Source organism: Rhinoderma darwinii, chromosome 7 (genome assembly GCF_050947455.1).
Source record: "Rhinoderma darwinii isolate aRhiDar2 chromosome 7, aRhiDar2.hap1, whole genome shotgun sequence".
Taxonomy (NCBI): domain Eukaryota; kingdom Metazoa; phylum Chordata; class Amphibia; order Anura; family Rhinodermatidae; genus Rhinoderma; species Rhinoderma darwinii.
The window spans coordinates 130440550-130512638 of NC_134693.1; the positions used below are offsets into that span (position 1 = coordinate 130440550).

Sequence of the window (72089 nt, forward strand, 5' to 3'; positions counted from 1 at the left end):
GTGTCATAATTTGAGAGGGGGTGGAAACTATAACAAATCAATCATAGGAGTGATGACTGCAGTAGTAGAGGAGTGTGCTGATTTTGTGGGAGGCAGTGACGTTTCCACTCATGCGATTATGTTAGTGTGGGAAGCCCTGCAATTTACAAGAGCAGGGTCATGTTGTGCAAAGGGGAATGTGAGTTAGCAAGAGGCCAAACGTCTGACACCACTAGATAGTGCCATCCACTAGGTCACTACGGTAGTCACTTTCATTCCCTGCATGACCCGCTTACTACTGGAGGAGTAACTTAAAGCTCCTGGAACAGGCCCCCCAACTATCAAGCATAAGTTATAATACTGGTCACTTTATTGGAGCAGAGGGTTTATTTTGGGCTACTGCAGGCTCCATAGCCCCGATGTCACCACAACCTTTGCATTACGCTTCTGATACCAACCACTCTCTCTTCCAGCCCACCTTTAATGTAGACCAATCTAACAACCCCCCTCTTCCTTGGGTGAATCATAGGTCATCAGAATGCCACGCAACATACCAGCCCTGTTGATCCTTTGAGAACAGGTGGGCGCTTGGCACTCACCCCGACCATATATGATACTCGATCAAGGATTGATTCCACACCAGACCATTCCACCATACCAATGGTAAACATGACTCTATCATAGGTGAACATTCTATGTTTTTCTTGCACCATTTTCTAAATAATGCCAATAGGGGCTTCATAATTAAACGACATGTTCTTATAAAATGTCAAAATAGTTTCCTAACAGCAACCCTCAACATCCTCGAAGGCTATGGAATATCCATACAATCCCCTCAGTTCCATTTAGGTAGGGGCTTTATAATTACATAAGGTAGATTTGGAAATCTTCCCAGACAAAGTCAGACTCAGACACTTGTAACTTTGTCTGCAAATAGTTGCTAATGCTTAACTTGTATTTAAAAGTTATTAATAGACCATAAAAGTACCAGTTATATCAGGTTATATCAAGTATTAAATAACACTCATGCTTATTTGAAGCAACACGTCTTCTACCAGGCAGAATATGAGGCCAACGGAACACACCTGGTAATTATATAGTTTGTGCATATGTTAGTTGCCAAAAGTTAAGTCTTATAAATAAGCTTGCATCGACGTACTCACTGAGTGACTGTAAAACGCTTGGCACACAGAGCAGGAGCACATTTCTGCACTTTTCTAGGTATTTTGAGATTTTTGCACCAGTTCCAAAGCTTCTGGCTCGCTGTGACCTTCTTACTGTAAAGCTTTTTTTAAATGGAGAGAGCCAGCAAGCCGACAGTCAATTCTAGATGAGTTATGGAGTTCACTGTATTTGCACAATGGCCGACGGAGAGTTAAAATCTCCAGTGAATATCTGCAGGTACACAATATTAATTTATTAGGTGGGAAGTTTTGTATGGACTGAAATCATCTACCATTAGTTTTCCACAATTAACCCCCCTTTCCTCCCCAACAAAAAAAAAGAGCAACTATAAGAATTTTATTTCGTGCTAAGTGTACCATGTGTGCTTTAAAACAAAATGCAAAAAATTTAACTAAAAATTTCAAAAGTGATGAAGAGACGAATTCTTTTTAACTCCGGACGCAGGACAAAATGATAAATATGATGGTGTAAAAGGAGTAATATTACCTGGTGCCCTCCAACTGTGCCCCTCTGCCGTGTATCCGCCGTTTGTGGGTTCCCTCTGTGTTGTCTCAACATGGCCACAGTCTAAGACACTCCCTCTGTTCACGGATTGGACAAAACTGCTCACATTAGCAGCTCTGGCCAATCTGAGAACAGTGGGAGTGCCTCAAATTCATAGTCTAAGAAACGCTACAGCCATTTTGGAACAGCAGAGAGGGGACCCTAAAACGGCGGCTAGACAGCAGAGGGGCACAACTGCAGGGCACTAGGTAATATTACTCCATATACCCCATCATATTTGAAATGTTTACGTTGGAAGAGTGATAACTTTTTTATTGTTCCGCTGATGCAGCTGTATGAGGGCTTTTAGTTTTGAGGGACGACTTGTAGTTTTTATTGGTACTATTTTGGAGTAGACTTTTTGATCACTTTTTATCCATTTTTTTTATGGCAGGATGCACAGAAAACAGCATTTCTTGCATTGTTTTTTATTTTATTTTTTTACGGCGTTCGTCGAGCGAGTTAAATAATAAAATAGTTTTATATTTGGGGTCGCTACGGACGCCGCGATACCAAATATGTGTAACTTTTTTTTCATAATAAAGCATTTTGTAAGGGGAAAATGTGGGGTTTTCATTTTTGTCCTTTGGATTTTTATTTATTTATTATAAACTTTTATTAAACTTTTTTTAACTTTTTTATTAGTCCCACTAGGGGACTTCACTATGCGATCACCTGATCGCTTTTATAATACACTGCAATACTTCTATATTGCAGTGTGTTACTTGCCTGTCCGTCAAGTGTGCAATAGACATCAGCAAAGTATCACATCAATAGAAATAGACATAGATACATCCCTGTGGTCAAAAAGCGTCCATCCAACAATCAACGCGTATTTTTAAATGTCTTGTGTTACACATGTAGAGATTTGTATCTAAATAAAGCTTACATATATTTGATATTTTGGTGTACAAGTATTTATATTCATACACACAGTCTTGTCCTTCCTTGGTACATGTTTTGCTATTCCTAGGATTGGCCCTCAACTTTTGAGCGGTGGAGATCTAACCCCTGGGACCCCTGCTGATCAGCATGAAGAAGGGAACGGGACTGAGCTGCAGTACCAGACATAACCACAACCATATAAATGGCGCTGCGTAAGCTATGATGAGCACTCCAGGGAGTGCTGATCGGCCTGGTACCAGTGGTCGGACGCCCATGAATCAAATATTGCAGTTCTAAGGCCACTGTAGAATACCATGTACAATACATGTCAAAATTAAAGGGGTTCTCTGCTTTGGACAATCCCTATTTGTTAGAAGGGTTCTGTGACAATAAGCTGAACCCTGGGTTTCTGTCTACTGGGACCCCTAGAGATCAGTTATAATTTGTGGGGAAACCTGGTAGTAAGTGTTCAATTTCCCTGCAGCTCCACCACAGGGGAAATTAAGCATTACACAGTGTCCATTCATATCAACGTGTTGTCTGTGTAATACAGGACAGGACAGGTCCTCCAGAGCGAGAGACCCTTTTTGTAACCACTCTCCACTCTGACCCAGAGATAAGGATCCTGAACAGAGGACCCCCCCTCTATAACTGAGAATTCCCTAGGATGTATGTAAATGTTTTTTTTTAAGTTGGACAACCCTTTGAACCCCTTCATCATCCTAGACCACCAGGACTATTACAGGAATTTTATCTCTTAGCCACCTGTTTAGATATAGAAAGTTGGCAAAGTGAGGATAGTTAGGGGGCATTTTGCCACATCCGTCATGGGTATCAATTCATTTGGAATCCCCCCTCCTGTGTTTTCCCCTGATAACATATAAAAGTATATTATTATTATTATTATTATTATAATTTATATTATTTGATGTATTTGTATACAGCACTACACATGAGTACATCTAAGTAAGCAAGATGGAGCCATAATTAGCAATTTCCTTCTTTCCTGTTTATTATTTGTAAAACACTCTGAATATATTTATTAGGAATCTAAAGCTTCTCTGGGCTTTTGATGAAGCCGTCTGATTATCTAAGCAAGAATAATTACAAGTGCCATCCATTTAAACAGCCTGCGATTCCAAAGCCACAAGAGATGTTTTAAGGAACATCTGCTGAAAACTCCAATAACATGATTTCTAATGCATTACATTTATTTGCTTTGCCAGAGCTGGATATAGACGGGAGCGTTCACCGAGTGTGTGTATAAATGTTTTATCATGAAGTATTGCTGATTGCATTATTAACCCCTTAACAAACACGCTACTTTGGACCTTAATGACCAGAACAATTGTTCAGAATTTTATTTTTACATGTTTTGATCAAACAGCTAAAATTTTAAAATTTTTTATGTTATTAAGGGATTTTTTTCATCTTATCTTATTTGTGACAAAAAGGGCTTTTATTTTTTATACATATATATATATAATTTTATTTTTTTACCATATAACAGTTGCTTTTTTGGCAATACTGGCCTTTTATTGTGTAAAAAAAAAAAACAAGACAATTGTTTTTCACTTTATATATTTTTTTTATTAGATACAATAATTTTTACTGTACGTTATTTTGATATGTGACATGTCCTAATTGGGGTTCCAGTATGCGGGGCAGGGTTTTGTATATAATCGGTGGGCGTTTATTTTTTATTATTATTGTATTTGTTTCTTAAACATTTTTCTTTTACAATTGTTTTTTTTTGTATTTTTGCTTTTACCGTTGTATCAATGAAAAAGGTAGCAGTATAGATAGAGAGCGGAAGGGTTACTAGAAGGATCGTTTTCTTAATCTACCAATCTTGAGACAAAACCAAATGAAACTATTATTAAAAAAAATACAAAAAAATAAATAAAAATACTCCCACTCTCAGCCCAAAGGCACTCCAGGCTGTTAACCTCTGATATAACTCTCCACTAGGTAATTTTTTTTTCTCTAATAGTGTTGAAACCCAGGGAGCTAGGAAGGGGGGACTTTGTGTTCCCCAGCCAATGTTTTCTGTTCCCTATATCATAATGGTTGTATATATTTATGTATATACATCTTATATATACATATATAAGATGATAAAGTCTAAAGAGAACCACTTTTTAGACACAACTTTTTGTCCTGTTCCTTTTTCCCAAGAATCATTATAAGTAATTGAACAAATATCAGCGATATAGATGCTTATAGTGAATGTCTACACTCGAATACCATTTTGCTAATTATTTATCTATTTAGGTTCAAAATTTTGAGATGATCAATTTCTTAAAATATCTTTACAGCGGTCAGAGCTCCATTTTTCTGATACAGAGCTCCAAATGCCCTGCATAGACATAGATTTAAAAGACAACATAATGACTTCCTGCAGTCACCACTAGAGGGAGCTGATGAGCTTACTGCATACAGTTCATACGTTGAACTCAATAATAATACAATATGCAGTAAGCTCCTATGCTCCCCCTAGTGGTGGGTTTTTAGTTGCTCCAATTTTGGATAAATTTTCCATACAGTCCACATTGAGTTTCCATCTTTATGTTGCATAATAGAACCCAGAACATATAGAAAACATTTGAGACCAGAACGGAGGAGGATAAAAAAAAGAAACTTCTTTAATAACCAAATAATTTTCAAAACAGATTTATGGCAGAAAAGTCAATTCGCTCTCAGTGAAAACAAACTTCCGAAATCTCCATGGCAAGTTCCAAACATTCACTTGATTCTTGGCACACGTCAAATAATCCGCAGTCAAAGTCACAGTTGCAGTTGCAGTCATTATTAGACTGTTCCTCATCTGAGGTGTGGCGATACCTGTTAGACGGGCAGCACATGGTGGTCACCATAGTCTCGCACACATTAGGTAACATAAGCAGGAAATCACAGAAGTGGCAGAATAAGCAGGCCAGGATAAGAGATGCACATTCCCCTGTAAGGTATAGCATACAACTACATGTATTAAAGATGATCTCACTCAGATTGTAGAAAACTTATTTAAAGGGCAATTCCACTTAATTATTTTTATTTTTTTAAATGGTACCCACTTAACACCCCCTCACAACCCGTTTAAAGTGTGCAACATGCTAAATGCTATGGTCTGACATGATGATCTACAATTGGTGGGAGTGTTGTGTGGGTGGAGCTATAATCACCCTAAAAAGTTGAATAGCCAATAGCTTGCTTTACTGATTTTTTTTTGTATTGATATTGAGTTGCTTCATGTCTTTAACTTCATTCAAATACAAAACTTCTTGCATTTATTTATAAATTTTTTTACTTTTATGATTTCTGAATTAGAAAGCATAAAAATAGAGGCAAAAGCAGGTTTTTTAAAGGGGGATTCCAAGTGTGTCGGGGCCCACAAATGCTGCCGATTATACGGACGTTGCCAACTTTCTGCATCAACTACATCATACACTTTTACATGAGGTGGTTTTGGGGTTAGTGATGGTATTTCTAACATACTCCTGGTGGTCTAGAGTGGTTTTGCGGGTAATACCTAATATTTCTAGAGGTCGAAGGTGAAGAAGGGGTTAATATTGTTATACTATATAGATTGTCGTTACAGGTTAATATCTAATATTTGTGGAGGTCTATGGTGCTCAACACTTATTGTAATTATAATATTATATTGTGTAGGATGATGCAGTGGCTACTGGTGGTCTCGGACAGTAAAGCGTCTCTATAGTTTAATTTTATTTAATAAAAATAACTAAGAATTCCTATAAAAATTGGGACTTTTATATATAAAAACTCCCTTGGTTCCCTTCACACATCCATAAATAATATTATATCTTCCTGTTAGTGCCACCAGGGGGAGCTCCCTGCATAGGGATTCTTATAGCTTACATTGAACTCCGTGATAAACTTATCTAGCAGTGAGCTCCTGGTGGGGTCCCACTTTCGGCCACCACTGTTATTAAGAAAAAAGTGCGCTTCAGATGGGGCTCTAACTGTTGGGCCACCACCATAACCAAGAGGAACCCCAGAACTCTGTTCCCATGACTGTACACGAATGTGAGTGCTCACTCTTTGCAATAGTTTCATTAATTACCATCAAGAGTGATTCCACACATGTCCAACTCTCCAGCCAAGAAAAGAGAATTGGAGCCTCTCTCTTTAAGTAACTGTGGGTTCCTAGTGGGCAGGTCCAACCTATCATATCTTTACGACCTGTCTAATTCACAGCACATGAGTTATAAAAAGAAGGGTTATTGGTGTACAAGCCCTTTTAGCCAAGGCATTACTTGAAGTTTCTAATACTGGTGTCTTCTTATGTTGCATAAGTGCCAACGGGCTCCTTGGGCATTAGGGCCAGGGTGTGACTGCCACCTCGGCACCCCATAAACCAACACACCTTACTCTAAGGTTGCTATTTCCACTTTCCGCTTACGTTTCCAGTTCTATTTTCAATCCGGACTGTTTTCCTAATCAAATTGCCATGTTGACTATGAATTTACCCAAAAAATCGAATGCCAGATTAATGGAATTCTTACTGTAGTTAAATTTGGATGCGATGAACATTTTGCGCAAACAGAACTACAACAATTATAAGAATTAATGGCTCTATGGGTTTACAGTGACACATGCACTATGCAGAAAATATAATCATTTTACCCAGTAGCCCACAGTGCAATGAACACGTGAAATATTACGTTTAGAATTTCGGTGCATCTTAAAATCGAGAGAAGAACGTTGAGACTTTCTTGAAGACGCTAGATCTGGAAATTATATTATTAATATACATTTTTACATTAAATTCAGAAGTACTTGGAGACTCCCTTGGGAATCCGAGATAAAATAGATCTTAAGATTTTCCTTTTTTATTTTGAACAGGGACCCACCAACAAAGCTCAATGTTTTAATAATAACGTTGCGGCACGCAGAGTTGTGATGGGTTGCAAAGATGCTTTTAAAACCTCATCAAGCCATACAGCATGAACTTTACTAATGGATGCCGCACGTTTTATGAAATCTGCATATGTGGGCCTTTTTAGCTTGTTTTTAGAGTGGCAGCAAAGATAAATAATTGATCATGACAATTAGGCATCAAAGCATTTCTATATCTGGGGAGAAAATAAGTTTACCACAAAGAGTGATAAAAGGCTGTAAAAGTTCATGATCTTCTCCTTCCATTAAGAATCCAGTTTATGAGTATGTTTTTGTAAAAATAGCAAATGTAGAGGCCGCTGCACTTAAGAAAATCAGGGGTGCAGGTATAGTGGGTGCAGAAATAGCAGTTGCACCCTGGCCCTGGTGTCTGGGGGGGGGGGGGGGCAAAGATCCCACCTAAGTAGACACCAGTAATATAAATGGCACATGGTAGGTGGTTGGGCCCTGTTACAGATTTTGCATTGGGCCCAAGCGTCTTTATATCCACATATTCTCTATTGGCACAGTCTGTTCTAAAAGTTAACCTGAGGTGGTACTGGCTATTAATTTTAAAGGGGTCTTTTTTGTACTGGGGTCCTAAAAGGAACTACCGCTGCTACACATTTCTGAGACAGCATCAGCAGTTGTCAAATCCCCCCCTCTGTGGGGTCTGTCAGTGCTCTGCAGCCATTGGCTGAAGCTACAGAGCTCTGATGTCATTGCTGTCCACCTATTCCCTTGTACGCCCGCCACACTGAATGGGGCTCTACCTCGGATTGGAGAACGCAAAGAATAGCATCTCTATGATAGGTCGGGTGTTTTCTGTAACAAATAGTACTGGAGCCAGCTACAGGTTTTGGACAGATCCTAAACTCCTTTGCCATGGTCGGGTGGGTAGCTTGCTGCAACAGAAACCTTCCCTCCTAACATTTTAGTCAAAAATAGAGATGACCAGAAGGTGAAATACTTTATAAAAATGTCTAATATCACCATTTTTTTTTAGTCCAGATGGCTCTATACTCTGTAAACGATGTGATCAAGCCAAGATGAGTTATTTATCATAATGGTAGAATTGGTGGTGGACCATCTATAGGAGGACTTCAGGGAAATGGAAACTGCTACATATGGTTAAAATAAGACATATGTCAATGAAGTCCATCAAGTTTAACCAGGGAAAGGGGAGTCATGTTAGGAAAATAATCTTCTTTTACCCTTGTCGATGTAGAGGAAGGCAAAAAATGATCTGCGATCACATTGCATTGAAATCTGCATATGTGGGACTATTTAGCTTGAATTTTGAGTGGCGGCAAGAAATAATAATTGATCATGACAATTAGGCATCGAGCGTTTTCATATCTGGGAGAAGATAAGTTCTCAAGGAGTGATAAAAGATGTTAAACTTCATGACCTTCTCCTTTAATAGATGAAGAATTCAGGTTAGAGGAATGTTTTTGGACATAAGATAATCAGGGGCGTAGGTCTGGACGGTGCCATTGTAGGATACGTACCTTCATTATCCGTTTGATGAGCTGTCATCTGTTTTGCTTCTTTGTAGGACAGAATTTTTCTACACTCCTCGTTTGAAGAATATCTAACAAGTCGCATGTTGGTCTCTTGGCTGCTTTCTTGGAAGGACTCATCGCCCGTATCGGGACTTGGTGGTGGTTTGTGTTTTTGAGACAACTTTTCTTTCGACTTAGAGCGGTCTTCTCTGCTTCCGCTAGCAATGTTCTTTTCTGTAAAAGAAAACTTAGGGTGGTCATGTCATCATTTATAGATATGTAAGAACATAATGTGATTCTTTACCTACACAGACAACCCAATGTGGACCATCAATGGCTATCTTGAAATGGCTATCCTACCTACCAGCAGTTTCCTACTATTAAAGGGGTTCCGCGGATAATTTTTATTAATGGCCTATCCTTAGGATGGGCCATCAATATCAGATCTGTGGGTTGCCACTCCCGAAAACCCCCACCAATCAGCTCACTGAAGCATTCAGTCTTTTCCTAGTTTACGGTCATAGCGCCGTACACTGTGCCTGTGATTGCAGTTTCGGTCCCATTCAAATGTTTGGGACTGAGCTGCAATCCTGGGCACACGCGCTATGTTTGTGTACGGCGCTGTGTAAATACAGAGGAGGCCGTGGAGACGGATGCTAAAGATCCTTCAGTCAGCTGATCGGCGGGGGTGTCGGGAGTCGGATCCCCACCGATCTGGTATTGAAGGATAGGCCATCATTAAAAAATACCCAGAGAATCCCTTTAAATTGCATGTAAGAGACATAGGATGCCACTCAATGCCATATTGCCTCTATGTTATAGCTTTATAAGAAGCCTTTTCTGCATTTACTCACCTAATTCAGAGGCGTAACTTGAATCTCCTGGGCCCCAATAAAATATCTGTAATAGAACCCCCACCAACCTTGTGCCATTTATAATACTAGTGTCTGTTGTGGCAGGGGGAGGCTTTGTTACCCCTCTGGCACCAGAGCCTGGGTGCCACTGCTACCTCGGCACCCCCTCTAGCTACGGCCCTGGACTAATTAATATATATTTCCAGTTCACATCCCTTCACGGTTCAGTATTTGCAAACAATAACCGGATTTCTCATGAATAACTTTCTCTAACTTTCTCCATATTGGACAATTGTCTCTGACATTATGAGTGTATGACTGATAATAAATTATATAAAACCGGAATAATGCCATGTGTCCAAGGGCACTCAAGATTAGTGCTATCTCATGTAGGATAAGCAGCCTCCAATTACGAGAACCTTAAAGTAAATAAAAGGGATTAAACACCACACGCAGGCAATGTCCATCTCCGTCCCCGAAAATTGCATATTTCAGTTTTTTGACGTACAAGTGCAAAGGTCAAGTTAGACACAGAACATAAATGTTTTTCTTCCTCCGCAAAGTGATATAGCTGAGTGACCTCTGATAAAACACTATGCAAAATAAGCTTCCTTCTTCCATCGATATGTGCAAATTATAGCTTTCCCAAGAATTTAAATTGACTCAAATACTTGAAAATCAATGGTCTGCTGTTATCCCTGTAATGAAAAAAAATGCATTTCTTAATGTACACAAGAAGAAGACATTAAAAATGTACATAATTTAGAAGAAACGATTCCGTCTCTGTAAAATTTTATTCAGAAGATAATTATATGTGCATATAAATATATACATTTATAATCAACAGGTTAACATTTAGGAAAAGTTAATGGAAACATTTGCCAAATAATGTTGTGCAACGACACGGGGACATGACCATTTCAACCAACGTATGATACGCGGGGGTATTTACATAAAGGGAACCGTGGAGAAACAAATGTAGAACACGGACATTTCAATTGTAAGCCGGTTCTGTCTATAGACGCTCCAAGTGATGGCATATTTATAGGATGTTGGGGTTCGGACCACCGGCCACAAAAAACTTTGACATTTTCTCTGATTAGGCACTGTGCCAAGAACAGTCAAGTGACCCCTAAATCGGATTGAGTTCGGTGGAGGACATTGGGCAAAAAAAAATTCTGGAGGTACCCAATAACATTGTCATATAATGCATGGTTAATTTAAAGGGATAGTCTCATCTTATACAAATCCGCAGGATATGCCATCAGTGTCTGATTGGTTTGGGTCTTACCTCTGTGACCCTCACCTATTAGTAGAATGGGGGTTTGGTGACACCCATTCAAAGAGTCATAGAGAGGTGGCCGCTGATTACCCGGATTTTTCTGTAGCTTCCATTGAAGAGGGCTGCACACAAACGCGCCACCTCTTCTATGGAGACTACAAATGCAAATCGGTGACCCCCGTTCTTCAAAGTTGGAACCCACACCTATCAGTCATATAGAGCATATTACATAAATGTTTAAGATGGGATTAACCCTTTAAAATGGACATAAAAATGAAATAATTTTTACTAAAGTGCATCAATGTTTATGGGTGGCAATACCGATCTAATGTGTAGAAGAGCATCCTCATTCTCCCCCGGTGGTCTGCTGTTGGGGAAAACCCAAGATTCGACATGCACAATATGTTCAATCTGGTAAGAAAAGAGGTTGGTGGGCTGCTTAACAGATCTATCAACCTGAACACAACCGATCTATTAGTTATGGCATCAGAGTTCGACTACTGAGACCAACACCAGCACTTAGAAGGACGGGTCTGGGTTGAAATGCCAACACAGGGTTTCTAGGTAGACTTGTTGGAGACCCACTAACAGAAGTGTAACCATCAGGTTGGGCTATTTAATATTGTCTTTGTGGTTACGCTAGGACCACTTGTCTCTTACTACCTGTCTTTATAAAACTTTACCAGCCAGTACCATCTCTAGTTCACTTTTAGAACAAACTGTGCCAATAGAGAATATGTGGGTATAGAGGCTCCTGGTCACCATGCAAAATCTTCAATAGAGCCCCCCACCTATCGTGTGCCAATTAAATACTTGTGTCTGGCCCAGAGGTGACTACAACCTCTGCACCCAGTACAACTACCCCCCTGTGTGTGTATTATAGACTAGGACTTTGGGTAGGGTTTCAATTAGGGGGTTAGGTGTTCCTATAGGCAGTGGTGATCGGGCACAGTGTATTTTGGCTTTGCATGGTGTGGGGTAAGGTGGAGACTATAGGTTGGGTACACGGGATGCTCTGCTTTTCATTATGGTCAAATAAATATTTTGGCTTGTGGTCCAAATTCGATGTTCAAGCCAAGACTAGGTCTGTGTGAGGATGGAGATGGCATGGATGTTCAATGATCAGAAGCACTCGAGCGCTCAGGTATATTTACCACATTCTGAAGAATATCCTAGGTATCAGCACAATTCTTAAAAAAATTACGTTTGATGTTCACCTCTCAAGGGTCATCAAAGGAAAATCCTGTTTTTGATTTCCTGCAATATTTTGAGATTTGTTGCAAAAACGATCTGTGCATTTCTGCATCCGTATTATGGACTCCAAATGCCGGTCCAAGCACAGATCTGATGACCTGAACTAACATAAGCCCCTATGTTGCTGATAGTTCCGGTCATTAGATCCGCTGTCAGGCCAGGACTGCAGTCATATAACGGGCGCAGAAATGCCCCCGCATTACGCTTGTGTGAAACTAGCTTAAAGCGACGCTCCGGTCCCAGGACAACATTTTAAATATGTTGGGGTATATAGAGTAATAGTACCTTGTGCTCTCCAGTTGTGCCCCTCTGCCGTGGATCTGCCATTTTAGTGTCCCCTTTGTGCTGTCCCAAAAAGGCTGCAGTGCTTCATTGACAACGGGTCTGAGACACTCCCACTCTTCTTGGATTGGCCAGAGCTGCTCACATGAGCAGTTCTGTCCAATCTGTGCACAGAGGGAGTGTCTTAGACTCAGTCTGAGAAGTGCTGTGGCCATTTTTGGACACCACAGAAGGGACCCTAAAATGACGGATCCACGGCACAGGGGAGCGACTGGAGGGCACGAGGTAATATTACTCCATATACCCCACCACATTTCTAATTTTGTCCTGAGACTAGAGAGTCCCTTTAATTCCCCTTTAAATGAGAATGTTTGATGTTTTTTTCTCATGATATTAGTTAAAATGACAAATGTTCGAGCTGCCGAAACAAAGCCGACTTCTGCTGATTGGTCTGCTGGTGTCGCCTCATCTTCTTGGGCCCATATATTAAATAGATGGGCAGGAAGGGTTGACAGATAGAAAATCTTTGATGATTATGGAGATTGCAGAGCTATTTACTTGCAGAGTTAATTAACAATCAATCCAAATTATCGCACGGAGCCAGACTGCATGTAATGTCAGCATCCTCTCCGGAAGAATTTCTATAGAATGGAGAGTTACGAAGACGTTGGTGTGTAAGACAAAAGATTCCTACATAGAATGGCAAAAATACAAAGTTAGTCAGCACCTTCTAATCTAAAAAAATGTCATATACAGATGTAGCAGAGCTGATCTTGTCACTGCAGCAGATGATTATATTAGGGGTTCTCCATATGGCTGAAGATAAACCTACCACTAATTCATTAACAAAGCAAATTTTTCAATTAAAGGGGAATCCCGGCCAAACATATTTATGACATTCATAGGAGCTACCATAAATGTCTGATAGGGGGAGATAAAGGGGCCGTCCGGTTTCAGCAAATTAATGTTATTTCTTCTATGAGGAAAAGTTATAAAATTTTCCAATATAATTTTTGTATTAATTCCTCATGGTTTTCAAGATCTCTGCTTGCTGTTATCCAGTAAGAACATTCATTGTTTACTTCCAGTGGATACAATTCTGTTCAGGGTCATGTGATGGACACACAGGTGATTACAGGGTCGTTACAGTTACAGTATGTGCATCAGAGCTGTGTCTTCTAACGATCCCAGCACCTGTGTGTCCATCACATGATCATGTAACGAGCCGTGCACCTGTGTGTCCAACACATGACAATGTAACGAGCCGTGCACCTGTGTGTCCAATTTTAGTTATTGGGGAGGGGGGGGCGCATTCTGAATGGCATGCAACGTTTCGTTCTGGGGACGACTTACAACGAAGGAAATGTCACGTGATTATGGAAATTTCGTTTTCTAGACTGAGTAAGCGTCACATGATAAGAATACGAAATGTCACGGATCTGGGCCAAAGAGTCCGAATTGCAGAGGCGAAAAATGGAGCATCAGAACAATTTTTTGAAACCGGAGAACCCCTTGAGCTTGAAAAAACCCCAAAAATATTTTTGTTGAAATTCTTCACCCATTTTCTGATGGGCATTGTAGTGCTTGACGGTTCATATTGTGCACGATAGGATCATATACAGCGACTAACATGAAGTGTTTCCTCGGAGAAGCGTATGTGTAATGCCCAATCAGTTCTCAGCCCGCTTTCTCCTTTCGACTTCTTTTCCGTGCAGTTACGGTATTTCCAGATCAGTTTGTGGGTTTGTCTGCAATCTCCTATGAATTTAATGCTGGATTTGATTGTCTGAGGAGGTGGAGAGATTCAGCTTGTCCTATATAATGAGTGGTTAACATTCTTTATTTTATTTCAGGCTGCACTCCATGGATTAATAATGGCCCAAGTGCTTGGAAACACAAATGAAGCCAAATAGGCTTTTAACGAAGCATTATGTACAAATTGAAAACATTTAGTGTCAATGTTATATATGAATCTGAAAAATAACAGCGTAATTACAAGGAAGGCGGAATGCGTCCTTACATACACTATGGTCGACGTGTGAGCGCTACCAACATGTCACCAATTAGGAATATTTTAATCTCGCAGCCTCATACAGACGCGATCACCATGATGTACCGTAATCCATTTCTGTATTACACAACCTAATGAACGTATCATGAGAAATAGACTTTTGTAGGTTTTGATGCCTTCGCGTTCTGTTTCGTGCATTATCTGGAATCGATCGTTTGGAATAAAAAGTTCAATATTTTTGTGCTTAAAGGGGACACGTCACCTTTCCTTGTTTTATTCCCATAGCAAAAACTTCTAGAAACTTTTTCATTTACAGAATTTAAACATATCAGAATAGACTTTTATATTTGGCATAACAGAATTTAAAGCACATTTATCACCTATCCACAGAACAGGTGATAGATAGGATCGGGACCCAATCACTAGAATGAGGGTCCCGAGTGCCCCATTGCTCCTCACTATGGTGAGAAAGAGTTTGAATGGATCGGTGATCAAGCATGCCCATTAGCTCCAATCAGCTATTTCCAGAGGCCACTTCGCTCATTATAGTCAATAATCGACCAGTAGGGCCAGTCTTAGATTAGATAGTGCCCTGCACCGTGCTTCCTATTAATGCCTCCCTTATAGTTTAACATATAGTGCCCAAATAATACAATGATACAATATACATATACCATACAGTGCCAACATAAGATTGCCATAAAGTGCTAAAATAACACTGACCAATCTTTAAAATAGGGAATGTGGGATCCAGTACAGCTGCATTCCCATAGGTTTGGGCAGCAAGTGTGGAATCAGGGCTGTAAGATCTGGGTGCCCAGGCCATCAGGGTCAGTGGTGCCCATTTCAGTGGCACACCCAGGTAGCACACCCTTTAATATGCCCATACACATTAGATGAAGTCGGACAAACTCGCCGTTTTAGTTGGGACCAGCTGTCCCTGTAATGTGTATTGGGGTGTCCCGACTCTCCCCCGATGGCAGATGTCGGGGGAAAGAATAATTGGGCATGCTGCTTTTCAATATGCCCGATCCTTTTTTCTCACAGGAGATAAGATAACGTCAAAGGTTACATACTTACATAGTTACAAAGGTTGAAAAAAGACACTGGTCCATCAAGTTCAACCTTTCTCAATAAATTACACGTCATTTATTGCTTGAGTAGTTATAACTCTTAACCCCTTCCCGCCGCAGCTCTTTTTCAGATTTTCATTTTAGTTTTTTACTCCCCACTTTCCAAAAGCCATAACCAGTGGCGTAACTACCGCTATAGCAGCCATAGCTATGGCTGCTACAGCGGGATGCCACTGAACACTACGGCAGAGCAGGGAGGTATCTCCCCGCTATGCCATTAAACAAAAGACATGTATCCCCTATCCACAGGATATCCACAGGATAGGGGATACATGTGTGATCGCTGGCATTGATAGGGAGAACGGGGGACTGAAAGTCCCCTGAAGTTCTCCATCACAAACCTCGGACTTCCGGGTCTGTGTCGGCAGCTCCGTAGAAATGAATGGAGCGCCGGTCGTGCTTGTGCGCATGCGTGACCAGCGCTCCTTTCATTTTTATTGAGCTGCGCAGACGCCGGAAGTCAGAGGTTAGTCATGGAGAACTTGGGGGACTTTCGGTCCCCCGTTCTCCTTATCGCTGCCAGCGATCACACATGTATCCCCTATCCTGTGGATAGGGGATACATGTCTTTTGTCTTTTCACACTGTAGGTCGCATTTTTTTGGGGGGTTGGGGATGCTGAATGGCGTTCCCTACAGGGGGGGCTGTATAGCGTTCCCTACAGGGGGGGGCTGTAAGGCGTTCCCTACAGGGGGGGCTGTATGGCGTTCCCTACAGGGGGGGCTGTATGGAGTTCCCTACAGGGGGGGCTGTATGGCGTTCCCTACAGGGGGGGCTGTATGGCGTTTCCTACAGGGGGGGCTTTATGGCGTTCCCTACAGATCCCCCCTGTAGGGAACGCCATACAGACCCACCCTGTAGGGAACGCCATACAGACCCACCCTGTAGGGAACGCCATACAGCCCCCCCTGTAGGGAACGCCATACAGCCCCCCCTGTAGGGAACTCCATACAGCCCCCCCTGTAGGGAACGCCATACAGCCCCCCTGTAGATAACGCCATACAGACCCCCTGTATATAACGCCATACAGACCCCCTGTAGATAACGCCATACAGACCCCCTGTAGATAACGCCATACAGTCCCCCCTGTAGATAACGCCATACAGTCCCCCCTGTAGATAACGCCATACAGCCCCCTCTGTAGAGAACACCATACAGCCCCCCTGTGGATAGCGCCATACAGACCCCCTGCAGATAACGCCATACAGCACCCTCTGTAGAGAACGCCATACAGCCCCCCTGTGGATAGCGCAATACAGCCCCCCTGTAGATAACGCCATACAGCCCCCCTGTAGATAGCGCCATACAGCCCCCTCTGTAGATAATGCCATACAGCCCCCTGTAGATAGCGCCATACAGCCCCCTGTAGATAGCGCCATACAGCCCTCCTGTAGATAGCGCCATACAGCCCCCTCTGTAGATAACGCCATACAGTCCCCCTGTGGATAGCGCCATACAGTCCCCCTGTGGATAGCGCCATACAGCCCCCCTGTAGATAGAGCCATACAGCCCCCTCTGTAGATAATGCCATACAGCCCCCTCTGTAGATAGCGCCATACAGCCCCCTCTGTAGATAGCGCCATACAGCCCCCTCTGTAGATAGCGCCATACAGCCCCTCTGTAGATAGCGCCATACAGCCCCCCCTGTAGATAGCGCCATACAGCCCCCCTGTAGATAACGCCATACAGCCCCCCCTGTAGATAACGCCATACAGCCCCCTTTGTAGATAACGCCATACAGCCCCCTTTGTAGATATCTACAGAGGGGGCTGTATGGCGTTATCTACAGGGGGGATGTATGGCGCTATCTACAGAGGGGGCTGTATGGCGTTATCTACGGGGGGGCTGTAAAAAAAGGCACTATCTACAAGGGGGGGGGGTTGTGTGACACCCAGGGGAGGGGGGGCCCCAGTCAAAAGTTTGCTATGGGGCCCAGTCTTTCCTAGTTACGCCCCTGGCCATAACGTCTTTATTTTTCCCTCTATATAGTCCTATGAGGGCTTGATTTTTGCGGGACGAGTTGTAGTATTACGTAGCACCATTTATTTTGCATTATAATGTACTAGGAAACAGGAAAAAATTATTTGTGGGGTAGAAAATGAAAAAAACAGCGATTCCTCCATGGTTTTTTGCGTGCCGTTTTTACGGAATTCCCTGTGCAATTAAAACAACATGTTAACTTTATTTTGTGGGTCAATACGATTACGCCGATACCAAATATATATAGTTTTTTCTATATTTTACTACTTTTACAATTAAAAACCTAAGTGTAAAAAAGAAAATTTATTTTGTGTCGCCAAATTCCGAGAGCCATACGTTTTTTATTTTTCCGTCGATTAAGTGGTATGTGGGCTTATGTTTTGTGGGATAACCTGTAGTTTTTAATAATACCATTTTGGTGTACATGCGACGGTTTGATCACTTTTTATTTCATTTTTTTGTGGGAGATGAGGTGACCAAAAAATAGTGATTCTGGCGTTTCCATTTTTTTTTTACGGCGTTCACCGTGCGGGTTAAATAACGATATATATAATAGTTCAGACTTTTACGGACGCGGCGATACCAATTATGTTTATTTTATTTATTTTTTTACTATGCTCTAGGGGGAAATTGGTAAAAGAGGGGTTTTTTGGACTTTTAATTATTATTTTTTTTTACATAAAAAAAAACTTTATTTAACTCATTTTTACTTTTTTTATTAGTCCCCCTAGGGGATTTCAACCAGCGATCTAATGTATTGCAGTATATCGTGATTCTGACAGGCATCTATTAAGCCCAAGAGGCAGGGCTTAATAGGAGCACAAAGATGGCGAACCTGGGGGCCTTCATTAGGCCCCCAGGCAGTCATAGCAAACATGCCCCCCCCCCCGCAATGCGGGTGGCGCGATGAGCTGTTTGAGGGGGTGGCCCCCCTCTTTCTAATGATTTAAATGCTGTGGTCGCTATTGACCATGGCATTTAACAAGTTAAACGAGTGTGATCATGCTCGAGCGCGATGCCGCTCGTTACTCTGAAGTGTTGGCTGTAACATACAGCCGACACCGGCATCGTATGGATCCGTGAGCCCGTTCCATACTTCCCCTACCCGACTTTGGTGTATGGATACGTCAAATGTCGGGAAGGGGTTAAAGGGTAGCTAAACGTTTACTCATTTCTGACATGTCATAGTGACATGTCAGAAGTTTGGATTGGTGGGGGTCTGAGCACTGAAACCCCCACCAATCGCTAAAACGAAGCAGCTGAAGCGCTCCGTGCTCGGACCTCCACCAATCCAAACTTCTCACATGTCACTATGATATGTCAAAAGTTTGTCAAACATTTAGCTACACTTTAATGCCATTTGTCTGTAAATAATTATCTTACCTTTTATTTAAAATGCTGACATAGTATCTCCCATCACTACCTCTTGTGTTGGGGAATTCCATAATTTGACTGCTCTAACTGTAAAGAACCCTTTCCTATATTAATGTCTGATATGTCCTTCTTCCACACACAATGAATGTCCCCTGGTCCTTTGTAGAGTCCTTGGAAAGAACAGATTATCTTCTAGTTCTTGTATTGATCCTACATATATTTATACAGGTCAACAAGATCACCTCTAAAGTGTCTTTATTTCCGAGCCGAACAAGCACAGTTTTTCTAGCCGTTCATTGTAAGGGACACCTCCCATCCCATTTAATAATCTAGTTGGCCACCTTTAAACATTCTCCAGTTCTCGTATATCCTTTTTACAACATGGAGCCCAAAACTCAATTCAGGAATTTATAGAGGGGTAATATCATATTTGAATCACAACTTTTTATCTCTCTTTTTATACACCCTAAAATCCTATTTGCTTTTGCAGCTGCTGCTTGACATTGAGTGCTGCTGCTTAGCTTATTTGTTACCAGAATACCCAGGTCCTTCTCTTGTTCTGTTATCCCCAGTTTTATTCCATTTAATGTATATGTATTAATACTATTATTGTGTCCTAGGTGCATTACTTTACATTTATCAACATTAGATTTCATCTGCCATGTTTTTGCCCACGCTGCCAGCTTATCTAGGTCTTTCTGTAATATTTTATAGTCAAGCTGAGTTTTAAGTATCCGACAAATATTTGTATCATCAGCAAAAACGGACACCTTGCTATTAATCCCATCCACAAGGTCATTAATAAGGCTATTAACCCCTTAATACACCTTGACGTAAGTGCATGTCATGGTGCAAGGGGAGAAGTATGGAGCGTGATCAATACGCTGAGGGTGTCAGCTGTGTATTACAGCTGACACCCAACACTAATGGCCAGGAACAGTGATCGCTCCGTTCCTGGCAATTTAGCCCTTCAAAAGCTGCGGTCGATCGCGACCGCAGCATCTGAGGCGTTATAGAGCCCCGTGATCGTGGGGTGCGATGGTTGTCATGGCAGCCCAGGGGCCTAATGAAGGCCGCCAGGACTGCCTTTACTCTGCCTCTGTTAAAACAGAATGAATGCATTTTTAACAGAATCCGGTAAAAATTACTATACACTGCAATACATTGGTATTGCAGTGTATTGTACCAGCGATCTAACGATTGCTGGCTCAAGTCCCTTAGGGCAGCGGTCCCCAAACTTTTTTGCACCGAGGACCGGTTTGATGCAAAAAAAAATTTCCAGGGACAGGCAGGCGGGGGGATTTGTGGTTTTAGGGTCAGTTCACACATAGCGTAAATGCGGCGTATACCTGTATTATAATACCTCTATAATGCCGCTAGAAAATCAGCAGCATAATACAGTAGCAGCAAAGTGGATGAGATAAAACAAGTCTCATTCACAGGCTGCGTAAATACTGAGCGGAAAAAATGCTCAGAAATGGTCCTGCGGTGCGGAATTTTATTTCACATCATGTCAATTGTTTTTGTGTAATCGCTGCTTATTTGTTGCATGTTTTCCCCATTGAATTCAATGGTAAAATCCACAACAAATAGCAGCAGGGGTGTAGCTAAAGGCTAATGGGCCCTTGTGCTAGAATTGAGCTTGGGCCCCCCTACCCCTCCCCACCGCCACCAGACTTCTGCCCGCGCCTATGCCCAGCCGCCTTGCCCAATAGTCCACATAGCTTCCCCCACAGTATAATGCCCCGCATAGCTGCTTCCACGGTATAATGCCCCGCATAGCTGCTTCCACGGTATAATGCCCCACGCAATATAATGCTCCCCATAGCTTCCCCACATAGTATAATACTCCCCATAGCTGCCCCCTCACAGTATTATGCCCACCATAGCTGCCCCCACAGTATAATGCTCCCCATAGCTGCCCCCAAAGTATAATGCCCCCCATACAGTATAAGGCCCCCCTTAGCTGCCCCATACAGTAAAATGCACCCATAGCTGCCACCATATCAGCCCCCCCTCTGATACCCAGTATAATGCCCCCATATGTGCCGTAACTCCTTTCTCCAGCATTCAATTCAACTGTATCTACATCCTAAGGATGCAGATGCAGTTGGAACTGGGACCAGCGGCGGTCACATGGGATGAAACATCATTCCAGGAGGCCGGCCTGTATGACGTTAGAGGGCCGGCCCCCTGGGATAACATTTCATCCCATGTGACCGCTGCTGCAGCCAATCACAGGCTGCAGCGGTCTCCTGGGATGAAACATGCTCAGCAGTTTCCCGCAGTGGACATTCCGGGTGAAAAACTTGGTGCGGTTTTTCGCCCGAAATTCCCTGAGGTTACCAGTGCGGATACCACATACCGCGGCCCAGTACCACATGATCCGTGGACATGATCCGTGGCCTGGTATTGGTACACGGCCCGGTGGTTGGGGATCACTGCCCTAGGGGGACAAATTATGTAAAAAAAAAGTTAATTATAGTTTTCAGTAGTGACATTTTTAAAAAAAAAATTAAAAGTAAAAAAAAAAACCTTTACCCATTTGTCCTCTGAAGTAATGTAAAAAAATAAAAAAATAAACAAAATTGCTATCGTTGCCTCCGTAAAAGTCCAAATTATTACAATATAGCATTATTTCATGTGCATGGTGAACACCGTCAAAAGAAAAATATATAACTTAGCTGTGAAAATTTTTCATAAAAAGTGATCAAAAAGTACTAAAAACTTTACAAACTTTACAAAAAATTGGTCCCAATAAAAACCACAGCTCGTGCCACCAAAATAAGCCCTCACACCGCTGAATCGATGAAAAAAATAAAAAAGTTATGGCTTTAAGAATATAGAAAAATATATATTTTTTTCTAACAAATAGTTTTTCCTTTGTAAAAGGAGTAAAACATGAAAAAACCTATATAAATCTGGTATCGCCGTAATCGTATTGATCAGCAGAATAAAGTCAATTTGTCATTTTTACCGCAAGGCAAGGTGAAAGACGTAAAAATGAAACCCAAAAGATAATGGAGGAATCACAGTTTTTTCCAATTTCACCCCCATTGAATTATATGGTACTTTAAAGGGTGCCCATAGAAATGAAAACTCCTCCTGCAAAAAAACAAGCCTTCACACCACTCCATTGATGGAAAAATAACAAAGTTATAGCACATAAAAGGTGGGTAGTGTAAAACAAAGATGAAAAAAAAAAATATGCCTTGGACTGTAAGGGGTTATAATAAAGAGATTCATTTTTTTTTTGCCTAATACCGATCCTGGTGGTACCCCACTACTGAGTTCAGCCCAACCCTTTGTTTTCTGTCCCTTAACCAATTCTTTACCCACATGCGTACATGGCCCATGGCACACACACACATGCACGGCCAAGCCGAGCGGGCGTGTTTATAAGGGGGAATAGATGTCGACTGAATGAGCGTTCGGCCGACAAGTATCTCAGGTGTATGGGCATCTTAGGGCTGGCCGTGCCAACTACAGTGGTCCGGACAAAGCAGAGCCAATAATTGGAAGCCCACTGAGAGTGATATGCCATCAATGTTAGACAACCCTTTTTAATCTTGCTCTTGGTGCCAGTGGTGGCCCTGCGCTCCCATCACATGCCCCCATAGCTATGCCCACAATTTATATAGTATTATAACTGTACTAGATATATTTATATTTCAGTCTATCTCCGCTTTTGTGTACTGATTACATGAATCCATTTCACGTGTAGCTGGAAAATTAATATTATACGTGCAAAATAAGGTCTATGACTATTTGATTCCGGAATCAAAGGAATTACTACCTCGGTACTCCTGTCAGACCTGTTAAAGCACCGTGGGGATTATTGCAGTCCCACTTTTCCTAAAATATGAAAAGCTTTTATCAGCTCTGTGAACAAAATGACATTGCTGTTTGCACCCTTTGTATATCGTGTTTTGCAGCTCGTATTATTTGACATGTTGAAAGCGAACTCCACCTGTTCCCCACCTCATCATCACCGCTGCACACACAGAGAGTGTTTTGTCTTCCTTGTGTGAACTGGTGACAAGAATCTTTCTGTACAGTGAGATTATCAGCCTTTCATCCTGTACGCGCAAAAGCAAATAACATTCTTGTTAAAATATCAGTAAGCTGTTCTTATTTAAGCTGCTACCAAAGCAAGTGTCACATGAAAAGCTGCAGCATTTGGTAAATGTGTTTAGAAGCCCCTGGGATAACAAACAATTATATTTGCAATATATAACAAATTTGGCAGTTCATGATAGATAGATAGATAGATAGATAGATAGATAGATAGATAGATAGATAGATAGATAGATAGATAGATAGATAGATAGATAGATAGATAGATAGATAGATAGACGGATAGATAGATAGATAGATATGAGATAGATAGATAGATAGATAGATAGATAGATAGATAGATAGATAGATAGATAGATAGATAGATAGATAGATAGATAGATAGATAGATAGATAGATAGATAGATATGAGATAGATAGATAGATAGATAGATAGATAGATAGATAGATAGATAGATAGATAGATAGATAGATAGATAGATAGATAGATAGATAGATAGATAGATAGATATTAGATAGATAGATAGATAGTTAGATAGATAGATAGATAGATAGATAGATAGATAGATATGGGATAGATAGATAGATAGATAGGATTTGTGTGTGCAAGCCTCCAGACCATGACCAATAGTCCAAGTAGTTTAGGATTTCAAAGAATAGGCAGCACTCCACGTCATAGTATCAAAAAAGTGAAAAAGCTTTTATTCACCCATATGGCAAAGTGCAACGTTTCAGTCCCAATCTGGACCTTTCTCAAGCAGTTCCAACAGTGTGTAACATTAGGTTTAAATAGAGTTTAACATATGGGTGAATAAAAGCGTTTTCACTTTTTTGATACTATGACGTGGAGTGCTGCCTATACTTTGAAATCATAGATAGATAGATAGATAGATAGATAGATAGATAGATAGATAGATAGATAGATAGATAGATAGATAGATAGATATTAGATAGATAGATAGATAGATAGATAGATAGATAGATAGATAGATAGATAGATAGATAGATAGATAGATAGATAGATATGAGATAGATAGAGAGATAGAGAGATAGATAGATAGATAGATAGATAGATAGATAGATAGATAGATAGATAGATAGATAGATAGATAGATAGATAGATAGATAGATAGATAGATACTAGTGGGACAATGGACATGTACACCCGTGGGACTATGGTCATGTATACCATTGGTACTATGAAGATGTAACCCTAACCACCATAAACCTCAAGAATATACCTTCTTCTAACCATTCAACCTATTCTAATTATGCGTTTGCCAACATTGACCAAAAAGAACACCCTTTTCTTTTAGGGGGTTTTCTATCTTAGAAAGCCTATGTTTGAGAATCCTAATAGAGTTTATAGAGGTGGTCCTTTGTGCAGGATCCTCATCTCTTGGCCAGACTGAGCGGTTACAAAGAGCGTCTCTCGCTCTGGAGGACCTGTCCTGTCCTGTATTACACAGACAACTCATTAATTTCAATGAACACTGTGCAATACTTAATTTCTCCTCTGGTGGCACTGCAGGAAAACTGAACACTTACTGCCAGATTTCCCCACAGATTAGAGCTGATTGCTGGGGTCCCAGCAGGGGGACACATTGTGATCTGCCTATTGTCAAGGGATTCTTCTAACAAGTAGGGATTGTCCAAAGTGGAGAACCCCTTTAAACCAGGCTGCCAGCTCTTATTCCTGATTTATTTTTTTATTCTTCAAGCCTCTTTTTCTTTTTAACATTGTAATTCTCCATCTAATTCTTAACACAATGCAATGAGCATTGATCTAAATGTTTCCTGAAATTATGAGTGCAAGGTTATTAATTTCTCCAGCCAGTGTAAACCTAAAGCCAAGCAAGAAGTTTGAGATTTTATGACTAATAATGACCTTCCATTACTGTATGAGATGAGTTTAATAGTTCTGGTGATCTCTGGGGTAGTGATTCAACTGATACAATGCAACTATAAAATGTTTTATAGGCGTGATAGATGCATGGAACCGTGTACTAGTAAGTGCCTAATGGCAGCACATTTCTATTCAACTACGTCGGCGACAAAAAAAAAAAGAAGACATATTACCCTAATACTGATAGGGCTGTTTGTAATAATCTTTAATGGGTTTGAGCAGGAATATTACGTGCAAGTTCAGTATTAGGCTCAGTTTGGTTTTCTTCATGAGTTTTCTAATTTTTATCTTTTAGAGACATAGAAGTGAGGCAAAATGTACACTTTTGTGTTGCTAAAGTATGACCACTCATCATAAAATATCTAGCTATAGTACATATAAATATAACTGCCATACTGTACACATAGCTACTTCTAGATACAGTACACATAAATAACACTGCCATACTGTACCCATAGCTAATGGTAGATACAGTACACATAAAAATAACTGCCATAATGTACACATAACTAATGCTAGATATAGTACACATAAATAACACTGCCATACTGTACACATACCTAATGCTAGATATAGTGCACATAAATAACACTGCCATACTGTACACATAACTAATGCTAGATATAGTACACATAAATAACACTGCCATACTGTACACATAACTAATGCTAGCTATAGTACACATAAATAACACTGCCATACTCTACACATAACTAATGCTAGCTATAGTACACATAAATAACACTGCCATACTGTACACATAACTAATGCTAGCTATAGTACACATAAATAACACTGCCATACTCTACACATAACTAATGCTAGCTATAGTACACATAAATAACACTGCCATACTGTACACATAACTAATGCTAGCTATAGTACACATAAATAACACTGCCATACTCTACACATAACTAATGCTAGCTATAGTACACATAAATAACACTGCCATACTGTACACATAACTAATGCTAGCTATAGTACACATAAATAACACTGCCATACTGTACACATAACTAATGCTAGCTATAGTACACATAAATAACACTGCCATACTCTACACATAACTAATGCTAGCTATAGTACACATAAATAACACTGCCATACTGTACACATAACTAATGCTAGCTATAGTACACATAAATAACACTGCCATACTGTACACATAACTAATGCTAGCTATAGTACACATAAATAACACTGCAATACTGTACACATACCTAATGCTAAATACAGTACACATAAATAACACTGTCATACTGTACACAAAACTAATGCTAGATATAGTGCACATAAATAACACTGCAATACTGTACACATAACTAATGCTAGATATAGTACACATAAATAACACTGCCATACTGTACACATAACTAATGCTAGATACAGTATACATAAATATAACTGCCACACTGTACACATAACTAATGGTAGATATAGTACACATAAATAACACTGCCATACTCTACACATAACTAATGCTAGCTATAGTACACATAAATAACACTGCCATACTGTACACATAACTAATGCTAGCTATAGTACACATAAATAACACTGCCATACTGTACACATAACTAATGCTAGATATAGTGCACATAAATAAAACTGCAATACTGTACACATAACTAATGCTAGCTATAGTACACATAAATAACACTGTTATACTGTACACATAACTAATGCTAGATACAGTATACATAAATATAACTGCCATACTGTACACATAACTAATGCTAGATATAGTACACATAAATAACACTGCAATACTGTACACATAACTAATGCTAGATAAAGTGCACATAAATAACACTGCCATACTGTACACATAACTAATGCTACATATAGTACACATAAATAACACTGCCATATTGTACACATAACTAATGCTAGCTATAGTACACATAAATAACACTGCCATACTGTGCACATAACTAATGCTAGATATAGTGCACATAAATAACACTGCCATACTGTACACATAACTAATGCTAGATATAGTGCACATAAATAACACTGCCATACTGTACACATATATAATGTTTCTAAAAAGTACACAAATAACACATCCATATAACAACAGAGTACCTCCATCATAGCCTCCAAAAATAATAATGTTAACAGAGTGTAGTGGTGCTATCTTTAGTGGTGGTTTAGGGCAGTAATGGGGTTAATGGGTACATCTCTGGTGGTTTCGAGTAGTAATTTGGTTAGTGTTACTATTATTTTGTTTTATTCTATACAAGAATAAAATTGCAAATTAAAGGGTCTGTCCCAAGATCAACATTTATCAACTATCCACAGGGTCCCGAGTCCCCCGTTCCTCATCACGGCACGGCTGCAATGAGGAGAACTTTGAATGAACGGTGGCCATTCAGAGTCTAGAAGAGTCTATAGGAGTACAGCGCTTGACTGTTTTCGTCACCCCCATTGACATTGAATGGAGTGGGACTTTGCATGCTTGTTCCCCGCTCCATTCAAGCTCCTCCTCATTGCAAGGGCTGCAGTGAGGAGGAGTAGGGGGCTCGGGTCTCCCGATCTAGTGATCAATTGGGTTTCCCGAGGTGAGGCCTCCAGCAATCAGACATTTATCATCTATCCTGTGGATCGGTTATAAATTTTGATCTTGGGGCGACCTCCAAAAATATATATTTTTATAGGGGGCCAGCTATATAACTCCAAATTCCCTGCTTCCCTTCACAAAGTCATAGAACTACATGATAAAATTCTGTCTGCCTACAGTTTACATTAAAGGGAGATCGTTGCATACAGATTTATACAGCTCCTACAGAAAAATATGGGGCTGTATAAAAGCACCCTATAGTGGTGGCTGCCGGCAGACAGGCTGTAGCAGAGCTCAGGAATGACTGCGGAGTAAAGGCGGACAGGGGCATAACCAGGGGGTGCACCCAATCAGAGCCCCCCAAAATTAGACATCTTTACAAAAAAAAAAAAGCTTCTTGGTCTTTTTCTCTTCTGCAGGGGTCCCGCACCAGGCATCAGTAGCAGCACACAACATTCAGCGTCCAGCGTTGTGTGCTGCGTTGCATATAACGTCCTGACGCTGCCTGTTGTCACAGTTGACCTTCTATGTGGCACGACACAGACCCCCTAATGTGGCAGTCTGAAGGGATCCGGCATGGCCCCTTTCCTCTCCAGGTCTGGTAGCAATCACACCCCTTGCCACTGCGATCATTACCCCACTGAATGGGAAGGTTTTTACCCACCTTTGTACACCAGAGGGTATGTCAGAAGTTGTAAGCCACAGTTAGGGAAGACTGGTCTAGACTTGTGTTTCCTAACGTTCCTCTACTAAGGACCCCCTACTTAAATTTACATAAAACTACCCCCAAGGCCATGATCATACACTGTGCACAGTGTATGATCAAAAGCACTGCATGAGGAAAGTGCTAGTACCCCAGAGACTGGTTTGTATCCACAGGTTGAGAACCAGGGGCTAGACTGCTCAATACAACTACAATGCCCTATCTCAACTTTTTTTTTTTTTTTACACATTTCTAGGACCTATTGGTCTTCAAAAATAAAAATAAGAAATACCAATAGAATTCACATTAAATCTCATACCACCATTGACTCGACTATGATAATTTTCCCAGAGGTGCAACTGCAACACATGCAAATCATTCATTCCCATTATTATTGAGAGTCATCATAATTTTGGAATGGACGCCACCTTACATGACCCAATAGGGAGCATAAAACTGAATACCCGATAGGGTTGGGGCCAATCCAGCATGGGGGTGATGACTCACAATCTAATACTCTGGATTCATGTAGGACTATTCCCATTCTTGGACCCATAAGGTTATGAACATTTCTAGAAGGATATAAAAAATGGAGGTCAAGTTTAGCTCTGGCCCATATATGTGCCCTTAAGGTATGATGGGGGTGATGCTAAACGGGGGTTATCATGTGATACATTTGTATTCTACAACCTATTTATCCCCTTGTGATACAAATTGCTCTGGTCTTGTTCAGCAGTGTAGGTGTTAATTTTTTAGTGCTAATTCTACGTTCTTTTCAAAATGATCAACTCAAGCTGACACACTTAGTTTTGTCTGGGAATCACTCTGCCTTCATGACACAAAAGACGAAGATGGCAGGGAATGAATGTCAAATAAAATCTTTAGATTGCATCTTTTTACTTGATGATAACATTTGCCAGCCACATGGGGTTCATTAATTTTGACTAAATGCAAGAATTTTTTTTGCAATGAATTTCAAAAAGTAGAGCACTTCATTTGAAAATGTCAGTCTATGGGCTTCTGATAATAGATCTTATAACTATACATTTTTAAAATATTTTTTTTTCCTTTTTACTTGAGTTACAATGTTGAGATGCTTATGGAATTTCAAATGTTAGACCTGACATTTAATTCAGTTTTATTGAGGATTTTTTTTTGCTGAAAGTGGGGGGTGTATATATTTTATTACGCATGAAAACACACTCTACTTTTAGAAAATAAAATGTTCAATAACTGTTTTTATATTTGAGAAAATGAAAGTGGTTTCAGCAAAAATTGGATAAAAATTGCAGTAAAAAAATAATAATAAATAAAATTACATTTATTTTAAAGAACACATACTGTAAGTAATAGGATACCAATAAAACGTTGTCCTACTATAAGGGCAGATTCACACGAACGTTGCGTTTTTGCGCGCGCAAACAACGCTGCGTTTTGCGCGCGCAAAACCATTTGACAGCTGCGTGTGTCATCCGTGTATAATGCGCGGCTGCGTGATTTTCGCGCAGCCGCCATCATAGAGATGAGGCTAGTCGACGGCTGTCACTGTCCAAGGTGCTGAAAGAGCTAACTGATCGGCAGTAACTCTTTCAGCACCCTCGACAGTGAATGCCGAACACAATATCGAGAAACCTGTTCAAAAAAAAGAAAAAGTTCGTACTTACCGAGAACTTCCCGGCCGTTGCCTTGGTGACGCGTCCTTGGTGACGCGCCTCTCTTGACATTGGGCCCCACCTCCCTGGATGATCACTCACACGCTCGAATAATATCCAATAATAACACAAGCCCAGGGGTGTGTAATATAAATCCCACATGTAGCAAATAGAAATGAGAAGGTGGCCTGTACAATATCAGAACCTATACAAAAAAGGGAGGGCAGGATAACATGTGGCAGCATGCATATAATGATAATACGTCAGAGCCAACACAGAAAGGGTGCAGCTAAATCGATATGTATACAATAATACGTATAAAGACAACGCAGTATAAAAAAATAGATATATGTATACTGCTAAATAGGAGTCAGCACAAGAAAAGAGTGTAGCTATTGACGTATAACAAGAGATAGTGTAGCTCAAATAGCTATAGAAAAATGCAGCTGCCAAAGTTAGACAATATAGCCCAAAAGTCAGTATAGGTTTAGCAAAAACACATACACATACCCTGAGACATGTTGAAAGAGCGTGGAGGATCAGAAGATCTGGGTGAACAAGCGCCTCGACGCGCGTTTCGCCCGATAGACCGGCTTCGTCAGGAGGCTCAGTGACTACTGATCCCAAAAAACATGAACCTGTAAAAAAAACGAAGTTCTGACTTACCGATAACTCCCGGCTTCTTCCTCCAGTCTGACCTCCCGGGATGACAATTCAGTCCAAGTGACAGCTCCAGCCAATCACAGGCCAAGCACAGGCTGCAGCGGTCACATGGACTGCCGCGTCATCCAGGGAGGTGGGGCCCAATGTCAAGAGAGGCGCGTCACCAAGGACGCGTCACCAAGGCAACGGCCGGGAAGTTCTCGGTAAGTACGAACTTTTTCTTTTTTTTGAACAGGTTTCTCGATATTGTGTTCGGCATTCACTGTCGAGGGTGCTGAAAGAGTTACTGCCGATCAGTTAGCTCTTTCAGCACCTTGGACAGTGACAGCCGTCGACTAGCCTCATCTCTATGATGGCGGCTGCGCGAAAATCACGCAGCCGCGCATCATACACGGATGACACACGCAGCTGTCAAATGGTTTTTGCGCGCGCAAAACGCCGCATTGTTTGCGCGCGCAAAAACGCAACGTTCGTGTGAATCTGCCCTAAGGTTGAGTTCACATGGGGCGGATGCGCTACGTAAAAACTATACCAAACTGTGGTGCAGTTTTTCATCCAGAGTGTCCGCCGCAAAAAATTGCAGCACTTAGCCGGCCTGATAACAGGCTGGCCTCCTGGGATGACGTTTCATCCCTGGAGACCGCTGCAGCCAATCGCAGGTCACATGGTATGAAGTGTCATCCCAGGAGGCCGGCCCTCTGACGTCATCCAGGCCGGCCTACTGGGATGAAGTTCAGCCTGTGATTGTCTTTCCTGGGTCACATGGGATGAAATGTAATCCCAGGAGGCCGGCCTGGAGGAAAAAACACAGACTCCTGGGTAAGTATAAAAAAAAATTTGCGACTAAATCGCCGCAAACCCAAGCAAAAACCGCAACAACTGCTATTTGTTACGGGTTTCACCTCCCCATTGAACTCAATGGGGAAAAACCCGCCACAAATAAGCAGCGTTTACGCAAATACAATTGACATGCTGCGGAATAAAATTCTGCACCACAGGTCAAATTCTGAGCATTTTTTCCGCTCAGTATTTATGCAGCGTGTGGATGAGATTTGTTTTATCTCATCCGCTTTGCTGCTACTGTATTTGCTGCGTATTTTCTGCAACTAATTCCGTTGCGAAAAATCAGCAGTATTCACGCAACGTGTGAACTGACCCAAAAAGTTTTGCTGCTTATTTGACTAAAATAAGTTTAAGAATTAAAATTTTACATTGATGTTTTTTTTTTGGTTTGTTTTTTTATGTTGTATTTACAGTGCCTGTATTTTAAGGGCATGTACACTTTTTTTATAGCTAAAAAATAAATCAACTTTGCAAAAAGTCTGGATTAAGAATATCCAACCATTTTGTGCATACAGCACCTGAGCAGAACTATATGTCTCCCTGATTATAGACTACAAACAAACCCTGTGTGTAGCCCAATCCTAAAGTTTTACTCTCTTCTGTCTGACCCCTTGTTAAGCTACAGAGAGTAGAACAGATTGCAGAAGAAAGAAAGTGAGGGTATGTTCACACGATGAGAGGCATTTACGTGTGAAAAGACAGACTGTTAACAGCTGCCTCGTTTCACACGTAAATGCTCCTCCTCGCATTTTGCGAGCCGTCTGAGACGCTCGTAAATCTTGAGCTGTGCTTCATTGAGTTCAATGAAGAACAGCTCAAATTACGTGGCAAAGAAGTGCCCTGCACTTCTTTGCCGAGGCAGTCCACTTACGCGTCGTCGTTTGACAGCTGTCAAACGACGACGCGTAAATTACAGGTCGTCTGCACAGTACGTCGGCAAACCCATTCAAATGAATGGGCAGATGTTTGCCGACGTATTGTAGCCCTATTTTCAGACGTAAAACGAGGCATAATACGCCTCGTTTACGTCTGAAAATAGGTCGTGTGAACCCAGCCTTACACAAAGATACAGGATCAGACTACACACAGAGTTTGTTTGTAGTCGGTAACCACGGAGACACATATGATTACATAGGTGCTGTATAAAATAAACAGAAGGAGATTTTTAATCAACACTAGTTGCTTCATTTTTAATTTTTGGCATAATAGAACAAAACTAGTTTACTTTTACAATAGGTCAAGATTTTAAAGTGACCTCCCCCAATTCCCATCATTAATAGAGATGAGGGAAATTCCTGAAATTCTTTTCGGGTCCGATTCGAACCTGAATGAATTTGCTGTGAATCCAAATTGCCCTGATTGCCCTGAAAACTTGTTTCTGGCTCTCTGATGTCTTCTTGGATTCTATCTAACCCATTTCAATTTCTTTAACAGCAAGCCAGCTTGTGCAATGTGACAGCAATATGTATGGATAGAGGGAGGGATAACCGTAGTGCCTTTTGAGAAGTTCGGCTGCAGGAGGATTATGGGGAAGCCTGTCTGAGATCATGTACTCCATTTTCAAATCTGTAAAATAGCAGTAGGCGCTTTGTGCACTGCAAACCCCAAAAGTTTCAGAATTCGTTGAATTTAAAACTTTTGGGAAATCCAGTCCAAATTCAATTAGTGTAGACTCAATTTCTTCACCTCTAGTCACTAATGAGCTCAAAACTCTTGTTGGGTAGATGTCAATATGCTATACAATATTCCAGAATGCCCTTTGAGGTGACAATATAATATATATAGATGTGTCAACCCTTACCTTTTCTTGAATTTGGTTAAGGACTCCAATTTCTCATGAAACCAATTCAATACAATATCGCGACAGGCTGCAAAACACTTGAAAGGCTGCACCTCACATCACAACCCCACACACAGACACATATATCATAGACATCTCGTGACAGAGTATCGCAAAATATGTTTTCTTTCAAAGCTGGTCATCTCGTGCCACACATCTCAGGAAATGTTGAGACAAGAGGAAAGGTAAGGAAGCAAACACATCTGTAATCGCATTGGAAAGATTACACTTATAGGTTATCCTCAGTGTAAAAAATACAATAAATTTTCCGCTCACTCTGTATTTCCAGACGCCGTGCTTTCAATTCTGTCGGTGCTCCGGACAAGTTCTCCGCGCCGGTAGCAGGTAGGGCAAAATGGAAATAAAAAAGATAACGTCCGGCACTCTATCTACAGTTTTTGTTTTTACACTGTAGATAGAGTGTCGGACATTATCTTTTCTACTCCAATATTATCCTCAGTATTCTTTATGACTTCTAAGGGTATCGCACATTACTACCTGGACCACTAGAATGAATATTCCTGCCATTACCAAATCTACAAGGTTGCCCCCAGCCTTTAAAGCGTTATTGACGCTAACAGCAGTGAGTGATAGCTTGTAGAGCATCAATTAGTCTGGATGTTCCTTTGTCTGTGTCTCGTGCAGGCTCCCAGGACCAGGCTGTCAGACAGCCACCTCCTCTCTTTGGGATCAAACTGTCAATGCAACTAGGCTTTCTTTTCATTTCGAGCTAAGACACCCCCAGAGAGTGAAAGCTTTCAAAAAAGCTTCACACTAAATTACATGATACTAGCTTTAGCTGAGCAAGCTGACAGACCTTTAAAGAACAATTACAAAGGTTTGTTTTGAATGACTTGTTAACGGTAATGAATAATTTCTGAAAGCTTCAGAAGTAAAGACTAACCTACATTTGACCTTAGAGAAGTAAATCTAATATACCTGAAGGTATGCGGAGCGCAATATGTTCGGGAAAATTCTTAAGTTTTGATGCAAAGTCTTTATTTCAAAGAAAGGTGTCATTATAGTATTGAATTGTAGGCACATGCCGCCTCAATGTAATTCCGTTACTCTAAAGTATGCCACTAATGAATACAGGCAAGTGTCACACTTTAACCCTTTGAAGGCTATGGATTCACTAGGAACAGGTGATATCATTGATGCACTAGGTCCAGCTCAGGTAACATCAATGTGGCAAGTGGTTTGCATCATCTTCAGGTATCTAAATGGTTATGCACATTTGATGAATTGCCCAACTTATTCACTAACTGTTCTCCCCACAGAGGTGTAACTTGGGGTCCCATCCCAAATGTTGTCCCAGGGCCCCCCAACTATTGTACGTTATGTAAAGTATTGTTTTTTTGTGCCCTCTCAGGCTCCAGGGCCCAAGTGTGACCACGACCTGTGCACCCCTACAGTTATGTCCCTGTCTCCCTATCTGTATTTGCTGATTTGATTTCTTTGTGCATGTCCATCTTTCTGGCTACTCAGTCCCTGGAGGCAACATGTAAAGGCGCAGCCTTTTTTGATGCACCACCTCTAAGGTGATTGGATTCTGAGGCTGCCCTATATTATTAATGGAGGTAGTGAAGAGAGAAACTTGGAGAATAAACAAGGGTGACATGTTTACTGAGGGCAAATGTCCTATTATGAAACAATGCATGGTGCATAAAAAATAACAGGCTAGGCCCCATGCACACGAATCTAGAATTTATTTGTAATTACGGTACGGAATTACGGACCCATTCATTTCTATTGCCCAAGGACACCTTCCTGTATATTTATGTGAAGGTGTCCATGCCGTAGAAAGGATCCGCAAAAGATGGGACATGTCCTATTTTTTGCTTTTTACGGACCGTGCTCGCTCCCACACTTTATATGGGAGCACAGGCCGCAAATGTGGGTGGCTGCCAGAGGCCGGCTGTGCGTAATCACGGACCGCCAGACGGAGATATCAAGTAGCTTTCGGAGGTAGTCGTATGAGTCCATGTACTAGAACTCATTTAGCAAAAAACTGTGAGATGTTGGGATTGGAAGGTCAACGCCAAGCCAAAAAGAAAATCAGGATTGCACGTAGACAGGGATGATGGGGCTGCAGTCAAGAGTTCAGGAACCAAGGGGAAACAGTTGCACCATTCATAATCCTGCTCTCTTATATGGCTGGGTAGACTATATATCCAATTCTTTACCTCCATGGACCATATTGCCATAATTCCATATGAAAATAGGTTGTCCAAAACTGTCTGTGGATAAAACTTTGCTCACATTATTACAAATCTGATCCCCGGTTAACATAAAAAAAATCCTGACACTGACTTCGATCCCTATTTCCCTCCTTTGCATATTGCACACTTGCTGTAAAGGATCTGCCAGACACAACTTCTGTGTCGACGCCCATAGGTAATCAGTCTGCACCTGCTTCTATGTCTGTGAGACTGACTCCATCTTCCACCACTCAGGATGGCAGGCTTAGGAGTGGGAGAGCCTATCGCAGGATGGCCAGACGGAGCTAGCTCCCGCCCTCTGTCTATTTATACCTGCCTTTCCTGTTCCTCCTTTGCTTGTGATTCTTCTCTCTGGCTTCCTGGCCCTGCTGCAGCTTCTGAACTACTGACCCTCTGCTTGTGTTTGACCTTGGCTTTACTGACCACTCTTCTACTCTGCGTTTTTGTACCTCGCTCATCTCCTGGTTTGACTCGGCTCGTTCACTTCGCTTGTTGCTCACGGTGTCCCCGTGGGCAACTTTCCCATTTCCCTGTCTTCTTGTACCCTTGTCTGTTTGTCTGTCGTGCACCTATTGAGTGTAGGGACCGTCGCCCAGTTGTACCCCCATCGCCTAGGGCGGGTCGTTGCAAGTAGGCAGGGACTGAGTGGCGGGTAGATTAGGGCTCACTTGTCTGTCTCCCTACCCCGACATTACACTTGCTACATGGATTTTGGTGGACCTAGTACATGGGAATATATGAAACTATAACATATCTTATCAATGGAAAGTGGCATTATTCTCTTTCAGTAGCTTGTTTTCCCACATGATGGGCTCTCTCTTCAAGAACCTCCCAATCCTACAGTAATAGGGTATAAAGAAAGCAGAGAGAAGAATGGAGGGAGTGGCAGGGTGATGCAGCTGCAGCTTCTCTCTTTATCTCTGTGTCTGTGAGACTACATGCTGTGAGAGGGGAGAGGGAGCAGAAGTGCTGCTCAGAGTGATGTCTACAGCAGTATAGAATCAGTGAAAAACAGTAAACAACACAAGAGTAAGGCTAAACATCTAAACCAGGAATAGCTTATCCACTCAATCTCACTCACACAAGGAAAAGTTATATATTTACAAAAGCCATACAGTTTAAATTGTTGGCAACCTGCAGTCACCACTAGAGGGAGCCTAGCAGCTTACTGCATATTGTCTTGTTCCATTCAAAGTATAATCAGTCTACCGTAAGCTACCTTAACTCCCTCTAGTGGTGACCACATGGAGCCAGAATTGTAATAAGTAATTCTATGAAGGGGATTTGGAGCTTTGTATCAGAAAAACAATGTTCTGAATAATATACATATATAATATTAAACTAATCAGCACAGAATGTATTTTTAAACTAAATACACTGCATACATATGTCCCCTATCATGAATCATTATTAAGCAGTACCTAAAGGAATCCAACCATTTCAAAGGAGAAAAAGTCCCCTTTAATTCTTTAAAAATCCTTAAAAGCTCACACTATAACTTGAAAAAATAATAAAAAGAACATAAGATTGACTGATGAATAAAATGAAAATGACAAAAAATAATATAATATCAAGTTGCAAGTCTCTTTAGGGCAAATGCAATTAACTTTGAATAATATGATCAAACTGATGGCTGAAAAAGCATTTTTATTTTTTTACCAATCGCAGCCGGAATTACGGCCTCTTTTGAATCGCGCTCGTGTGAGGTATCGTACATTAAAACATTGTTTTTTAAATGGCTGGCAGTCTGAAGTAGGGAACGCAATTAAAAATATGCATATACAATTGTCATCTGTATTTTGGCTATGATATTAGTTTTAATATCCGTAGCTACATGATCTAATCAAAAATACGGCCGGTCAAGTTGGGAAGCGTTTGTCGCAGTCGATATCCTTGCACTTTTGGGATTTAAAATGACTAAGAAGGATGCGGGTTACAGGTTGAAGAGGAGAAGTTATTATTGAAACACAATCTCATTCTCTATACTTTAATGGGTAATTCAAATTGTTCATTTAGAAAAAGACTCGGCTATTTATTAATTCTCCAATAGGCTCCGGCCCGTATTAAATCTGTGCTCTTTAATAATCCTATTTTAACAAATTATTTCATTTGCAGAATACAAAAAAATTTTATATATATATTTTTTTTTAAATAAAGATGCTCCTGGCAATGACATTTTGAAAAAGAATGAGTTTATTTCTCAATTCCTATAGAGGGATTTTAATATTCTAAAAAGCGTGCAAGGAGCCGACTTAATTTTTAATTGCGACCTTCACTAAAGAGGCAACACTTTTATGAGTGTAATTGAGATAATGGGAGAAGAAGTGAAAAACATATAACCATTTATTTTTAATTTATTTTTATTTTTTATATATTACGGAGCGTACAATTAAAAAATACATTATTATACGATGATAAGTGTGTGAAGATGTAGAGGAAACTTTCTAGAAAAATATAGCGCCTGTAGTTGTTCGGAAATAATTCTGGGTTTGCTGTCATTATAAAAAGAATATATATTCATATTTTTAGATTTTATGGCAATTTTTTTTATTTCTTTTTTTTGCAATATGTGACTCTAATGATAAAAATTATAAAAATGTTCTGGATTTGGAAACAAATAAATGAACAAATATTTATTAGAACATTCCATTTGGTCTCATCAGGGCTGAAATTAAATGTATCTGGGCCCCATATGGACAAATGGTCTTTTTTAAATTTTAGACCCCCTTGTGTGCCTTTGGTGGACACCTTCGGTAATTAAATATTCAGTTTTTAGCATTCCCCTTTTCTACGCACTGTGGCCAATAGTTATTGTAACCTGTGGGGCCAATACCACATATTTGGTGGGTCACTTGGGAAAGGGAAAACAGACTAGTTGGGAAATGTGCAGTTTCAATTGCACGAATTATGCCAGCCCAAACTTGCACATAACTGCCTAATAAATTGGAATTGGAATAAAACCCAGCTCAGGGGGGATGGAAAGCGTTTACAAAAACAATTACAAAAACGTTAAATTTCTGGTCATTAAAGGGGTTGTGAAGATGAGGCAGGTTCCACCTCTGAGACCTGATGAACGGGGGTCCACCTACCCCATCCCGCCTCTGGCCACTGTATCCTGGTAGCGTAGCAGTGCACTGTAGGATTGCTACACTGAGGTGGGACCCACATCTATCTATTTGTCATGACACAACCCCTTTAAAGGCGACAAAGGGACGGAATGCCCAAATACAAGTGTGAATGCTGTCTAGTATAAATGAATCATAAAAGAAATTGTATATATAGAAATTTGTCTATGAAACAGAACAAAGCTTCACCATTCTCCGATTGTCCATCTTATTGGATGATATGTCCTGTGTGGACAATGACAAAAATAATGTTTACGATGCAATTAAAAGCGGACATACACATGATCTGTATAGATTGAGGGTGGTCCCGCAGAGTCATTTCCTCTGGTAGACCCAAGAAAACCAAGTCTGATGCTGTTGGGCTTCATTACAATGTCAGAATCTGGGTCACCAGAGATTTCTGTAGTCCTCTTATGGGCCAACATAACCCTGACCATCAAACCCAAGTCCTAATACAAGGAGTTAGACATATTATTATTATTATTTTTATATATTTGCAGTTTGGAGCATCGAGAGAAGGGGGTGAACATCCCATTCCTTTTTTAGGTCACTATGGTTTGAAAAATCTAAAAATAAGTATTTCGGCTTTCTCGAGTTTTTGGGGGATTTGGCTACAGAACACCACCTCTAATTTCATATAAAAGATCAATCAATTTTGCTGTTATTTCATTTTACTTGTAATTATTTTTATTTTTTTTGCATTAAAGTAACAGTTCATCTTTTTCAGCCCTAGGAAGATTACATAATGTGGATTCATTGTTTTCTCGCTCTTTATATATTAACATTTGAATCATTTGTAACTGTATTACATAGATATGAAGTCACCTGTAAATAGAAACTGTATTTAAATATTGCGTGAATACATCATACAAGCAAAATGTAAAATATACATTCTTTTTAGAACGTAGTTGTAAAATATTTATAACCAGAGCGGAGACATGCTGAGTATACACTAATACATTTCCTATTGTACAGAAACAATAAAAGCATTCTGCAACTGTATATGAGCTTTACTTACAGGTCAGGAGAATTTCTCTATTCTGCGAGTGCAAAACCCCTAAGCGGCTATGAAATCTTAATGATATAAACAGATATTATGAACGGAGACATTTGCATATAACAAAAATCTATGTTTGACTGCAAAATTCATAAAAGTAACATTGAAAGGGGTTTTCCAGGACTATAATATTGATAGCCTATCCTTATTAAAGGCCATCAATCGGAAGAATAGCTGTAGGTGTTGCAAAGCTAGCATTCATAGCTGGACCCGGTAGCCTGAGACACTCATTATAAATGGCACATGGTAGGTGGGGGGCGCTGTTACAGATTTTGCACTGGGGCCCAGGAGCTTGAAGGTACGGCTCTGCCACTAATACCAGATCGGTGTGGGTTCGACTCCCGGTATCCCCGCCGATCAGTAGACTGAACAGGCCGCGGAACCCCAGCAAGCGCTGCAGCTCCTTCTTTGTTTACTCAGGCCTTTTGTAGTGGCTGTGCCTGGTATTGCAGCTTAGTGATGGCCTATCCTAAGGGCCCTTTTACATCGGCCAAATGCTCGTTCATCGGCAGATTGTATCGTTTTAAGTGCCCAAAATATTATCGTCTTCAGCATGATAGAAATGTATGGGGACGAGCGATCGTAGTAACGATCCCTCGTCCCCATACTTAGCTCCTTGTGAAAGGTGCAAACGAGCGGCGATCAACGAGCTGTCATTTGGAAAATGACAGGAATTTTTTTTTCTTTCCATTAAAAAAAAAGTGGAAAAACAATGAGAAAATTGCAATGGTGTGAATACAGCCTAAAATTGGTTCACAGGGGGGGAGTTTATAACCCACTGGACCACCAGGAACTCATAATCCATCAAGGATTTCACAAATCACCTGGGATTTTCTAACCCTACTGGATTACCAGACATTGTATAATCCATTGGGTCACCACTAAATTACCTGGGATTCTATTAACCATTAAATGACTTAGAATTTTATAAACCACTGGACCACCAGGGGTTTTATAAAATACTGAATCAACAGGGATTTTATAAACCACTGAGTCATCTAGACCATTAGGGATATTATAGCCCACTTGATAACTAAGAATTGTGTAACCCAATGGATCACCAGGTGTTTTTTTTTATAAACCACGGGAACACCGCTTTAAACAGCACTGGACCACGGGGGATTTTGTGATCCACTGGATAATCAAGAATTGTATAACCCATTGGATATCCAGGGACTTATATCTAGGCTATCTTGAATGCAGCAGGGAATATTTTTATTCATCCAGCTTCTTCTATGGTAAGAAAATTAGTAGTCAAGTTATATATATATATATATATATATATATATATATATATATTATATATATATATATATATATATATATATATATATATATATATATATATATATATATGTTTTTACTATATTGTATTGCTTAGGCATAGAAATTAGCACGTTTCCCAAAACCTGTTTCGGGGCTGATTCTATCGAATCGGCTGTCCAATTTTGGTCCAAATAAATTTGCTGCGAATTGCAAGTGCCCAAATTGCCCCGTCTGACTCTCTGATGTGTTCTAGGATTGTAGCCAAGTTGGTTACAGTCCTAGAAGAAATCAGAGAGTCAAACAGGGCAATTGTGGCACTTGCAATTCTAGCCCTTATATAAAAAAATACCATATTCACCTCCCCTGGTGCAACGCGTCCCTGCCGGCCTCCTGAGATGACATCGTTTTGTCCCATGTGATTGTCTGCATCGGTCACATGGGACAAAACAATACATCTCATTAGGCCGGCAGGGACGTATCACTACAGGAGACCAGGTGAGTATGTTGTTTTTTTAAAATCTGTTCTTCACTCTTCCTTTTCCAAATTTATAAGATGGAGCTTGGCGTCCGCCAAAAGTTTTGGATCTTGCCGAAACTTTTAGGAAATTTGAATCGAATTCAACTTTTTTGGAATAGATTTTTCTTATCTCTACTTAGGTGCCTCTTTATTAAATTATTGAAAATTATAACTTTGAATACTCACACAACTTTGCAAAAACATCACATTTGTACTAAGCAGTCACATTTTGCACTTAGAAAATGACCTTTGGTGTTGCAATCCCTTCACATATTGAAACATTGTTAAACATAAAGAAGACATGCATTGAGACAATTGGTGATGAACTTTCATCCTGAAATGATTGCTGTATGTTCTAATTAGTTTGACATAATAACCTAGCGCTGTGTTCTAGCGAGATTATTCAGCCGGGCAAAGATGTTTCGCAAATATAAAAACATAAGTAGGCACCAAATGACAATCTCTATTAATAGAGTATATATAGAAGGTTGGAGTCATATACTAGGGCAGTGATCTCCCACCTTCTGCTCTCCATCTTTCACAGAATTACAACGCCTAGCATGCTGGGAGTTGTAGTTTTGCAAAAGCTGAAGAGCCGCAGGTCGGAGATCACTGCCCTAGTATTTGACTCCAACCTTCTATATATATACTCTATTAATAGAGATTATTTGAACTACTTTATTTGGACATAATCAAATATATTAAATATATTATTATAATTATTGAATATATTCAAATATATAAAAAAATACAGAAAAAAAACGGATGCAATACAGAAACAAAAATGGAACAAATTGTAAAAAAAAAAGGATCCATATTGTGCATCCAAAAAAGAAAAAAAAAAATCATTGGGAGTGGATGGATATCATTATAGAAATCATGAACACGCCATTGAGAGGCCTGAAGACCGTAATATAAGACAGAATATTCTAGATAACACTATTCATATGGTCATCTGAAGCCAAAATGTACTAAAAAATTATAATTATATTACTATTATTATAATAATTATTATTATTTATTACCCTTGCTTATATAATGCCAACATTTAGTTTTTTGTTTTTTTTGGAGGAAACTAGAGAACTTTGAGGAAATACAAACTTCATTCCAATGTTGTCCTCGGTCAGATTTGAACCCAGGACCCAGTACTGGAACCATCTATGAAAACTTTTATAAAGATATATCAGAAGCTTTCATTTGTGGGGTCCAAGCTCCGACACTCCAAACATTCGCTGGAACAAAGCTCATTAGAATGTGTGACCTCCATCTTTTCTCTGGAGACCTGAAGGTGTCTAATAGACCATAATCCAATTCCATGGCCATCTACAGCTCTCCCAAGTAATGCCCGAAGAAGCCAACAGGGGGCAAAGTTGCTTAGCACCCTACTCAGGGCTTTAGTGCCTTCTTTCTAGAGAACAGAGCCTGGACCCCATCAATAAAACATTTTTCTTTGTCAAATGGAGTTCGTTTTTCACCTCAGTAGGTTTACTTGCAATCCTAACATAACATATAATGGAAAATGATATCAAATGACAAACTCAACTCTACTGTGTTCACTAACATCTGCAAGTTATTTGACTTAGGGTCCTATTACACGGCCCGACGAGGCCGACGTTGATCAGCGCTCGTTTGCTCCTTTCACAAGGAGCTATATATGGGGACAAGCGCTCATTACTACAATCGCTCGTCCCCATACATTTCCACCATATTGGCACCACATCTAATCCTATCCACCGGATAGGTCATCAATACATCATCTGTGGGGGTCCGACACCCGGACCCCGCACAGATCAGCTAGTCCGGTGCCTCCGTGAATAGCGGCCGAGCTGCAGTACTGTATTCAAGTGAATAGGAGCTGAGCTACAGTTCTGCATCATGGCCGCTATGCTATATATGGAGCCAACTGCTTCCTCCGTAAATAGCATTATGTGCCATAATATCCAATGCCCGCAGGCCACCGGAGCAGCTTAAAGGTGTGGGGTCCGCGTGTTGGACCCGCACCGATGATATACTGATGACCTATCCGGTGGATAGGTTATCAGTTGTCAGAAGGTGGAAAACCCCTTTAATTTTGATACACAAATAATTGAGTCTAAGACCAGGATCACACGCATAGATTTGATACAGGTTTATTGGCTTTGTTTTTGAGCCAAAGCCAGACGTGGATCCAAAAGGAAGGAAAGGTAAAGAAAAGGCTGATGCGGCGCTTTTTTTTATGTCCACTCCTGTGTTTGGCTAAAAAAACTGAGCCAAAAACTGCATAAAAACTGTGAGATCCTGGACTTCTACAACACAAAAATACTATTTGTTAAAACATCCACTAAGTTATGTTACATAAACACAAACACATAGAGCAGCAACTAACCACAAGCGTCAAGCTGTTCAATATACATCGAAGTCTGTGCAGCCAGTTTGCTAAATTATACACTAGAGTTTAGCAAATATGGATTGATTTCTATTACAATAGCTTTCCATTACACAAAAATACTAATTGGGGGGGGGGGGGGGTATTTGTATCAATCATTCTAAAATGGAATACAAATTTAAAAAAATACACAGATCTTTTTGAATTTTCGATTTAACATTTCCCACTCCAATTTTTGTCTTTTTTTTTTGCTTTTCTTTCTACAACTTGATTTGTCTTGTCCGATACCATCAAGACACTATGACAGCTAAACGGTCCCTAGTCTATTCTTATGTAGAGTATTGAATGGTAATCGACAAAAACTCAACCTACCTTCTGCCAGCCACGCAATGTTTTCCTGATCATTTTGGAAGATGACTATACTTTTGTTGGTCTTGGCTTCTGACATCTGAAGAAAGAGGGATTTTAAAAATCATGCCTTAAAAAAATACAAGACATCTTAATCCGGATTATACGACAAACCGTGCCTGTAACCCATTTTGGACATTTCGATTTGAAATAATGAATTGAAATTTGCAATAATTAAGATTCTAAAAAATTTTTAATTTTTTTTTATATATAAAAATAAAGAGAATGAAAGAAACTTCACCTGCTCTGCGAGCGGACTTGCTTGTTGTGTGTTGTTGTCCGGGCTCTCTCATACTGACAGCAGTGAATTGATCAGGGATGCACTCACTACACGGTGCCAGAATTGTCTTAATGCCAGGATCATCTAAGTTACTACCGAGGGGATTTTGCAGACAACATTAGATGAGATGTTTAAAATCAACTCAGCACTTGCAAAGCTTCCTAAGCATAAAAACACAATTGGCATATTAACCCTTTCAGCGATGCTTAGGATTGCCTAGAAAAAAACCCCAAGGATCAATACATGTGCAATACATAAACGACTTATTACCTATTATTTACATAGCGCTGACATATTCCCTAGTGCTGTACAGAGATAACGTTCACTTCAGTCTCTGTTCATTCATGGTATTATATAATTTGTATAATACAGTTAATGGTGACTATGACATCATCATTTATATTGGAAGAGAAATGATGTCATCCATTTAATGCTTATCAACATCATATGTATTAAAATGAATATCGGGGGCATTGTAATGTTTTATTTCATAAAACTAATAATACCTGGAAAATATAAATTATAGATAAAGTATACCAAAATGGGTGAAGTGACATCTAATTTCTTTACTATTAGGCCAGGACTATATAGCAATACTGCGTCATTACCATAACTCCTACAGATATGTGGATGTTTCCCAATGGGAAAAAAAAAGACTGTGCGACCATCGCAAGAAATCCAGGGAAACATTGAAGTTTTGTCATCACCTGCAGTAATATCGTAGTGTTGCAGTGGGACCGTAGTATTAATTACGTTAATATTTTAACAAACTTATGTCATGTCATTGAGATATGTCAGATGTTTGCACCAGTGAGGTTTGGAGAGTTGGGACCTCCACCAATCGCTAAAGCAAAAGGCCATTTTACACCGGCCAACACTCGGCCGATGCAGCGAGTGCCGCTCAACGAGACATCGGTGCTCCTGTCAAATGGACCTATGGATGGGGACGAGCATTATATGACCGCTTGTCTGCCCGATAATCGTCCTGTGTAAAATCCCTTGAAGACTCCATTTCTCTTCCTGTGCTATCGTACATCCACAGGCCCTAATACCAGTGACATCCATTGCTTCCCATTACAATGTCAGCTACATCCCATAATAACAGTGAGCATAACAGTGACAGCCACAACCCCCATACATGTTCATAGCCCCCCCTATAACAGAGACGGCCACAGCTTTCCATAACCGGTCCCACCACAGTCAGAAGCTTATCCTCCACCTTCCTGACATTGAGGATCAATTTCTCTATGTTAATGATGATGTTACTCCTACTTTCTGTTCTAGTTATGTCTTCTCTAAGATGGAGTAAGAGACATAGCGGCACTTTCCGCTTGACTTTTGGCACCATTTGGGTCTTGGTGGGCAGTGGACAATGGGCAGCCCCTGGAATCTAGGACTTTCCTGCTGGATCTGGCACATTTTGGGAGTGTTTTGGAAAGTTGAAAACTAACACTTGCATTTCTGTAATGCATTTTACTGGAAGATTCTGACCATTAGCAAAAACAATCCTATGTGCCCAAGTTACAGAAAACACTCAGTTAGAATGACAGCTGGCACTACATTGAGTTTCATAAAAGCTTTTCACTTGTTTTCTAATTAAAATATTTACCGACAACCAGGAGCTTATCCATAGTACAATATCAGCGGAAAATTCTCTTTAATTTCCTGGATATTATATTTTCCATAGAGCAATGGGGTATAAATCAGGTAACACATTATTAGGTTCTGTTCACATTAAGTTTTGCCTTTACATTCGGAGTATAAGCCAGGGAAATCGCCCGGTAAATGTGTAGAACGTAAAGCCCCGATATGTTCAAATGTACGCCATACGGTCGGATACAGTACATTTACCATAGGTTTCCATGAAAAAGAAATGTACAGTACATTGTTAATATCCAAATATCTGCAAATGCCTCTGCACTAAAAATCGTAGTCGGCTATGATTTTCAGTATAGCTGAAAAAAAAAGGTATGCCAGAATACACCGGAGCATATGCTAAAACGTTAAATGGGACCCTATGAATGCGTTTGGTGAATGCGCTGAGAGCATTACCAGGGCATACATCGAAGGTAAAACAAAAATATTATGTGAACATAGCCTTATAGCATTTACCGAATGCCCTTACACAGGAAGTAATGTTAGGCAGTGTTCACATTACATTCGCGAGCTACGGGGGGAATTTATAAAAAGGTTTACGCCATTTTAGTGGTGTTAAAAAAATTCACCGATTATGGCGCACACATATCTGTGCATTTTTGTCACTTTTTAACGTTTTCTGTTGCTCTTGACACTTTTAAAGAGAGTGGGTTGGGCTTTGCGGAAGGGGGCGTGGCTACCAGCGGCCCAACACATTTACTATAATTTACACCTGCAGCTGACGTAGATTTCACTTTCTGGCACACGGACAGCACAAGATGTGAATAATTTATAAGGAGGAATGCGCTTATTAATAAATTAGTTACATATTACTTCTCCAAGCTTCAGACTAATACCGGCGTGTAAAACACCATTAGTTAATCTGCCCCTCTGTTTGGTATATTCACAAACAAAGCTGCTGGCGCATACACCAAATGTAACCATAGGGCCCTATTTCCCCATCCTTTTTGCATATGCCAGTCCGCTGTGCCCCGGCATACCTTCTTATTCGCTGTACGGAATAGGGCGGTAGACTATTTTATTCGATACAGAGGCATTAGGACGTCTTGTAGTTCTTAGTATTAACATACTAATATCAAATTTATTCTGATTGCATGTATGTTTAATACCTACATTGGAAATCCATGTGCTAAGAAATTACCTTAAAGGGGTTGTCCACCTTCTGACAACTGATGACCTATCCAACGGATAGGTCATCAGTATATCATCGGTGTGGGTCCCACACCCGGACCCCGCACCGATAAGCCGTTCTGGTGGCCTGCGGGCACCGGCTGTTATGGCATATAATGCTATGTACGGAGGAAGCAGTTGGCTCCGTACATAGCATAGCGGCCGTGCTGCAGAACTGCAGCTCTGCTCCTCTTCACTTGAATACAGTACTGCAGCTCGGCCGCTATTCCGTGGCCGGAGCCATCTGCTTCTGTCACGAAGCTGATCTGTGCGGGGCCCGAGTATCGGACCCCCACAAATCATGTACTGATGACCTATGCGGTGGATAGGTCATCAGTTGTCAGAAGGTGTAAAACCCCTTTAATAGACACTTACGGATGTAGCCATCTTTATCCTGACTCTGGTAACTTGCTGCAGCGTGATATCACACAACAAAAGCCATTGAAAAAGTCAAGATGAAGGATCTTGCCACTGTGTATTTAATGCATTAAAATTCAATGTAAAGATGGCTATATCTGTAACCCTACATACACCATTAGCATTCCTGCAGTTGCTGACACTATCAACTTGGGTACCACAAATATTTATATCCAGGGCCACCAGGACCAAAAAAGGACTAACAAATTTATCGAACAACACTTTTTCTGGTGTATTTTTGCTAGTTTGTACCGTACATTAAACCAGTCCCCTATCACTTATTGAATTAATATAGCTGTTTTATTTATGTACAGATATTAGAGGTAGTACATGTAATGCCACATAGTGCCCAGATAGCAACATAAAGTGCCCAGATAATTCTGCACAATGCCCAGATAAGTAGTCCTCTACTGTTACTAAACAGTGCCACATAACACTCAGAAAAATTATGCCATACAGTACCAGAAAAACTGCACATCCAGTGTCTAGATATTGGCCATATAGTGACCCACAGTCCCTGGATAAATAGTGGCATACAGTGCCCTGTAAAATAGTACATAAAGTCCCAGATAAAAGTTTCATACAGTTACAAAATGACTAACCTGATAAATGGTGTCATACAGCGCTCAGATAAACAGCGCATTACATTTCCCCCCAAAACGTGTCATCTATTACCCAAATAGCCCAGAAAATCTCTTGTGATGCCTTTCATTGCCCCTTGAAAGTCTCACCAGCTCGACATATTGCTGCAACTCCCAAATAAAATAGGTCAGTGTAACTTTTTTTTACTGCTTATCATTAGATACCGGTTCAGGATATATTTTAGCAGAATAGGGCAAATTGCCATTGGCACGGAGTGTGCAAAAACTTTGTAGGGTGCAGTGGATCCAAAAGTATAAAGGGAAGACTTATATTTCTTCTCTGTTTGTATCCACTCGTGTGCAACTGAAGGAAAAACGACAGCAAATACTGTGAATCCCGCCTAATGTAGTCTATGTGTCAATTGAGTCCCCAATCTAATATCTCGGGAACTGCAATGTAGGTGTGATCTTCGTGTTTGTTTAGCGTTCAGCCAGGGATCCACCCAGCATGGCGCTGTGCCCTTACCGTGTCCAATAGGAAATTTCAATCATTTCCAATAGGAGAATAAGTTACAAGATCAAAAGATCCATCATGGTAGAACTTTTTTTGCAATGGTTTTCGACATAAGTCGCAGTAATGTCACAATTTTACAGTGACGGAAGGGGGACTCTGTGGAGCCCTACCCTTTCACATCCATACAGTTATTCTATAGTTCAGATCATTTTGGTACTGTATAATATTTATGCACACTATAGCCTTATACTTTAGATGCAGACATCCCCTTTATGCTCTGTTCACATTATGTTTTCCCTTTACCTCCAACTTAAAGGCACAACATATGCCAATGTATGCCATACAGTGGCATACGTTGCCAAAAAGCCCCCTATGGTAGAAAAAAAAAACTATAAAGCATGGTAAACATTTTTTTTTATACCACTTTATAGGAAAGCGCAGCAGTCTACGCTATACCATAGAGTACCAAAAAAAAAAATACCGACCTATAGCTGCTCAGCAGAAGACAAACCGATACTCTTTTGGCATCCGCCAGGTCCATAGGGCTCTAAAGATCTGCTCAAATCGTGCCAAAGTGCTAAATGTACACATCAAACATGGCATGAACACAGCTTAAAATATAAAAACTTGCAAAAATGTTTCGTACCATACCAGTCCTTTGCATTGTTACATTACAGTAGTTGCATAGCTACAGGCACATCATATGCAATGCTCGTCCAATTACCCTGTGTCACGACTATGTGGACCCACTAGGCCGCTCCACCATAGCGGAGTAGCAGCTGGCCAACTACAGTCAATGAAAGTCTTTAGCACAAGAGTACCTGTATGAAAGTCCTGACAGACAGGAGACGTAGCAGACGCTTTAGCACAGATAATACGTGGCAGATGGCACTTGGCTTGACAGATGATGCTTGGCGTGGCAGAAGACACTTGGCGCGACAGATGACGCTTGGCGTGGCAGTGAGGATGAACTCGACTCCAACACTAGACTTCGCTCAAGAACAAACACAGCTACACGATACGGGAAGACTGGGAGCAGTATACAACTAAGGTACCATTTGCTATACAAACATAGGTAGACACAACAACGCTCAGGCACAGGAAGGAGGGCAGGATGGATTTAAATAGGACAGGAAGCACAGGGATCGGCTAGGGAGGATTCTAGTGTTACGCGCGCTGGCCCCTTAAAAGGACACAAGGGTGCTCGCGCGCAACGGGAGCGAGCAGCGGACCGGAGTAGGAGGAGGATGCCGGCGCACAGGTAAACTATTCTGGCGGCCACTGGGGGAAGCTGTATAGCGGCGAACGGCAGCTGCCAGCGATACACCCTGCTTGCACAAAAAGTATTCTTCAATCTGTATGTTTTTCTTTTATGAATGCCCATCCCCCGGACTTATAAATAATGAAATATTTCCATATCAATTCCTGACATTTGAAACCTAAAACCAATAATTGCCATTGTTCCATTCCTGTGTATTTCCTAGTAACACGTCCACGCTTATTGCTCCTATTTGATCTCCAAGTCTAGAAATGTTATTATTTATATAGATTTGAAAAGCTGCTGGTCTGTGCCTAGAAATTCAGAGATGAATGATTTTCCTCCTTATATATTTGGCTTCATTTTCCCAGTAAGTGATGTAAAAAAAATGAAATCATAAAAGATCCCTATTCCCATTCATTTCCTTCCAGACGTGACCTTAAAGATCAGCGCGTACAGCGCACATAGTCCGCGTTCGCTCTGCTTGTCTCGTAATCTTCAATAATGCATGGTAATTCCGTCGTGATGTATATTGATGTTGTATGATGAGGAATTTATCTTTACACAGTGATCTCCCAACCTTTCGAGATTATTGTTTAGAGTGCATGATCAACATCTTAAGAGTAAATAAATACCGGGTCTTTCAGTCAACTGATTGATGGCAACTACCAGCTCAATTATGTAATTGACTACAGCGTACAACTGCTGTAAACGGTCTACAGAGCCGATCATCTCCGAGCCTTTCAGATGAATGATTTTCAGCCGTTCAGCGGAGGAAGGCACAATGCTGAGCTGGCTTTGCATCTTTAAGTCTGTTGAAACAATGAAGAAACAGAAGAAATTTCAAAGCTTTTATGTGTTTAATGGAATGAAAGATGTAGTAGAGTTTGTCATAATGCGTTGGGCTTCATGCCCATAGCAAAGGCACACAGAGTCCCTACAATTTGGTATTACGGAACTGCAGACTCCACGTGTGCCACCGTATGGTGCCACCCTATGACGCTTTATTTTTCCCTAGAAGTAACGCACTTGGTAAGGGCACACAGAGTACCTACAGTCTGGTACTACAGAGCTCTAGACTCCACACGCGTCGCCATATGGTGCTTCCTTATGCCACTTTATTCTTCCCTAGAACCAATGCACATGGCAAAGGCACACGGAGTCCCTACAGTCCGGTACAACAGAGCTTTAGGCACCATGTGGGCCACCATATGGTACCTCCGTACAGCACTATATTCTTCTCTAGAAGAAATGCACATGGCAAAGGCACACAGAGTCCCTACAGTCTGGTACTATATAGCTTAGAGACACCATGTGTGCCAGAGTATGGTGCCTCTGTATGGCACTTTATTCTGCTCTAGTAGCCATACACATGGCAAAGGCACACAGAGTCCCTACAGTCCGATAATACAGTGCAGTAGACACCACGTGTGTCACCGCAAGGTGCCTTTGTATGGCACTGTAGTCTTCTCTAGAAGCAATGCAAATGGCAAAGGCACACTGAGTCCCTACAGTCCCATACTACAGAGCTGCAGACACCACGTGTGCCATTGTATAGGGCCTCCGTATGGCACTTTATTCTTCCCTAGAAGCAAAGCATATGGCAAGGGCACACGTAGTCCCTACATTTCGGTATTTCAGGGCTTTAGACACCACGTGTGTTGACATAACGTGTCTCCGTACGGCATGGTATTCTTCTCTAGAAACAATGCTTCATATTTTGGCAGAGTTGTGCAAATGATAGCACCATTCACATGGACATCACAAGTAATCACATATTAACTAGAACGTGCAGTGTGAGAGTCACCTCGACTCCCATTGACTGGTGATATAGATATTCTTTCTTGTCCTGTTGCTGTGCTATGTTGCTGCAATAGATGCTTACTGTTGGGCTACTTCTGATGATGTCATCAGGACCTACTATTTAAACCAGGACTTTCACTCATTTTTACAGTTCCTACACAGACATTGCCTATACGCTGTTGTATATAAATAATAATTGTTTGTGTTTGACTCTGGTCTTCCCTGAATTTTGCCTATTGCCGTGCTCAGGATTGTAAATTTGCCATGTATTTTCTGGTTTTGACTCCTGGCCTGAACTCTGACTCTGCTTTTGTTTGCTCCTTCTGGCTTCTTGCACCCGATTGATCTTCTATTTCGGACCCGTTGCTCCGTCTGACTGCTCTCTATTTCTGTCATCGCTTTTGCGTCCCGCTGCCAACCGGTGACTACTCTCAGGACTGCGACCTAAAGACCAACGGTTGAGTCCAAACTTTCTTGCGGGGGTCCCTCTTAAAGAACGGTGGATCTCAGACTCGTTACCTCTCTTCGGTCAGCGCCAGACCGGTTGTAGCCTCAAGGTTCCACTTTCAAGATACGTCAGTGTAACATCACCTGTAAGATCCATGCTTTTGACCTGAGGCCCAGTGCTTTAACATAGATAGACCTCCTTGTTCATTGCTAATATTTGTATAATTTACAGTTGGGACGAGGGGCATTAGCCCATAAATTATGCACTTTGTATACTCTAGTAGACGGGAGAGGTACTCAAGATCTGATCTACTGAGTTTATCAGTAGTGAACACTTTTTGGACAGGTAAAACTTCAATCAAAAGTTCTGTATCCCATATTCAATAGTCTCCGTCTCCGACCTTGGGTGTACTTTTAACTTATTGTCTTCGTTTTGCTTTTTTAGGTCAAAATATTATAGGAGTCTATCTAAAGAAGAAGAATGGAGGAATGAAATGGAAACATAAAGACGTTAGGATTCTATAATTTTCTGCCTTGACATAGTTGAAGACCAATTGTGGAGAAGAGAAGCGACTTTCTCAGCCTTGAGCATCACGGAGCTGGAATCGTTGTGTAATTATAAGTACTTACCTTCAACAACCATTCAGCTATTTATGCTAAAAATACAGTACCGGACTCACTAAGAGATTAATCTTGAAAGGGATTTGGGGGAATACATCTTTAAAAACCATTATTAAGAATGTAGCGTCTTACCTTCGAGACGGCTTAAAAATACTGATAAGATTATTCATCGACTCAACAATAATAGATAATTGGCACATAATATGTATCTTATTATTATTACCCACACACTCTCTTGTGCAAAAAGCTAAGAAAGACGGGTAGGGAAAACTATAGCAAAAATACTTTTTACCATAAAGGAGAAATTGATCCGGTTAATTCCAAAGTTTTTCTTGAATCTTGATCTTCTCTGTTTAGATTTCTGTATGAATTTCACAAAATTCAGTAATATCAGTTTAACCCTTTCAGGACCAGATTAATTGTCGTTTTTATGCTTTTGGTTTTTCCTCCCTCCTTCAAAAAGTCATAACTTTTTTCTTTCTTTTGTTGACACAGCCATATGAGGGCTTAATTTTTTACTGGAAAAATTGTAATTCCTAATGGTGCTACTTAATATTATGTGCGATGTACTGTGAAGCTGGAAAAAAATTCAGAATGGGGTGGAATTGGAAAACAAACAGCAATTTCGCCATTTTCTTCTGGGTTTCGTTTTTACGGTGTGCACTGTATGGTGAAAATGCCACATCAACTTTATTCTGTGGGTCAGTATGATCACGGTGATACCAAATTTATATAGTTTTTGTTGTGTTTTAATACCTTTAAATTTTTTTTTTACATTTTTAAAGAAACAAATTTGTTTTTGCATCGCCATATTGTGACCCCCGTAACTTTTTTATATTTCTGTCTGCAGTGCAGTGTAAGGCGTCTTTTTGTACGTGGAAATATGTCGTTTTTATTAATACCATTTTGGGGAATGTCTGGCATTTTGATCACTTTTTATTAAAAAAAAAAATTGATTCGCCCATTTTGACCTTTTTTCCCACTATTCACCGTATTGGAAATTTTTTTAAAATATTTTTATAGTTTGGGCATATATATATTTTATATATATATTTTTGGTATTTTTAAAAACTTTTTTCATTTTTTTATTGCTATTTTTAGAACCTTCTATCATAAGATTGCTTTTGCCATATATTGCAATATCACAATATTGTAGTCTATGGCTAAATCAGTGCAATGCTATTCAGCGGGATGGGAGCGTTCACAAAGCTGCCAGCTGTTAGAGGAACACACCGGCTCCCGTGATCTTGCCACGTGGGAGTCAGTGACCGGTCCCAAACAGAAAATGAAAACCCCTCAGATGCCGATGGTCACATCTGACATCGGCATCTGAGGAGTTAAATGCTTGCGATCTTCCCATTATGAGCCTTATCTTCAAATAGGATTGTATAATACAACCTGCTGATTTTTTTTGGTCAACGAATGAAGGACATACAATATTTCTCCATTAGTTAAAGGGAAACTACAATGAAAAGAAAAGTTCTTCATACAAATAATATTTAAAGGAGTTGTCCCTTTTTGTTAGGGAGGTCCCCACTACCAACAATAACAGGGTGTCTGACTGCTGGGACCTCCAGCGATCAGCTGTAGTCTATGGCAGAACCTGAAAGCAAGTGTTCAATTCTGCTGCAGTGCCACCACAGGGGAAATGAGGCATTACACGGTTCCCAACAGTGAGCTTTCCATGTAATGCATGGATGGGGTGTGTCCTTTGAACTTTCATCCTAAAGGTTTTTTTTTACTGTTTCCAGTAAATTTTACATAGTTGTCCATGACTGTTCAATAATCCAGAATATATCTAATAATCTAACACCTATCAGGTTCCATTGATACAAGATTAAAATAATTTTACTGTATGGTTTATAAAAAGTGATCAACACAAGAGGGTCTACACAACAATGCAAATCTTTAGCATGTCAGGCTTCATCCACATGACCATATTTCGGAAACAATATCACATGGATCGCAAATATAATAGGGTTTTCCCATGTTAGACATGATATGGCATCCAAAAAAATATGTCATGAATACATAGTTGAGGATCTCACCTCTGGCACCTCCATCTATCGAGAGAACAGTGGTCCCCTGACCCCCATTCCGCCATACAAGGTGGAGACTGAATGATGGCGGATGCTCTCTCCATTGAAGTCTATGGGAGCAGCGGAAACGGCCAAACAAGTCCTATAGACTTCAATGGAGAGAGTCATGGACATGTATCTCCAATCAGTCCTTGTCTGGATGCCACTGCAAATGATGGAATAAGGGTTGTGGGACCCCTCTGTGCTACCGATAGGAGGAGTCACAGAGGTGACATTTATGACATATCATATGGATAACGTCTAAGTTGGGAAGACCGCCTTATAGTTATAACTGGAAAATCCTCTTGAAGAATTGGGGTTATATACTTTATATACACAACAGCTTCATAAGGCAAATAGATTTCCTTCTACCTCAACTTTTCTTTCCATTTCAGAATTACATTTACAATGTAAGAGAATAGAAGACAACAGACTCGAAAACTTTTGTTGAAGCCAAGATCATCATCGTCAGCAAAGTCTTTAAAGAATTCATTATTCTTGCTTGGCTGCCCTCTGCTGGAATTTCTGAATTATTAACTTTAACAACTGAGCGGAGAAGATGAACCAGAAGTTTAAAACGGGTTTATACGGACAGTAAAACTAAGCTATCCATACCAACCAGGGCGTCGGAAGGTATTTATGGAAGCAAAGTAAAAGTAATTGAACATCAAGGGAGAGGAGATATTCAGATTTGATTTAATTATCCATGAAAACTAGTAACACTTTCGGAGAAGTGGAGAAAATAATTATACAGGAGAACAAAAAAAATACACACATGCACATTGCAACAAAATGGAATGGCGTTTTCATGAAACTAATAGATAAAACAAGTAGCAAATGGAGCAGGAAAGATTTGTGTTATATAAACATACTGTTACATTTGTAAATGTAGAGGTATCCGGAATAAATAATGAAGAAATAATGACGGTGTTAAATAAACCATTTTCTCCAAGGTTTGGTAAATGCATTTCTGAAAGCCGATCATCGAGTCTTAAGAATGCAGCTTTGCTCGGCTAAATCTGCTCTTTATGGAGGGATAATTTAGGGAAAATAGACTTAGAATTAATTATAATTTATGGTTGTGATCTCTATAGGGTCAGAATTCCAAGAAATCCTCCTGCCATAAAGGGCATGTATACTTTTGCAACCAATATATTTTATTGCTCTGATGTATATTAACCAAATAATGAAGCATCTTTGGCAATAGTTTTAAAAATATCATAATGTTTTGTGTATACAGCTCCTATGCCGACCTTTGTGTCTCCATGGTAACAGACTACAAACAAGTCCTGTGTGTAGTCTGATTTTGCAGTCATGTCTTACTTCACTTTATCTACATCTTCTAAAGACAGTAGAAGAGAGACAGATGGAAGGGAGCAAAGGCTAATGTTGAGTGAATTTCCCGAAATTCGTTTTGGCGCTGATTCTATCGAAGTCCCCTGGTAGCCCTATCAGATTTAGAGAGTCAAACAAAGCAATTGGGGCACTTGCAGTTCCACCCAAAAAATAAAATAAGCATACTCACCACCTCCCCTGGTCTTCCGTAGAAGCACATCTCTGCCGGCATGTGACATGACGTAGCTGTCCCATGTGATCGCTGCAGCCAATCACTGCTGTCACATGCCACAGCTACGTCATGATGTCGTTTTGTCCCATGTGATCGCTGCAGCCAATCACTGTGGTCACATGCCACAGCTACGTCATGATGTTGTTTTGTCCCATGTGATCGCTGCAGCCAATCACTGTGGTCACATGCCACAGCTACGTCATGATGTAGTTTTGTCCCATGTGACTGCTGCAGCCTATGATTGGCTGCAATGATCTCATGGGACAGCTACGTCATTTTACCTGCTGGCAGGGTTGCGACGCTACGGAAGATCAGGGGAGGTGGTGAGAATTTTGTGGGTTTTTTTTTATCTCCTCTTCTCCCCTTTTTTTTTTTCTATAATCTGCAAAATGGCAGCTCGCAAATCTCGCAAATTGTGAATCTGAAACTTTTGATAAATTTGGACCGAATATGAATCGTGCCGAATCGGTTCGCTCATCTCTACCAAAGGACCTTTTAAATGGGTCGATAATTAAGGGAATGGTACACTCATTTGTTGACTGAACGCATCTTTTATTCAGCAATAATCATTATAGTAGTCGGCAGCACATTTCCCCATGTAAACAGGGTCGGTGCTGCCAACAATGATGCAAACTGATCGGGAACGAACGTTCGTGTTGGTCACCATACAGAACAATTAATGGTTATATCATCGAATGGCGCTCGTTTACTGGATTATCTGCCAGTGTAAAACCACTTTAATACATGACTGCAGGATCAGACTAAACAGTGTGTTGTCTGTATCCATGGAGACACATAGATCTACATCGAATCTATATACACCAAACGGACGGATATTATAATCAAGACTACTTGGTTTTAATTTTTTGTTGTACAAATCTTGGATTAATGTGTGTCAAATCAGACATAACAATTAAAGGGAACAGATCCTTCCTACAAGTCTACCTAAGATTAAATGTTTGTGGGGGGGGGGGGGGGTGCATAAATAAAATGAAGAATAACATGGCACCCATTGAAAGGAGTTAATTAAATCTTATCAATGCTCAAAATCATCTCCACACATCACAGGTCGCTTTACTGTTACTATACACTAGTGTCATGTTGAGATGATTGTGTTGGATTAAGTCACTACATAGAGCACATTTGGCACAATCAATTCTATAATTAGCGAGGGCTCAAAACTGCTGACAGGTTCCCTTTAAAGAAATTGTCCTAAAATGCAGGACACCACTGATCACCACTGGTCAGCTGCCGAATCCCCTAGTGATCAGCTGATATGTTAGGGTAGGATGGAAGTGGACAAATGTATTATAACATGGGGCCCATCCAAATGTATGGGTGACCATGTTATACATGACTTCATCGTCGATAAAGCCACATGGTCACCCATATGTTCAGATGTGCCCCATCGAGTCCATCAGAGCAGGAGCAGCTCTCTAAAACGGATCTCCACAAAGGGGAATTCCAAGCCGTATAGCCTAGTAGGACATAAGAGTTAAACAGAGGACTGTCATCTCAACAATGCACCCAAACGTTGCACCCACAGACTTACTTTGCTGCCTGCAGTAAATTAGTTAGAGGGCATGCAGAGATTGTAGTTGGACTTGGATCTGGAGCCTAAAGGGGCTCTGGTACATATGTGGACAACACAAAAAACATTTATAAACAATTCCAAAAGTTTTTGTTTTAGACAAATTATTTTCGTACCTTTGACTCAATGGTTATTGGAACAGATGCTATTGGTCATATGTAATGAAAAGATCTACTGTATTGCCTATGACTAGTAACAGAGATGTAAGTGAAAGCTCCTGGGCCCAAGGCCAAATCTGTAACACGCCCCACACCTACCATGTATCATTTCTAATATTGTTGTCTCCTCATGGGACGGGGGAGCCTTAGACTCTTCTTGGGCACCAGGGTCCAGGTGCGACTGCTATCTCTACACCCCAATAACTACGTCGTTGTCGCCGTGGCCCAGAAAATTTCACATTCTGAAGTTCTAGGGATGGTTTTAATTGTTGATATTTCTCATATCGAAGCCAAGAAGTCAAGAAGGACGAGTCCAATTTGTCGGAGCATCTGGAATGTTGTATGAAGAGTCTGTGAAGTTGCCATCAGATCCTTAGGATCAATAAGTAAATGAGATAATTGAAATATCCTATTGTTGGTTTCGCTGATATGTTGGTAATTATTGAAGCTATTGTTGTTGTTGCTCGCTGATCGCTCCGACTTTCTTAATTAACGAGGCAGAAAAATCCGAACTTGGAAAGAAACTGATTTCACATCTCAATGTTTAAGATGTTTTTACATTCTGATATTATCTTAATTAATTGTTTATGGTTTAATCTGTTAACATGACAAACCAGGCTGTACATAACAGCGAGATAATTAAATGTTATTCTGTAATAAACACTAAGTAGCAGGAATAGACGTCTTATTTATTTGTTATATAATCTCAAATGGGATTTTGTAATAAATTAATCTTTCCATTACACAACAGGGGAAGGAAATTTAAAGGGGTTGTTTGAGATGAGAAAAACATGTCTGGTAGCTTACAGAAACAGCGCCACATTTGTTCAGGGGCTGTGTCTGGTATTGCAACTCGTTCAAGTAAGTGGAGCTGAGCTGCAATAACGGTAACAGCTCATGGTCAAGAGTGTCGCTGTTTCTGTTAAATATTGTTGATCAACATTCATAAAGCCAATGAACACTAGGGGCTTATTCACACGAACGTTGTATACGACTGTGTGACGGCCGGTTAAACAATGGCCGTCACACGGACGCATGAATTTCAATGGGGCCGTCCACACAGCCGTTGTTTTAACGGACCGTGTAAAAGGCCCGTTGAAAAATAGAACATGTCCAATTTTCTTCCGTTTTCACGGATCCCTCGATCGACTCAAGTCTATGAGGGATCCGAGAAAACAGGTCCCGCACGGGTGCCACTTGGACATGAAAAACAGATGTTTTTCACGTCCGAGTTTGCACTCGTTCATGTGAATATGCTCTTAGGCTAAGGCTGACAACATTTCTGAGTTTACTATATTTTAAAGTAATGCTCCCCATTTGAATAATATTGGGTCTATAGTGAACAAATATAATAACATCTGGCATCTTTGCAACATTGTATTTTCTGTTGCTACCTGGAAACCGTCAACAAGCTGCTGTTGAATGATCTGTATGATCCAGATTGCTTCTGTGGGATGTTGATTCTCCTGTGCCAACACTTATGGTGCCTGGTTTTGCAACCCTGGACAGACGGGCCACATTTTTCTTTTTCCCATTTGGGCCAATTTCTCCCTTATTTGCTAATAATACACGAGAAGCGAGAAGGGAAGGGAGTCCTGCACAGGTTGTATTCACCCAGTAGCAAAGAGGTTGGGACCAACCATAACTGGGCTTCCTCTCACAAAGCTTCCCAAAGCAGCCACATGGTCTGCCTGTATGGCAGGTAGGCCCTTGGCGGAGAGCAATTTCCTTTTTCTCTTAAAAAAAAAAAATGGTTCTGCATCAGCTCAAGCATGTATTAAAAGGAATAGAGTAACCTCATAAAGTTTTGTGACCCCTAATAATGCATTCAGTCTATGGCCTTGTGTTTTTTTTATGATCATAGAACTTTTTGTGGCTACTAATATCCTTATAATTCACAGTAATATTTTCCATATAAAATAAGTCATCATAATATAATAGCATAACCGAAAATGTAATTTTTGCAATTCCAAAATAAAAATAAAATCTCTGCACGTCGTGATAGATGCAAAAATGTTTTGAAAATAATGTTAAACTAAAATACACTGTATCATTTTCAATTATGTGTTGAGGTTGTTCTAAATTATACTACATTTAAAGCACTCTCGGCTAATTTAAGTGCATGCAATGAAAAATAAAAATACAAAAAAAAATTCCAGGGAAAAAACGAAATAAAGAATTAGAGGTTGGGGGCTTTTTTATTTTTTTTTGCATAGATTTCACACTTTCTTGATAATGATCGGCTTGTGCAAAATGATAAAATAAAATGTTACGGGAACAAAAATAACAAACAAAGCCCTTTTATGTAGCGTCTGATTTCCAGCGTGCTTTAGGCCACGCTTGGTAAGCAAAATTAAGAGCCACTAAAAAAGAAATAATTCATTTTTTCAGGCAACGAGTAATTATTGAAGAAGCTGTTTAGCAAACAGCAACACTCCCGTGAGAAAAATGGTAATCCAAGATGAATATATTATTTAGCTCTGTTACCAGGAGTAAAATATGCCAGCCTATTAATAAATCAAACTCACAATTACCACTAAACAAATTATTAGGTTTTCTTAGTAACTCGTTCAACACCACTCAAGAAAAAAGATACCTAGAAGACGTATACTGTAGAAGTTAATAAGCGGGGGTGTATACCAGGGAGGTAGGAGCAGATGAGAAATTCAAGATGGTGCCATGCACCAGTCCTCAAGAACCAACTTTAGATTCTGCAGGTATGGTATATGTGGGCCTCCATTTCCCTTAGACCCCATAGCAATGACATAACTTTTCATCACACTGATCCTAAGTGTGCCATATTATTGGGCGTTTCTTATTTTCCTTTTAGGTACATGACCGTGTTACGGATCGGTAATATGGTACCCATAGAAGTCTATGGGCCATAAATTACCCCCATATGAACCGAGTTAATACTGACTTTCTCTATTATCAGATCATGCTTGTTCACAAAGGGAGCAAGTCTAAGAATAGAATAAATTAGGGAAACATTGTAAAAGATATTCCCTATTATTGAAGAGTCATTTTACCCTTGGCTCATCAAAGATCATCTTTAGAGAAGGTTTCCTCCAGTGGCTCAGGGACCAGATTTGCCTTTGGACTGCTTGGGATTGAATGGAGGAGACTTCTGATTGGGGGAGACCCTCTGGTCATTGCTCCTTTTGCATCTTCTATAATCTGGCCCTGAACTTGACGGAGTGCCGTATACTGTACGTGTATATCGTATCAAGAGCTGGATTTGAAGTGCCGAAGTCCCATACACAACTTTTGGTGCCCCAGGCCTCAACCCATTCAGTAGCCTCATCTTTTCTTCTTGGCCCTTGCCTATCATTCTACTTTCAGAAGAGCCCAAATTCAGCTTGGTGATATGACATGTTGGCAAAAAGGCATACTGAGGGTGTTGCAAATTTGTTGATGGTGCTACCTAAGCTTGTACAGTCCGTTCCATGTATTACACAATCGTTATCCCATGATACATTGTACCACTAGAGGTATCCCAAACTTTGCAAGTGGATACCACTGGTGGTATAAAGGAACTGAGAATGGTCAGACCAGGCAACCTTTTACAGTTTTTCATAGTTATTTTGGCCTGTCACTTGCCTATTGGAAGCCACCCAAATATGATGTGGTAACCTACTTTATTACCCATCTCTGTCAGGTCACAGTCATAGTTGGTCTTTTCTTCACCCGGTACAAGGATTTAGTTTATTGCCTAAGCCCTGCATCTGAAATCCAGGCCAAAGCAGATTGGGTTGTTAAAATTCAGCACCCTGGGGCAAATGCCCTACCAGCCACCCCTAACTACGCCACTGGTCAGGGACACGCAACTATGCTAAAACGGTATACAGATGCCGTTTGGTATCCTGTTCAAGTCTCTCTGCTCTCCTGTGGTCTTTACACACAAAAAATACCTCAAAATGTTGTTTGAACCTCAAATGGTCTTCTCTACTGTGTCAAAAACACCAAAGCAACTTATCCAAGTCGTACCATTTATGGCAAGTCATTTCAATCCAATTTTGCTGTTTTATGTCATGTAGATTTTATGCCTGTATATGACTTTTTTCTTCGTTGTTAGAATATGCCAGACATATAAATCATGTGACATACCCAAAAGCAAATTAACAAAGGATCTTGTAAAGAATATGGCTCTACCCAGTGATATAATTTGTAAAGTTATTTATTATGGAGAATGGAATATTCTGAGAAAAATCTGCTTGACCTATATGAATTTACTGTATCGTAAAAAGGTTATTATGCATTTGCATCAAAATTATCTCATAAAAAGCTTAATTTTTTATCATTCTGGTCGTCAGATGTCTCCGAGGTAAATTATTCATTGCAGCCATTTTAGTTGCTAAATTGAAGCTTCATGTATATATTTACATGCAAAAGGGATGAATAAAATGATCTCTTTGTTGTTAACTTGTGTGTGGGGATATCTGCGACTTAACCTGTCGATAATATTAGGGCCTATTGTCTTTATGTACAATATAATTAGAGATGACGTCAAATGTTTGACAACTGTGGCACAACAATGCCAAACATTAAAATTATCGTATATTTTTGGAAAGGGAAAATCAAAAGATTAAGATAAAGTAGTGTATAGTATGTATTATGTATAATGTGGGGAAATACATATAATACATAAGTGTTGCCCATCAGCCCAAGGGGCAAGGAGATGGGGCACTGGGAAAGGAGTTTGCTTACAGTCAGATCATTGTTACTTATCTTCAAAAAGTTGGAGTAGGAATTCCTGGGGTAGGAACAACATTCTGGCCAAAAGTGACAATTCTGTGTTGTCTCGAGTAATTTTTCTAAATTTTAGAGGTCTTTCTATGATTTTTTTATTTTTTAGAATTAGAATTGATTACATTTCCATTGATTATAAAGGGCTGAGTTATTCTGTAGTGCTGTAAAAGATTGTAATAATTCACGTTGGACCCTGTCCCCAAATTACTTTCAAATTGATCTGTGAGTATGTTTTTGGACTCCGGGGGAAAAATGGAGAACGTCCACACAAGTATAGGAAGGACATAGAAACTTTATGCAGATCAGGTATAAAACCCAGGACCCCAGTGCCAACCACTCAACTACAATACAACCATGAGCTGGATCCAAAATTAAGATGACATCATCTTTCAACGACGCTTACAAAATAGTTTTCAGAATATGGATTCGGAATGGGGGCAATTGTCTTTCTTCCACCCCATACTAACTGCTTCATATCAATCACTGGGCTTGTAGAGTAGATTTGGGGGATTTCTTCAGTACACAGGAGAACCCTTCACACACGAGACATCCAGATGGGTTCTTACACAGCTCCACATCCAGCCTCATGATATGTACATTCTGTTAGAATTGGAACGGGATGTATAATAATAAAAAGGAAAAAAAGTGGCACCCCATCCTGATTCCACATACTGGTACACCATTTTCTTTTAGTAAAGGACCCTAATAATGTCAACAATGACATACATAGAAGAAAAGTGGCCCCATAGCAAAGATCAAAATGGGCTAACCAGGACAAAAGGTCTAGCGGTTTGTTTCCCCATCCAGACCCATTCCATCACCCTTATGATAATTCCCCATGCCCTTCCTTGCTAACAATGTAATTCCTCTGGAGAGGAGAACACTACACGGTTTTAACCACATAATAGCAAAGGAAATGGGACCAACCAGGTCGGTAGTAAAACACAGCTGACACCTGCCGCGTACGGAGCGGACTCAGCGGATAAGCCCACTCCCAACATTACCTCCCCAGCCATGCCGCAATAGTACATCGTGGCGCGGGAAGAGGTTAAATGGGTTTTCCAGTTTTCAAAAAGTATTAACTGTCCTATACAAATTTGCTATTAAACTAACGTACTTTTAGAAAGATTTTGTTTTACGCCACACCGGCCATGTGATGCCGCCCCCCACTTCCAATGACGTCCCGGCCGTTCAACGCTCTTCCCTTCTTACAGATGGATACCCCTTTCCGGCCGGCTCATTGAACGGCGCCTCATCAATGACGCACGTAAAGTTAGTTGTTTCACTCAGCCAGGCATCCTCCGGGCGCATGCGCGGTTCAAAGACTGTCTCTTTGAACCATGCATGCCCAAGACAGTGGGTTTGATATGACCTGCGATCGCAGCACACCGCATGCTGGGAGAGAACCCGTGCATGCTGGGAGAGGAGTTCCGGAAACGATCATAGAATGAAAGAAGGGATGTAAATAAAGTTCTGCGTGACAACAGGAGATGTTTTTAGGATGGATAGGACTTGAAGAGGAAAAAAAGATATGGGGGGGGGGGTTTATGTGGGGAAAATGAAGGTGGCCTCTAGTGAATTAAAAAAAGGATCAGATTTCGGAAAACCACTTTAAGACCCAAACTAAGGGGTTAAAAAGGTGGTCTTTCTTACGTCTCATTGCCATAAGAGATGGGGTCATCCGTGGGTAAATTATGTCTAGCACCTACTTTCCATATCTCTAGTCTTCGACAATTCTGCATCTCCAGTAATTGTTGGCCAAATTGTTAATTACCTGCACAAGGTTATATGGAATGACCCTGCGATTGGACCAAAAATGTTTAATTGTACTTAACTGGAGAGTTTATTTGAAGGGCTTTGCCTAAATCTGAATTAGCATCAAGATGGGTCGGTCTCGCGGGAGGAGATAATCACTGCTCCCAATTAGGCATGAATATCTATTAAGCGTAAATAGCTAGCGAGCTGCAAGAGTGAAAACTCGGGGGATTATGTATGTACTCCTCATTGTTAAATGAATCTAATAAATTAAACGAGATTTATTCTATTGATGATGTCTGAAGGCAGAAGCCAAAGTGTGATTACTTTTATTACTGTGATTTATATGTTTATTACTTATACCCTAGCATCAAAAATCATTCCTGATTGATAGTGGAGGGAGGCAGATAGTCACACATGAGGGGTGCACTTGATGAATTTGCGAAATTTAGCAAATGGAAGATGATTAATGCAAATATATCAAGACATTTTCCCATATTCTTCCAACCATGTATTTTGGTTTTACTGTGATGAAAAGTTCTGGTTTCTCTATATCCTTAATTTAAAGTGCCCAGATCATGATACGTGTCTGCTAAGCTCCGCCCAGAGTGGGAGAGGCTTAAAGGCAGGAAATCATACATCATGTGACCTAATTAAAATAAAAAATACACCACAAACCCAAATAAATAATTTTTGCAAAGAATCTGCCGTGTATTCAGAGGGGTTTACTAATCTCATGATGCTATAGTTATGGCTGTTGGTACCTGAAAGAATCAAGGGAGCTCATATGTCATTATAGAGCATTTCCCCTTAAATAAAAAAAAGAAAAGTGTATAAATGTGAGTACTTAAAGGGTTTTCCTGGGATAAAAAAAGATAATAAATTGTTCAAAATGGTAAAAGAATAAAACTCCCAATGTACTTACCTGTATATTTCTCTATATACCTATTTTCTATCTATCTATCTATCTATCTATCTATCTATCTCTCTCATATCTATCTATCTATCTATCTATCTATCTATCTATCTATCTATCTATCTATCTATCTATCTATCTATCTATCTATCTATCTATCTCTCTCTCATATCTATCTATCTATCTATCTATCTATCTATCTATCTATCTATCTATCTATCTATCTATCTATCTATCTATCTATCTATCTATCTATCTATCTATCTATCTATCTATCCCATATCTATCTATCCCATATCTATCTATCTATCTATCTATCTATCTATCTATCTATCTATCTATCTATCTATCTATCTATCTATCTATCTATCTATCTATCTATCTATCTATCTATCTATCTCTATCTATCTATCTATCTATCTATCTATCTATCTATCTATCTATCTATCTATCTATCTATCTATCTATCTATCTATCTATCTATCTATCTATCTATCTATCTCATATCTATCTATCTCTCTATCTTCTATCTATCTATCTATCTATCTATCTATCTATCTATCTATCTATCTATCTATCTATCTATCTATCTTCTATCTCATATCTATCTATCTATCTATCTATCTATCTATCTATCTATCTATCTATCTATCTATCTATCTATCTATCTATCTATCTATCTATCTATCTATCATCTATCTATCTACCTATCATCTACCTATCTATCTATCTATCTATCTATCTATCTATCTATCTATCTATCTATCTATCTATCTATCTATCTATCTATCTATCTATCTATCTATCTATCTATCTATCTATCTATCTATCTATCTTCTATCTCATATCTATCTTCTATCTCATATCTATCTTCTATCTATCTATCTATCTATCTATCTATCTATCTATCTATCTATCTATCTATCTATCTATCTATCTATCTATCTATCTATCTATCCCATATCTATCTATCTATCTATCTATCTATCTATCTATCTATCTATCTATCTATCTATCTATCTATCTATCTATCTATCTATCTATCTATCCCATATCTATCTATCTATCTATCCCATATCTATCTATCTATCTATCTATCTATCTATCTATCTATCTATCTATCTATCTATCTATCTATCTATCTATCTATCTATCTATCTATCTATCTATCTATCTATCTATCTATCTATCTATCTATCTATCCTTTATATATCTTTAAAGTAAAAGAATACAATGCATGAGCCTTCCTGCATGATTATCTCTTCCGAGAACTAAATAATCAAAGCGCGCTTGAAACATAATAGCATTATAATTCATTGCAGTCATATTCTTATAAAAAACCATGTAGAAAAATTACATCTTCTTCGATTAACATGAAATATAAGTGTCAACGTGGCGATAAAATCCCAATCAATAAGAAAAAATAACGTTGTTAAAAGGGTACACAGGAAGGTGTTCTGTGTAACTTATTTTCGAGGTTAGAACCCCTTTTAAAATAAACGGATTTCATCTTTACACCGTGTCACCTAAATCATTGCAATGTTTGTGTATACAATTATAATCAGACAATAAATTGAAGCTATTGAATGGATTATGTCTGCGCCGGCCGACCTTATAAATCTCAGGTTGTCATACCTTTAGAAAATGCCCGTGTAACAATCAGTTGATTACATGTCGGGAGCAGCTGCATGTATGTTAGCCGGAAAATATGAAAGGCCGAGGGTAATTCAGAGTTCACCGGTAGACGCTTATAAAATATTTGTCTGACAGATACTCTCATTGTACCGCTTTGCAATCCTTGTTTAACCTGAGAATCTGCTCCAAGAGATTTATAATGAGCTCCCGTGAAAGTTCTCTTAAATGTTGGAGTTTCAAAGAAATGCAAAAACAAGAATACAAATTGTATTACCTGAAAGTATTAAACATATACTCATGTTGATAGTTTGATATTTTTCACAATGCTTGGGTTTTATTATGCTCCAAACAGGGGTGTAACTATAGAAAGAACAGAGGATGTGGTTGCACCCTAGCCCCGGAGCCCGAAGAGACCCAAAAGGTCCCTCGGCTCCATGGATGAACATGGACAGCAGAGGATCCCCATGTAAGAACAGTATACGAGCCCCTAACTCTCCAAAAGTATATCAGAGAACACCCCATGTCTGTCTACCAATCTACCAATAATTATGAGCCATTGCCATTACCTCACTGCAATGCCATAGACAGTAGAAAGACATTTTGAAGGTGGCAATGTACTCATGCATACCGACTGGGTGCCCAAAAGGTATGTCCACCTTTTTCCAACCTCATTAATAGAGATCAGTACCATAAGTTACATGTGATAGTTGGGGTCTCTGTTATAGACTTTACTGTATATTGGTGCATGGGAGCTTCAAGTTACACCTCTGGTCTCAGGAAAAGAGACCGTGTATATGTCCACATATAATGTCGTTAATAATGTCCCTAAATTGTTTGTTAGATCACTGCACACAACATAAAACCTCAAGGTGTGTCCCGGCTGTGGGGTATGTGGACTCACGAGGCTGCTCCGCCGTAGCGGAGAAGCAGCTGGCCAAACAACAGTCAATAACAGTCTCTTGGATATGGGTGCCTGGGTAGAAGATCGGGCAGATACTCGGAGTAGCAGACACATGGTGAAGCAGGCACAGATGATGCTTGATGTGGCAGATGACACCAGACGTGGCAGATGGAAACAGACGTGGCAGATGAGGCACACACGACTCCAACAATATAGGCTTAGCCCCAGAAACATACACAGCAACAGGATACGGAAACACTGGGGGCAGGATACAACTTAGGGACCATTTGCATAGACGAACACAGGAATACAAACAACGCTCAGGCAATAAAAGGAAGGGCAGAGCCCTTTCTAAAGTCGGTGTAACGGGGTTGAATGGGAAACTTTAGACAGGTGTGCATGCTGGACCTTTAAGACCGGCAGTGAGCATGTGCGAGCCCCCTATGGGACACAGGAAAGAGCTGCAGGTGCATGCGTGGAGATCATAAGATGGTGGTGGTCCCCATGTAAAGTTAGAATCCCTAGCTGTGTGTGCATGTGTATAGAGTATAATAGAATTGGATGATAATAATATCCAACGGTCGGGTCATGTTGGGAGGTGTAGTGTTCTATGTATAATAGAATTGTAAACGGTCATGCACAGTGGTCGACTCTTATCGAGAGGTGTAATGTTTATGTATAGAGTGTAATAGAATTGCATTATGGTCACGTTCAGTAGTTGGGTTGAGTTCTATGTGTGTATAGAGTATAATAGAATTGTACTATGGTGATGTCCATTGGTCGGGTCATGTTGGGAGGTGTAGTGTTCTATGTGTGTATAGAGTATAATAGAATTGTATTTTGGCAATGCCAGGTGGTCGAGTCTTGTTGGGTGGTGTAGTGATGTGTGTATAGAGTATAATAGAATTGTACTATGGTGATGTCCATTGGTCGGGTCCTGTTGGGAGGTGTAGTTTTCTTTGTGTGTATAGAGTATAATAGAATTGTATTTTGGCAATGCCCGGTGGTCGAGTCTTGTTGGGTGGTGTAGTGATGTGTGTATAGAGTATAATAGAATTGTACTATGGTGATGTCCATTGGTCGGGTCCTGTTGGGAGGTGTAGTGTTCTATGTGTGTATAGAGTATAATAGAATTGTATTTTGGCAATGCCAGGTGGTCGAGTCTTGTTGGGTGGTGTAGTGATGTGTGTATAGAGTATAATAGAATTGTACTATGGTGATGTCCATTGGTCGGGTCCTGTTGGGAGGTGTAGTGTTCTATGTGTGTATAGAGTATAATAGAATTGTATTTTGGCAATGCCCGGTGGTCGAGTCTTGTTGGGTGGTGTAGTGATGTGTGTATAGAGTATAATAGAATTGTACTATGGTGATGTCCATTGGTCGGGTCCTGTTGGGAGGTGTAGTGTTCTATGTGTGTATAGAGTATAATAGAATTGTATTTTGGCAATGCCCGGTGGTCGAGTCTTGTTGGGTGGTGTAGTGATGTGTGTATAGAGTATAATAGAATTGTACTATGGTGATGTCCATTGGTCGGGTCATGTTGGGAGGTGTAGTGTTCTATGTGTGTATAGTGCATAATAATAAAATGATGATTATGTCCTACAGTCCGGTCATGTTGGAGGGTATAGTGTCTAATCTGTAGAGTGCGCAAGAGAATTGTGTTACGATCCTGTCTATGTCTCTAATAACTGCTGTACAGAAACTGCACACTTTGCAAAGTTTGACTCCATTAGTTATTCTTCATGCTGGACAATGACCTGGTCACTGTTCCTAAAGGAGATATATGAAATAAATGCTCACTGATCATGATAAAGTCTCATTCCTAAAAGATTTCTCTTTTGCGCAGCAATATATCAGACTACTCTTTCCTGAACAAGTTTCAAGAGACTCTTCTCATTAGTCTTGAGGAACAAGGTCAGAGAAGGTATCAGAAAGATCACAAAGTAAAAAAAAAAACGACTCAGCTGATGGCGCATTCCCTCTCATCTCACAGCGAGATTGTTCTACCAGTTCAATGCCTCATTTACCTGAGGTTTTCAGCTAATCTGCCCGTCTAGTCTGCAATTTATTTAGTTAATGTAGATAAACAAATTGTAGCTTTCTTTATAATTGATCACATCAGAAGACAATTATAAAGTCTTTCAAGTGGTAAATTCTGTTTCCTTACACTGGTTCTTAGTTTTCATTGTTAAACCCAATGGTAAAACAATAGGGAATTGCAGGCGGTTTAGTCATTAAAGGAGACAACCAATAAGGCTGCATTTCCTGTTGTCACTTTTTTTAAAAATGGCCGCCACAATAAAAAAAGGCCAAAACCTTTCCAAAAGTAAAAGAAACATAATTAACAAACTTTAGCTGTTGTTTTAACGTCTAATTTATTAGTATGTGGGCACTTTAGTATTAGTGGAAATCCTCTTTAATTTTTATTGTGTTTCTATATATGTATAAACTGTGTGACATCATCACAATGACATGTGACATCATCAGCTGGATCAGGGATTATACATTTTAATCTAAATCTGCCAATTTTATAGCCATGTAACCAATTTCAGCTATACCCAGTTTGGTGAAAAAAGAAGGGATCACATGTGTGTCTACAATAGAGGCCGGGCACACAACTGCTATGGGGTTCTTGGTCGGATTGGGCCATGCACTAAGATACTTTCCCTGCTTGCCATTACACTATAAGACTATATTCACATGCTTAACCAAAGACGTCTGAAAATACGGAGCTGTTTTTAAGGGAAAACATCTCCTGATTTTCCGACGTTTTTTATGGCCGTTTTTGGAGCCAATGAAAAATGGCTCCAAAAATGGCTCAAGAAGTGACATGCACTTATTTTTCACGGCCGTTTTTTTACGCAGCTGTTTTTCAAAATGGCCGCATAAAACAAATGGCCTGTTGGAATAGGACGCCGTTTTCCCATTTGCTTCCGATTTTTCCGCCATATTTCGGCCGTTTACAGCCTGAAAAACGGCTGAAAATAAGCCGTGTCAACATACCCTTATAGCGCTTCCTGCAGCAGCAACTAGAAGGGGCTCATTGTATACAGATGTATACAGCTCCCAGTGAGTTCAATTCTAGCTGTATACGTACATCCATATGCAGTTAGCTCCCCCTAGTGGTGGCTGCATGCAGACAGAATTATGTCATTTATCAAGTCAGAAAACCAGAGCTCATCGATAAAGATGAATCAGAACAAAATGGTAGTGGAATTTAAAAATGGACATTACATTTTATAAAGGCGTAGTAGATTTAACGAAGGTCTCATTAGGGAGTAAGACCCATTTAGAATTTTCCTTTTGGGTCCTGTAATTTCAGTGCATGCCCTTGCAACTTATAAACTATTGATGGGGCAGTAATAAACAGTTACTGGAATAAGAAGCTCAGGATCCAAACCAGGAGGGGCACATTTCGATTCTAGCTATTGGTTCCCGTCTTCATGTACACCCACAATGATATATTATTATTATTATTATTATTATTATTATTTTCCTACAGTTTTTATTTTGAGTTGATGATCTTATCATATAGTTTCTTATTATTTTTTAACTACTTACCTTTTGCTATCAGATTTAATATAATGAACGCATGATAACTCTGTACAAAATGCTAC

At 40.1% G+C, this 72089-nt stretch overlaps 1 protein-coding gene across 1 annotated transcript; it reads right to left on the bottom strand.

Moving 5' to 3' along the window:
- Positions 1-5275: 5275 nt before the first annotated feature.
- MDFIC2 (MyoD family inhibitor domain containing 2) lies at positions 5276-44815 on the bottom strand. Its single transcript, XM_075832406.1, has 4 exons — positions 44617-44815; positions 44340-44415; positions 9003-9230; positions 5276-5551 (listed from the first exon to the last, which is right to left on the bottom strand). Exons 2-4 carry the CDS (start codon positions 44413-44415, stop codon positions 5292-5294), a joined length of 564 nt encoding a protein of 187 aa, XP_075688521.1. The 5' UTR covers positions 44617-44815; the 3' UTR covers positions 5276-5291.
- Positions 44816-72089: the final 27274 nt, after the last annotated feature.

Excerpts from the sequence above, each read along its gene's own strand:
- MDFIC2 (XM_075832406.1), bottom strand. The coding sequence starts at position 44,415 with ATGTCAGAAGCCAAGACCAACAAAAGTATAGTCATCTTCCAAAATGAT. Across the intron at positions 9,231-44,339 it reads CATTGCGTGGCTGGCAGAAG|AAAAGAACATTGCTAGCGGA; the intron begins GTAGGTTGAGTT and ends TTTCTTTTACAG. Across the intron at positions 5,552-9,002 it reads TCATCAAACGGATAATGAAG|GGGAATGTGCATCTCTTATC; the intron begins GTACGTATCCTA and ends TATACCTTACAG.